The sequence below is a fragment of the Lycium barbarum genome, chromosome 4 (genome assembly GCF_019175385.1).
Source record: "Lycium barbarum isolate Lr01 chromosome 4, ASM1917538v2, whole genome shotgun sequence".
NCBI lineage: Eukaryota > Viridiplantae > Streptophyta > Magnoliopsida > Solanales > Solanaceae > Lycium > Lycium barbarum.
In genome coordinates this window covers 142,157,992-142,230,080 of record NC_083340.1, presented here as the reverse complement: position 1 = coordinate 142,230,080, position 72,089 = coordinate 142,157,992, and the positions used below count along the sequence as shown (strand labels likewise).

General features: G+C 34.8%; 5 protein-coding genes and 1 pseudogene across 6 annotated transcripts in view; all 6 read right to left on the bottom strand.

Moving 5' to 3' along the window:
* LOC132636735 (ribosome biogenesis regulatory protein homolog) overlaps nt 1-3,989 on the bottom strand; it is a 5,598-nt gene extending 1,609 nt beyond the window's left edge. The window contains exons 1-4 of the mRNA XM_060353739.1: nt 3,783-3,989; nt 1,231-1,381; nt 354-405; nt 135-263 (exon numbers count right to left, since the gene is read on the bottom strand). Of these exons, the coding sequence (XP_060209722.1) occupies nt 135-263; nt 354-405; nt 1,231-1,381; nt 3,783-3,892 (442 nt within the window). The 5' untranslated portion in view covers nt 3,893-3,989. The remainder of the gene's footprint in view (nt 1-134; nt 264-353; nt 406-1,230; nt 1,382-3,782) is intronic.
* Nucleotides 3,990-13,494: 9,505 nt separating this feature from the next.
* Nucleotides 13,495-19,614, bottom strand: LOC132636733 (uncharacterized). Its single transcript, XM_060353738.1, has 8 exons — nt 19,456-19,614; nt 16,746-16,858; nt 16,179-16,250; nt 15,407-15,442; nt 14,722-14,767; nt 14,452-14,539; nt 13,788-13,845; nt 13,495-13,664 (listed from the first exon to the last, which is right to left on the bottom strand). The coding sequence occupies exons 1-8, from the start codon at nt 19,532-19,534 to the stop codon at nt 13,614-13,616; spliced, it is 543 nt and encodes a 180-aa protein (XP_060209721.1). The 5' UTR covers nt 19,535-19,614; the 3' UTR covers nt 13,495-13,613.
* On the bottom strand, nt 14,041-14,219 carry LOC132638852 (U2 spliceosomal RNA; annotated as a pseudogene).
* A 3,012-nt stretch (nt 19,615-22,626) lies between the features above and the next one.
* Nucleotides 22,627-24,627, bottom strand: LOC132637951 (F-box protein At3g07870-like). The gene is made up of 3 exons (XM_060354957.1): nt 23,861-24,627; nt 23,361-23,433; nt 22,627-22,680 (listed from the first exon to the last, which is right to left on the bottom strand). Exons 1-3 carry the CDS (start codon nt 24,625-24,627, stop codon nt 22,627-22,629), a joined length of 894 nt encoding a protein of 297 aa, XP_060210940.1.
* An 8,274-nt stretch (nt 24,628-32,901) lies between these two features.
* LOC132638753 (putative F-box protein At3g16210) lies at nt 32,902-34,127 on the bottom strand. Its single transcript, XM_060355528.1, has 2 exons — nt 33,369-34,127; nt 32,902-33,104 (listed from the first exon to the last, which is right to left on the bottom strand). Exons 1-2 carry the CDS (start codon nt 33,878-33,880, stop codon nt 33,101-33,103), a joined length of 516 nt encoding a protein of 171 aa, XP_060211511.1. The 5' UTR covers nt 33,881-34,127; the 3' UTR covers nt 32,902-33,100.
* A 13,809-nt stretch (nt 34,128-47,936) lies between these two features.
* On the bottom strand, nt 47,937-58,230 carry LOC132636731 (beta-amyrin synthase). Of its 2 annotated transcripts, XM_060353734.1 has the most exons (19): nt 58,011-58,230; nt 55,823-56,053; nt 53,667-53,852; nt 52,457-52,546; nt 52,033-52,230; nt 51,632-51,716; nt 51,324-51,490; nt 50,960-51,148; nt 50,751-50,864; nt 50,535-50,654; nt 50,338-50,460; nt 50,146-50,244; nt 49,973-50,029; nt 49,771-49,817; nt 49,541-49,684; nt 49,282-49,459; nt 48,915-48,995; nt 48,728-48,811; nt 47,937-48,278 (listed from the first exon to the last, which is right to left on the bottom strand). In XM_060353734.1, the coding sequence occupies exons 2-19, from the start codon at nt 56,021-56,023 to the stop codon at nt 48,156-48,158; spliced, it is 2,286 nt and encodes a 761-aa protein (XP_060209717.1). In that variant the 5' UTR covers nt 56,024-56,053; nt 58,011-58,230; the 3' UTR covers nt 47,937-48,155. The 2 variants fall into 2 exon arrangements, with proteins under 2 accessions (XP_060209717.1, XP_060209718.1); XM_060353735.1 differs by lacking the exons at nt 53,667-53,852; nt 55,823-56,053; nt 58,011-58,230 and adding an exon at nt 52,662-52,685.
* Between the last annotated feature and the right edge of the window lie 13,859 nt (nt 58,231-72,089).

Below are 72,089 nucleotides of genomic sequence, written 5' to 3'. Positions count from 1 at the left end.
CGTTCTTTCCTTCATTCACAAAATTAAGTTTCTTTCCCCTGTAGTTATCATTATTAGGACTTGATTGACATGAGAGAGTACAATAAAAAATCAGTATTCATTGAAAAGTCGAAAATGAAAATTCTCTTATTTACCATCAGTTGCCTTGGCTTCAATGATTGGCACATCTTTGTCATCATTTACGCGATCGTAGCCATGTCGGCGCTTCCATGAACCAGCTTGATCATCAAAAACAACCTTGTCTTTCTTACGTTTTTGTATACCTGCAAGACATTTTTTCCCAAAAAAAACAATGAAGGTTGGTTAAATCAAGAATTAACTATTCTAAAACCCACAAGTTATTCGCATGGTACCTTTCTTCTTGGCAAACACTTCCCATTTCGTTGGAGGTTTAGGCCTTGGAAGCTGAAACAATCAAAATCATAATTAGCTATTGATATCACAACGGAACTTCCAAGCAACCACATAGAAAACAAATCAAACAAAAAGACATCCAAAACCAACCATAGCTATTGTTAAAATGAGGCGTAATATTCTTGTTAAAATAACACTAAGACTGATTCTAAAAGGAGCTGATAGATTTAACAGACAAGGCCACTGTAAAGAAGATTTCTTTTCCACTATGCATATACATATATATATATATATATAGAAAATAGGGGGCAGGCATCTTAAGCATCCTATGTTGAAAAAAAAAATTGATAAGTGAAAGAAATTCCTTAAAATAGGAAATCAACAAACTTTGAGTCAAAGTACAGCATAAACGTTACTACATCAGGAGTATCAGCAACATAATTTCTTGCCACATAACTTACATTGTTTTGATAACGACCACATAACTTCTCAAATTACAACAACAACAACATAACTTCTCAAATTATGAAGGTTAAATTCTTCGTAAGCACTTTGCCCCTGTGCTCTCTGTAGTAAATTGCCTTTTCATAGCGTATGTTGCGCATCAAATTCAGTTCACATTTGGAGCTAGAGTACTTTTTAGAAAGAAAACACTTTTGAGAAAATACACTTAGAAGTGCTTTTTAAAGCTTGGCCAAACACTAATTGCTGCTCAATAATGCTTTTCAAATTGGTTAGCCAAACACAACTGCTTCTCACAAAAAGTATATTTTTGGAAAAAACACTTTTCAAAATAAGCTGATTTTAGAAGCTCGGCCAAACAGGTTATGAAGAAAACACAAAATTATTGCACAAACAATATAAATGAGGTTTTACAGGCTTTTCTCTAGGCAATCTCGTAGTTGGTTGAGGCAATGCGACAAGAGGACCATCAGGGCTTTCTGTTGATGGTAAGTTGAAGAGGGCATCTGCAACAGCTTGAACTAACTTGGTCGCCTCCTGTAGACACTCCTTTGCCAGCTCCTCTCTACATATTTGGAACATGAATATACGACGCACATAAGAAATCAATTGAGTGTCCTTATCCTTGTAACTTAGAACATCAAAACATCAACTTCAACAGAAACACTCCTTATTTTTTTGATTGGAAACACTCCTTATATAATTTTTGAGAACCAACACTCATATTTTGCGCAAGAATGCACAAGGCATAGAAGAAATTCCATGAGTGTTATTCTCATTACAAAAAGCATCAAATTATTTCCCTGTTGAATCGAACACCAAACCGACCCCCACCAGATCATCAATAATAGAAACATGGTTTGTTCAATATTTAGGTGAAAAAGGCATGCACCTAATACGGTAGTACCTTTTGAAAACCATCTTAAATACACAAGCAAAAGCTAAAGGGGTCACTATAAATTATTGAAATCACAAGATTACAGCTTTTCGTTGCAATTCAGTTAGAATCAAGACAACTTGACATCTCACATGTTGCAAAAAAGAACTGGCTTAATTCGCTTTAATATTGAATATTTGGAAGTTAGTTAAGATTTGCCTCTTCTTCCCATCAAAATTAGTCCCTAGGACCCCAAGATATTAGAGTAAGCCAACAGTGAACTATTAAGGATCGCATCCCAAAGAGAAAACTCAAAAAGGAAGCTGCACCAGATATCATAACAAACAAAGGTGACTTTATCAATCAATCAATCAACCAACCACGCTTCAATCCAAAATCAATTGGGTTTCCCTATTCAGGTCCCATTTTATAACAATACCAATTGATTTCCCTTTTAAAAGACAAGCTAGGAGTTTTCTAAATCTCATTATCTCTACATATCTAACCAGTTTAATCGCAACTAGCTAGATATCACCTTAGACACTTTACTTCCATCTATTATATTCTTAGCTGAATCTTCACTGATTCCCAGAGACTTTTAGGTCTTTTGACAATTTCCTGCGATTTTAGGTCTATCCCTTTGCCCCAAGATGACTCTTTCACCTCATAAATCAGAAATCAACATAACTTAAGCAAAAATAGCCTAATAGTGGAAGAGAAACTGAACATAGCTAACCAGTTTAATCCAACTAGCTAGGTTTCATTTGCAAATACACTTTACTTCCATCTATATATTCCTCTGCATTGATTCACAGATATTTATAGGTCTTCTTGACAATTTCCTGCGATTTTAGGTCTATCCCTTTACCCCAAAGGCAAACGTAACTTAAAGCAAAAATCTTCCAAATAGTGGAAGAGAATACTCTATATCCTTTCCAAGCTTCCAGCTTTCGAGCTAGAAAAAGGCATAGAGAATACAGGTCACTTACACAGACACTTCGCTTCCATTTATTTGTACTCTTAGCTAAATCTTTCACTGATTCCCAGGGACTTTTTGGTGTTTTGACAATTTCCTGTGATTTTAGGTCTACCCCTTAACCCCAAGACTAGGTATTATTCTTAGTTAAATCTTCACTTCTGCACTAATTTTCAGGGCCTTTTTTAGTCTTTTAACAACTTCTTGAGATTCTAGGTCTACCCCCTTTACCCCAATATGACTCTTTCACATCCCAAACAAAAAAAAAACATAACTTAAGCAAAAATCATCCAAAAAACATGTTAAAAAAGGGTATTTTTTTCCAAGAAAGTGAAACCTGGAAGATGGTAGAGATACAAAGTTGTGATGTGGGTATGAAGCCATGAGTTTAATCCAACTAGCTAGGTATCACTTATGCAGACACTTTTTTTCAATCTATTATAACACTTAGCTAAATCTGCACTGATTCCCATAGATTTTTAAGTCTTTTGCAATTTTACGTCTACCCCTTTACCCCAAGATGACTCTTGCACCCCACAAATCAAAAACAAACATAACTTAAGCAAATATCATCCAAATAGTGGAAGAAAATACTCTAAATCCTTTCCAAGATTCCACCTTTCAACACAAAAAAAAAAAAAAAAAAAAAAACATGGTAAAGAAGGGTACTTTTCAAGAAACTGAACATAGCTATCACTTACACAGAAACTTCACTTCAATCAATTAAACAATTAGCTAAATCTGCACTGATTCCTAGGGACTTTTTAGTCTTTTCACAATCTTTTGCAATTTTAGGTCTACCCCTTTACCCCAATATGACTCTTTCACATCCCAAATCAATAAAACAAACATAACATAAGCAAATATCATCCAAATAGCATGTTACAAAAAGGGTATTTTTTCAAGAAACTGAACATAACTAACCAGTTTAATCCAACTAGATAGGCACTCAATCTATTATACAATTAGCTAAATCTGCACTAGAGTGATATTTTTAGGTCTACCCATTTACCCCAAGATGACTATTTCACATCCCAAATCAATAAAACAACCATAACATAAGCAAAAAAACATGTTAAAAAAAGGGTATTTTTTTTTTCAAGAAAGTGAAACCTGGAAGAAGGTGGAGATACAAAGTTGTGATGTGGGTATGAAGCCATTAGATTACCAACATCCAACTCATATGATGATTCTTGTTGTGTCATCTCCATCTCCATCTCCATTTTTGTATGTATGGTTTTTTGAGTATAAGAGTGGCGAGGGTTTAACAAGTTTGTTTGGGGCTGAGGTTTTGTTGACAAGTGAAGGGATACAAAATGCAAATAGGTCAAACTTGAGAACCCCTTATTGAATTTTTTTTTTTTTAAGGTTAATTTATTCATTTTCCAAATTTATCCTTGATGTCCGAAAAATATTCCAATTTTCTAAATTTTACTCCCTCTGTCCGTTCTCTTAATAGCATGTTTAGTCGAGCTTATTTTTTTCCCAAAAATGCTTATTTTTAAATAGTTAAGTGTTTGATCAAGTTTTTGAGAGAAAAATGAGTGTTTTTGGGATAAAATAAGTGATTTTGGGAGTAGCAGAAGCTGTGTTTTAAAAGTTAAATAAAACAGCTTCTGCCAAAAGCACTTTTGAGGAAAATGCACTTAGAAGCACTTCTAAAAACTTGGTCAAACACTAATAGCTATTCAAAAGTGTTTTTTAAATTATTTGACCAAACAAAAATTATTTTTGGCCAAAAGTACTTTCTGCAAAAGCATTTTGAAAAAAAAATACGAATCAAAATAGGCTGATTTTAGAAGCTTGGTCAAACAGGCTATTAGTTTGATTAGGCACAGGGTTTAAGGTACGTTGTCTTGTAGTGTTAAACATGTTATGTAGGATGTTGGAATTAATGAGTTACCAAATATAGAAAGAGACGCTCTTTTTGAGACGCACTAAAAAGGAAAGTAAGACACTTAAATTGAAACAGAGGAAGTAATACAATTATTATTATTCCATGTTGTATCCTATATGAATTACGGTATATTTATAGGCATAATTACACTCTACGTCTACTGAGAAAGAAAATATTTACGCTACATAGCCCATATTTTGAGTTTTTAATCCGATTTAGCTCATATTTATGTATAAATACAATAGATTTTTATGTATATTTTTATACAAGGTTGATGTATTAGTATAATGTTTCCCCCAAATATAATATTGTATATTGAGTTACGTGTCATAATATTTTATGTTATGCTGTATATAATGTTGGTATGAAGCCATTAGATTACACACGTCCATCTCGTATGATGATTCTTGTTGTGTCATCTCCATCTCCATTTTTTGTATTGTTTCTTTGAGTTTTCTGCAAAAATAGCAGAAAGATTGGCGAGGGTTTAACAAGTTGTTTGGGGCTGAGGTTTTCATGAAGAAGTGAGGGTACAAAATGCTAATAGGTCAAATCTTAATAAAGTACTCCTAAGAAATAAGTTTCTTTTTGTTTTTCTTTTCTTGTTGTGGTTAGTTAATTTGTTTTCAATTTAACTATAGTATTTATTGGTCCGCAATAATAATAATAATAATAATAATAATTATTATTATTATTATTATTATATCTTGTATAAAATATATTTAAGCTAGTGTTATATGGGAAGCAAAAACGATGACCAGTCATTTGATATTTAATTACTATAGAGTTTATTTTATTTTATATAGTGGTTTGAGATTAATAAGGAAACCCTTACCACGTTTACCAAGTACCAACCAAATGTTACAATTCCAAAATTTGCTACAAAGGTTTTAAATAAAAGATAAATTTTGATTGAAGTAAAAAAGGATGGTACTTTTTAAATAGAGTTAAAAGTTGGGGGATATGTTTTTTTCAAAAGCATTTTAACACGTAATTTACCGTGTTAAAATATTGGCCGAGTTTAAGGTTCTCAGTCTAGCTAAGCTAGAGCTTTGTTAGGGTCAAGATAAAGATCATTTGTCAATGTACCATAAATTATAATGATAGTAATTTTAAGATACTTTCAAATTTCAATTACAGAATGATAAATTAGGGCTTTTATCCAATTTTGATATAATACTAGTAGATCATAAGGATTTTTTCTTTTTAGCTCGGCATCTAATATTCGTTCTAGGGTCTTGACTATTTCGAATTCAAATTATGTAAGGCCCATTAAAAGGGAAGCGTTCTGTACCAAAATTTGCTTGGAGCCTTGTTCCACTCAATAGAAATCATGTCGATATTGGCTAATAGGTCGGAATCCTTTTGAATCTTCTTAATATTTGGATTTACGTTATATGTGTCAATTGTATAAATATTTTTTATATTGTTGGTGCATATAAAACTTAAAACTCTTTGCAATTTGCTCTTGTTCCGAAATGTTTCTAGAGCATAGTGAAATGTAAAAGCATGGTATGTTAGACCTTGAGGAGCATAGTCAATTTGTTTTTGTTTTTTTAGGGGGGTCAAAAGGAGCATAATCTTTGTTATAATAAGAAGCTTGCATTTTCTTTTGGTAAATGTAGCTAATGATCAAGAAGAATAAAGAGCGGTCCTTTTGGGAATCTCTAACAAGTGAATATAGCTTAACATTTGTAAAAATGAGTCCATATCCTCATTTTTCTTCAAGTTCTCCGAGTGCCAATAAGTATCATCAAGTTTCCTCTTGTTTTCAACTATGTAGTGTGGATTGAGGCCTTTTCAGACAATGACAAAGAAGCTTTTAGCATCTCTTGACGATTTGTACAATACTTTGTTATATGCAGATGTTGAATATACAATAGATTTGCACCTTTTTTTTTTTTTCAAAAATCCAATAATGATAACCAAATCGAATGGACGGCCCCAGTGCCAAGAACTTCATAAGACTATACTGGACAAGAACAATTGAGCCCGATCAGCGTTTGCATCAAGACATCGATTCATCTTTGGATGAAACACAATGGTGCGATACAAGGAGGCCCGGTCCGCATCAACGATATAATATTCAGACTTGGAAGCAAGTTCTTCACCTGGCTCAACCACTAAGAAGTGTGAGGCAAACGTCTCCCTCTACTTGTACTTTTACTAAAGGCATTGGATGCAAATAGAAAACCATCTAAGAAAGGAAGTGGTCACGTGGTTATAAAGGGCGTGTGCCCATATTATCATTTAAATATGGTTAGGAATTCTAGATTAATGCTGAGTGTCACACGGGCCTTCATTGTTGAAAGGGCTAAAACTAGCGCCTTTGTAGGTCATGTCTGGCTTTGATCTAGAAGGAGATTGGGTGGTAGGGGAGGTTACATATCTCTTATACTACCATCATCGACAAAGCGGAACGACCAGAACTGTACCCTCTTTGGGCCTATCTATGATGATATATGGAACAACAGAGATATAATAATTAAAGCTACGTGAATTGATGAGTGTTAAGATGAGACCCAAACCTCAATCAAGCCAAAGTTCAAAATATAGTTCTATTGAATTTCATATAAGCTTCAACAGATACTAGCCTTATTTACACAAAAACAAAGGTTTTTTTCAAGTAAGAACGTGCTGCACTAAAAGCAACAAACTTGAACTTGCAAACAAAGTTTCAAACTTAACAAACTGAGATTATACTTCCAGGAAGTCATCAATCTGAACTGGAAGCTGAGTTTGAACAGCAGCGACGATGTCATCACCAACATGTTTTTTGAGAACGGAGACGTGAAAAACTGAATGGATCTTGCTTCCAGCTGTTAGTTCAAGCCTATACGCCACAGACCCGACTTTTTCAAGAACTCTGAAGGGTCCATAGTACTTTGATGAAAGTCTATATGCCTTACGCTTATTAGCCACAAAAGTCTTGCAATAAACTTGCAACTTGAGAAATAGCATATCACCAGTAGCAAATTCCCTTTCTCTATGCTTAGAATCATAAATCGTCTTTACCCAATTCTGTGCTGCTGCAATCTTCTCCTTAGCATCCTTGATAACATGATCGCGAGCTAGCAACTGTTGTTCCATTGACTCTAGTTTCACAGTGCCTGGGACGTATGAAGTTAAAGAAGGTGATTCCTTTCCATAAACAGCTTCAAACGGAGTCTTTTTGGTTGTGGAATGGAGACTTATATTATAGCAGAATTCTGCCCAAGACAACCAATTTGACCAACCTCTTGGATGAGAACCAGAGAAACATCTTAAATACATCTCTAACATTGTATTCACCACCTCAGTTTGGCCGTCAGTTTGGGGGTGGTATCCCGAACTAAAGTTGAATTCAGTTCCATCAAGATGAAAAAGCTCCTTCTGGAATGCACTTGCAAAGATCGGGTCTCTGTCACATACAATGGACCTTGGCATCCCGTGTAGGGGACATATTTTATCAAAGAAAACTCGTGCAACATCTTTTACAGAATAAGGATGCGACAGAGCGACAAAGTGAGCATATTTAGATATGCGATCCGCAACAACCAGAATAGATGTTTTTCCCTTTGAACTTGGCAATCCATCTATGAAGTCCATCGATATGTCCTCCCAAATTCGATTAGGAACGGGAAGATCCTGAAGAATACCAGCTGGAGAAAGACTCTCAACAATATGTTTTTGACAAACACCACACTCGCGGATAAATTGTTGAACCTCTTTCCTCAACCCCTTACAATAAAAGCTTGCCCGAATATGATGAACTGTCTTATGAAAGCCTTCATGGGTGCTACTATGGAACTGTTCAATAATCGCCTTTAATGAGGGAGATTCCTCGTCAAGATAAATACGCCCTTTGAAATACAACACTCCATCTTGAAAACTCCAGGAACCAATAGCTTCACCATCTTGTACTAAGCGAACCAGATTTTGGGTTTTGGGGCTAGTCGAATGTTCTTCCTTAATTGTTTCTAGCCACCCTGGAACTAGTAAAGAAATAGACTTAAAACTGCTGTCAACATCAGAATTTCTAAGGGAAAGCGCGTCAGCCATAGCCACGATATTTTCTTTCCCTTTCTTGCATTCGACAACAAAGTCAAATCCCATGAGCTTAAATAGCCAACGTCGTTGGGTTACAGTAGAACTTTTCTGAGTCTGCAAGTGCTTCAGACTCTGATGATCCGTCAGGACAGTGAATTGTCTACCAAAAAGATAAGGCCTCCATTTTTTAACAGCTAACACCAAGGCAAGTATTTCCGTGTCATAAGTGGAAAGCAATAAATTTTGCCCGTGTAAAGCTTCATTAAAGAAAGCAATGGGTTGATCTTGTCTCAAAACCACACGAGCAACTCCTGATCCCGAAGAATCACATTCAATTATGAATGTTTTTGAGAAATCCGGCAAAGCAAGAACAGGGGCTTGTATCATTGCTTTCTTCAATTTGGTAAAATCTTCTTTAGCAGTAGAAGTCCACAAAAATCCATCCTTTTTGAGCATTCACATTAGAGAATCAGTTATCTTTCCATAATGTTGAATGAATTTCCTGTAATAGCCACAAAGTCCTAAAAACTCCCTCATCGCTTTAGGCGTTGTTGGTTTTGGCCACTTGGCGATAGCTTCAATTTTTTCGGGTTCCACTGTAACACTACTGTTAGATATAACATGACCAAGGTACTTAATCGCGCTCACGCAAAAAACACTTTGTTTTGGGTTGACAAACAGCTTATGAGTACGTAAAAGTGAGAAGACAGCTCCCAAATGCTTTTCATGATCCTCCCCACATTTACTATAAATTAGAACTTCATCACAGAAAACCAAAACAAATTTTCGGAGATGATCTTTGAGTACCTCATTGATACGAGACTCAAAGGTAGATGACACATTTGTAATGCCGCACAACATCACCAAGAACTCATAATATCCATTACGTGTGCTAGAGTCTGCTTTCTCAGCGTCTGTAGGGTGAACTCTCTTCTGGTGATCGCAAGGGAGCAGATATAGCTTAGAGAAAAAATTTGCTCCGTGCAACTCGTCTAGTAGCTCGTCAATAACATAAATGGGAAATTTTTCCTTAATGGTGACTCGATTTAAGGCGGGATAATCAACACACATCCTCATCTCTAGAAAGCAGAGATTTATAAAGATAGCCCTTTCTTGGATCTATGAAAACAGAAAATAACTATTAGAGCTACGTCAAACTTCAGCAAGCCAAAACTCAAAATATATGAATTTCATATACAAAAATAAGAGCCCGTTTGGATTGGCTTATAAGTTGGCTTATAAGCTGTTTTTAGCTTTTTTGAGTGTTTGGCTGACCAGCTTAAAGTCATTTTGTGTTTAAAATAAGCTCAAAAAAATAATTGAGTCAATTTGACTTAACTTATCTAAAGCAGCTTATAAGCTGAAAACAACTTATAAGCCAAAAAAAATAAGTTAGGCTACCCCAACTTATTTTTTTTGACTTATAAGCTGTTTTCAGCTTAAAGCCATAAGCCCATCCAAACAGGCTCTAAAAGTAATGTTCAAAATTGGAATAATAATGTTGCGCACCAAAATCAACAAACTCGATCTTCCAACAAATATTCAAAATTCAAAATTTACAACACTGATAAAGTTCAAAAAACATTTCGGTCACTGAACTCCAATTTTATCATGGAGATAACTTCAAGAAAATATAGTAGGTGTAAGGTCCATCAAAAACAGCCTCTCTACCCCACAAAGGTAGGGTAAGGTCTACGTACATTCTACCCTCCCCAGACCCCACTTATGGGATCACTGGGTATGTTGTTGTTATATGATGTAACAAACCCATATTGTAGTGAAATGGATAATTGGAATTACACGTACAAACATAAGAGTTCATCACCAAACTATTATAAATAATCCAAACTAGCAATCAAATCTTCCAAAGAGACAAAAAAGGAAGAAGGGAGGGAGGTTCCAGAACTAATCTAAACAACTAAGAAACTAAAGAGACAACTTCATAGCATAACCCTAATGGAATAGTTCCCCTTCTATATATAGTCATATTCACACATAGTGCACATGCTTCTTTTAACTAGGGTCCCAAAGGTAATTTGAAAATTTCCCATCCATGTCCTCCCATAGATTAGTTTGGTTCATAACAACATATAACTTCAAGAAAATTTCACAATCACTAAAATATGGGTGTGTTTGGTATGAAGGAGAACATTTTCCAGAAAATGTTTTCCAAATTCTCATGTTTGGTTGGTAATCTTGGAAAACAACAACGACAACCTACCCAGTATAATCTCACAAAGTGAGGTCTAGCAAAGGTAGAGTATACGCAGACCTTACCCTAACGCATGGAGGCAAAGAGATTGTTTCCAAAAGACACTCGGCTAAAGGAAAAAAAAAAAAGGAAAATGATTTTCCTATTGTAAGTAGGGAAATTTAGTTCTGCAAGTGACATTCCAAGTTCATTGTCTCTCCCCAACCACTCCCGAAACCCACCCCATCCCACCCTCATAATATTTTGCAAGATTGCATATAAATGCTCTTGGGATAATATTTTTTTGCGTACTAACCTAACTTGTTTTCCAAGAAAATATTTTTTAGAATAACATATTCCTTCATACCAAACAAACCCTACATGCTTCTACTCTACTGTAGCAAAATATACAAATTAGAAATAAATGGGAAATCAAAACATGGAAAAACAGAGAGGACCTTAAACAATGTGTTAACTTTGCCACCATCAAAATGATCAGTGATGTATGGGTTTCTGCAAAAGAGCAGCGAGTAGTGTAGGGTTTTAAGAAGTTGGTCCTTGTTTTCTCCCCAAAAGAGGTCCCTCTATTTTAAAATATTTGTATGATTTTAACTTGATACGGAGTTTAAAAAAATAAAATATATTTTTGAATCTTATAGTATTAAATTAAAGATTCATAGAATGTACTAAAATATACTAACTTTTAAAAAGTTAAAATTAAAGAGTTGTTAAAAAATTCAAAAAAAAAAACAGCAAGACAAATATTTTGAAACAGAGAGAGTTTTTATTTGTTTGTTGTGTTAATATAAGTGATTTAAAAAAAAAAAAATCATAAGCTAAGATACTAGGTTTTATGCAAAGTGCCGGATATTTGGCCCTTGTTTTTTTTCCCCAAATAGTGTTTCTTTTGTTGTGTTAATATAAGTGATTTAAAAAAATTAGAAAGTTCATAGGCTAAGCTATTGGTATCGACTTATAGTTTTGTCAGCATAAATTGTAGTAAATTAACATCCGTGTTAAAGGCTAACACTCTGTTTGGAACGTTGTTACCCATTGTTTCATAATGTATTGTATTGTACTGTATTATATTGTACTGTGCTATTTTGTAGATACAATGTTTGGATAGACTGTATCGTTTGCTGCTGTGTAATAACATATTTTTTGTTTGGATTGAATGTATCGTACTGTATTTTAATTGGTAAGTTTACTAAAATACCCTAAACTATAAGTTAAGTGCATGTAAATTGTGCAATAGCATAATATCAGACCATTAACAAACACTTAAAATTGAAGAAGACACGAACTCACCATTATAATTGTTGAACGAACAAAACCTCCAATTCCATTTTCCAAAGTTCAATAATTCAGGGTATTAGGACATATCCAAACGGGTAGATCTTAAATATTGTTGGTGAGGCAACAAAAGCAGGGAGCAGGACAAAAAAAGAAAAACGTAGAAGGAGATAAAAGAAGGAAGAAGACGTAGGGAGCAGATAAACAGAAGGAAGAAGACGTAGGGAGCCAAACCTAGAAGGAGACAGAGTTATGTAGAAGACGTAGGGTATAGGATTTTTGGGTGGAGTTAAATAATATAAGGTAAAGGGTAAAATAGGATTATGAAATATTAAGGACATAATTGGAAAAAGAAATTAGGTAACAATGGGATAACACCAAATCGGTTGTTACATAAAATGGAGCTTTTCATTGTTACGTAACGACGAAATTTAACAATACGATACAATACATTTTAAATAACAATCAAAACAAACATTGTTTTTGTGGTAACAATACAATACAATACAATGGGTAACAATGTTCCAAACAGAGTGTAAGCTATTGGTATCGACTTAAAAGAATCACCGTGTGTCTGGAAGATAAATTATTACGAGCTATACTTGATACTCAAGTATATATTTACTTTAAAAACACTTGACTAAAATTACCTAGAGGTGACAGGAATCGGATTATTGATGTGAGGTGAATAAAAAAATGGATAATTCTAGTTATAATCCCATTCATATTTTTCATGGAGAATCTCTCTGATTGCAAGGATAGAATAAGAGTCTTTTTGCATCATATCTAAGGGATTCTCGGTTTGGGAAGGAAGTAACAAAAAGAAAAACAATTGCTTTGCTTGTTTCATCCCTCTCCCTTTTTCTTTTTTCGCTTCATTCTCTCTCATTTAGTTTGCTCAAATTAGGTTAATTAAGCTCAGTTCTTACCATTATTCAGAATTAGTTAGCTATGATGTACATGAGAAGAGAATGAAAGTTAGCGTCAAAGGATATGTTAGGAATGCTAAAAGTTTATTTTTCCTTAATCAGAGATCTCAAGCTCGAGTTCTTATTGGTACACCCCCACATAGTGAGGCCTTGGACCTAAAGTTCAAGTTACGCCTTTGTTTGTTTGAACATCCTAGAAAGAGGATTTTTTTTTCCCTTTCATTTTTTTTTTATGACAAGGGATCCACAGCCGCTTCCCTTTGGGTACGCACAAGGTAAACCTTTTCATTTTCATATCGGAGAAAGCTCAACTCCAGTTAGTGCAAAAGTTCAAAATTCCAGAGAGTACGAGCCCGCCCCTCTATCCTTCTCCCAACTTAAATACCGAACTTTGCTCGTATAGGTTCAAACACCCAACTTGCGCCTGATTTACACATCACATGCAAGAAATCACAGAGAGAGAGAGAGAGAGGGGGGGAGGGATCATGTCTAGAAAGAGTATTCTATTTGTCCAAAAATGAGTCCTGATTCTGGAAAATGACAGATACATAGTTCTCTTTAATCTCCAGCTATCATTTGTGCCGGTGATGTGAAGCCATGGTCCACTAATCTTTTGATGTGATGACCAACAATCCCAACGCACCTATCAATATATACTGCATAAGTAGAAAAAATAGCCTAGTATTAGAATGTCATTGCACCTGTTTAGTCAATCTAATAAATTCACACTTAATTGCATTTAGAGAAAGCAGAATTAGAATGTTTGATTCATCACAAACCTTGATAATTGGCTTTTCAGTCATGATTATAGTTACCCACCCAACATAAGGTAAGAACCTGCAATTGAGACAAAAAAAAGGGTAAAGCACAAAGGGCTGAGATATTACTACAAAAAAAAATGATCAGAAAAAGAAAAAGAAATCGAGAAGAGTGAGATGCTACTTCAATATTTTCTCAAGTGACAACAGGTTAAAAAAAGAAGAAAGAAAAAAGTGTTAACAGGTTCATGGAACTTCCCTAGCATGGAAACTGTGGCAGAAATTAATGATAAACTGCTGTGTAAAGTTTACTTTAAGGGGAACTTCATACGGAAAACGATTAACAATATGAATTGAGTTAATATCATGTGAGTCGATGACTCATGTATCAGATATTAAACTGATAAGAATAGATACTATACGTGATCTTAACCAAAAGGCCGAGAAAGGTAATGAATTCTGCAAACTTATGATGGATTAGTTGTTGGAGTCTGCGATATTGCATCAAGTAGAATGGAAGGGAAGATGTACATATTCAAATAAGTTAAAAGCATGGAAGGAAATGAGTGCCAAGGCAACACAACTAAAAGACCTCAACCTAACAGTTGCTGATATGTCTCTTACGCACAGACCTCAAGAAATGAGAAACCAAAGATCTAAAGAGCATATCTAATTGTCAACTCACCCAACAGCTCTCCCCATGATGTGATGACGTTGCAGCCAGAGTTGACCATGGGCATAGAGAAGTCTGTCATCACCAAAGTTGTTGTCTCCTACAGATATGAATCATAAACAAGACAAAATTTAATAGTCTGCTAAACAATTATTGGGGATACGCAAAGTAACAGATGGCTTTTTCATTTGATAAGTACAAGTAAACAGAGAAGAGGGATCACTCTCTGAAGTAAACTCTTTCATTACTTGAAAACTATGAAATGATACAACATAAAATTACCTTTTGTAAGGACATTAACTTCTCCAGTTTCTTGGCGCTCATGAACCTACAAGGGAAAACAAAAGAGAATAATGGTGTTTTAGTTTTACCCAAGAGGAAGAAAAAGTGGGCAGACAGCAAATGCAGCACACAACCAAAACTAGGTGAGTACAGGAAACACATGCCTTCTTATCATCATGATTCAACAATATTTTAATTCCTTTTCCCTTTTCCTTTAGGAGGCTGGTACTTGGGTTGGGTATGGAAGTAAATACAACAAAGTGTTACTACATATTGAATTACCAAGTGAAGAAAATGATATTGGAAGTTGCTGATAATATTTGTCATTGCTATTGTCTGTTCTTTGGTTAGACTCATTAGCGGTATAGGACTCCAGAATTTATTTTTAAATTTGCACTTCTCTCAATTATCAAGGAAGAGAATGGGAAAATAACCAGCCAGGCTCTAAACCAATCCTACTCAGATTGGTTACATACCCTAATCTATCACTTGATTCTCTTCAGAATGACTTCACTTATCAGTCCCTTATATTCTTGTTTTCCTTGTCAAAGTTTGATAATCATTTGCACGTTCCTGATTTTACTACCAGTACACAGAAAATTTTGATGCATGCAACCAAGTTCCAATAGTCAAGCACAGCCAGATGATAGAATATTTTGTATAGAGAGAATACTTCCCAACATACCTTTATTACTCGATGGACAATTGGAATTTCACGTCCCTGTGCAACACAAAACAAATGACAGCAGAGAAATCAGCTAGATGATTTTAACTAATTGAAGACAATCAATGAATAGAAAGCATTTATGAGCAAAACTATATGGGTTCTATCGAATGAACCATTTTATTTCCTTGGATCAATCTTGGACTACATAACTTTTTTTTTTTTGATGACATGGGAACCCGCAGCCGCTACCCTTCGGGTGCGCACAGGGTAAACCCAGCTTCTGTGCAATAGCTCGCAAACCACACAGAAAAGGTAACCCGCACTAGGCAAGCCCGGTGCGACGAGCTCGACCGAGAAGGCAAATCCCCTACTGTCGTAGGCAGGGGGTTTCGAACCTGAGACCTCCATTATGAAAGCCCCATGCTCAACCAACTGAGCCACCCTTGCGGGTGGACTACATAACTACAGTTGTGTTTCTAGAAGAATGGCCCGTGTTCGGTTATTCTCTACTTCTATCTTATCTATTAGTTATGAGAAAGTTTTGTATTTTAGTTAGAGACTGAGATCCTTTTTTCTTACCCTTCTTTCTTTCTTCTCTCTCTCTCTTATAAACAAAATAGAATTGTTTACAGGTGCCAAGTTGTTTCTACGGAAACATAAATAACTCCAAAGTCACTCGCAAAGCTGACAATACAAAGAAATATGGTTTATCGTGTATGATTATCTTCTAAAAAGCCAAAGTAACTCAGCAGAAAAGGTAAAACAGAAGATGCTGGTAAGCACTACTTACATCAACATTAAACACAACAATTTCTCCCGCACGAATAGGATCCTTACTCATATGCAAGAAAAGAATGTCACCCTGCAAGAAAGTAGACAATGCTTTCAGTAATACAAAGACAATGCTTTCAGTAATACAAAGTCAAAGGAGAAACTAACACTCCACTTAAAGAAGTATTTCTACTTCTCACTGAAGTGCAAAAGAAAAGAAAAATAATTCAGGAGAGTTCGCAGTTGAGGTTCTTTGACAGTACGAACGACTCCAGGATCATAATGTCATCGACACATGAAAGGCGTCCATTGCATAGCGTTAAATATAGGAAGGCTCATTATTTATTTCAAATAAAAAGTTGCTACTGAGACCCTGAAGTCTATGTCTGCAATAAGCCGTCTCCATAAGAAGATATATATATCTGGCATAAATCATGGTACTTAGATGATATACCAGATAGTTAAACCACAAGCTATCTTCTTCTGACGCCCTTTCTTTAGTTTCGTATCTTAATTTCCTCTAGTCTTTCAACCTCTGGTAAAGAATCTTTAGCAAAGGATAAAGAAACAGAGTAGACTAGCTCACCCTTTTAAAGCCAGGTTCCATACTTCCAGAAAGCACAACCACCACAGGTGACTCGCTGCCAGTTACACACATCAACGCTTTCCATATTATAAGTGCTGATGTAACGATCATCCCTGAAAGTGATTATGTGAAAACGGGTCAGAATAAAGGATATTAACATTTACAATAAAGTAAAGAACAGAATCTTTCTACTGTCACTTTCATACTATTTCACACAAAAAGAATTGATTAAGAGTCCACATTTCATAGTGAAAATTTGTCGCAAGCAAGAAGGAGATACAACAACAACAACAACAACCCAGTGAGATCCCACATCTTGGGGTCTGGGGAGGGTAGAATGTACACAGACCTTACTCCTACCAAGGTAGGATGGCTGTTTCCGAGAGACCCTCGGCTCAATAAAAGCATAAAAAGGGAGTCAGATAAGGTTAAAAGATTCAAAACGATATTGCAATGAAATAATGCAAGCGACACAGTAAAAACAGGATAATCAAGGAATTCAAACAACAACAACAACAACAACAACCCAGTGAAATCCCACAACGTGGGGTCTGGGGAGGGTAGAGTGTACGCAGACCTTACTCCTACCAAGGTAGGAATTCAAAGCGATATGGAAATGCAAATAACGGAAGCGGCACAGATAAAATAGAGTAATCAAAGTACAGAAAGTAGCAAATAATAACATAAATCAGAGCACAAGAAATTATAATGCGCTAATGCGCCTACTAATAAGGAAAGATAACGAGACTTATCTACTAGCCTTCTACCCTAAGGAGATAGAGAGAGATATTTCAAATCATTATCTGCATGTAAGGTCTGCGTACAAACCCCACTTGTGGGACTACACTAGGTATATTGTTGTTGTTGTATCTGAATGTAAGGCTGTTCAGAGTTTGTTTGGAAAAATTGAATAACTCAGTTTGAATATCAATTTTTTAAAAAGTGTTTGGTTGAATTGACTTTGCAAAAAAAAAAAAAAAGTTTTAAAAGAATTTAAACTACGTTTTTTAAATCGTGCAAAGACTGATACTCAGTTCTTCAGTTTCTTTTCAAGAAGTCAATTTTGAGTTGTTGAAAGATTTGAAAATTTGGGTTTGGAATTATTTCCAACAATAGCCAACTTTTTCAGGCAAAAACAACTCAAAGAAACACTTCTTGAAAATTTTGAAAACTGCCTTTCAAGCTCCATTCTCCTAAATTCTTCAAACAAAATCGCCTCCTAGATATTCCCTCTAAATGTCAAACTATTTTCTAGCTCATATCATCTAGTCTGAACAAAGCCAAAGCTAGTCACTAAATCATTGAGAAGATGATAGGAATTAGCTAGACTCTCATCTGCATTAGTTCCAACTAGCACATTTGATCATTTTAGAAGGTGATTTTCTTAGCTATTCACTTTTTTTTTTTATGACATGGGAACCCGCAGCCGCTACCCTTCGGTGCGCACAGGGTAAACCTAGCTCCTGTGTAATAGCTCGCAAACCACACAGGAGAGATAACCCGCATTAGACAAGCCCCGTGTGACGAGCTCGACCCAGAAGGAAAATCCCCTGCTATCGTAGGAAGGGGGTTTCGAACCTGAGACCTCCATTATGAAAGCCTCATGCTCAACTAACTGAGCCTCCCTTGCGGGTTTCTTACCCCCTATTTGGATGGTGGTTTCCCATGGTTCATTAATGTATGGTTTTGTATGAAACCATGTTTGTTTCCATTGTTCTTAAAATTATGTGGTATGGTGTTGTAAACCCATGGTTCATCCCATGGTTATATAACCATGAAAAGTCCCAATTTTTGCAACCACGAATTTGGTGGTTTTTTCGTGATTACATATTTCATTTTCCCATTATACCCCACCCTCCACCATCCACCCCACCCTACCACTCACCCCCACTCCCACCCTCGACCATCCACCCTACCACCACTCCCACCCTACCACCCACTCCCACCCTTATCCCACAACCACTCATGTCACACCACCCACCCAACCCCACCCTATCACCCACTACCCCATCCTCATCCCATAACCACGCACTACCCCTCACCACCACTACCCCCACCCTCATCCCATCTCACACCACCCACCCCTCCACCACCCCCACTCACTACCTACTTATTTTTTAAAGTTCCTATTTTATTCTTTACCTGAGTTTTATTAATATATATAAACTAATTTCTAATTAAGAGTTAAGAGTATTTTAATAAACTTACAAGTTATTATATAGTACCATACAACCAAACCAAACAATACAAATGTTATTAAACCACAACAAACGATATAGTCTATCCAAACATTGTGTTCATTAATACAGTACAATACAACACAACACCATACTGTACCATACCATACTGTACATTAATGAACCACGGGAAACAACCATCCAAACAGAGGGTTAGCTATTCACTTTTCTCCACCGGTAACATTAAGTTTCATAATATCCTTATTGGGAGTATATAACTTATTCAATCTTACCATTCAATTAAGTTCTCATGCCAAAATAAATATTTATAAGTACAAAATAGTTCTCTCTTGATTTCAGCATATAAATCTTTCAGCCTTATATCAAAAATATGTGAGCCTCACTTCATACCCAATAAATTCATGAAAAAATCCCAAATTGGTCGGGTCGGGTCGGAATAGATCAAAACAAAAACAGACAAGTGAATTGAAAACTGAAAGAAAGAGATATATAGAGAAAAGATTAAGACGAACCAAGACTAATAGCTTGGGTAACGAGTTGTCTAAACTGAATTGATTTTATTGAATCGATTTGCTCTCCGATCCACCCCATTTTTCGTCCTTCTTTCTTTCTTTCTTCTCTGTGTTGGTCTGAATCTGAAAGTGGGGGTACAGACAAAGGGCTTTTCGAACTATATGTTGCAAATTTTGGGCCCACTTTTAGAATTTTAGTAACTACTGGGGTGTCTTTTAAATCCTTACCAAATATTTTACTAGGCATTTATTTGGACATTGATTTGGTTGAAAATTGAAATTTTGAAATTAAAGTTGCGTTTAGATATAAATTTCACTTGAAAAAAAATTATACTTAAAGTTTAATAAGTGAAAAATATTTTTTAATTGAAAAACTAATCAAAAAATCAGTTCAATGCCTAATTAAAGTAATATTTTACAAAAATATTTAAAAGAAAAAGGAAAAAGAATTTATGTACAAATATTGTAATAAAGTTATAAAATTCTAGTAGGAGGCACTTTTAATGAGCATTATGCGAACGAATGTAAATTAGTCGGGATCTCAAAGTTGATAGAGTATGTTGGGTGGCAAACTAAAATTAATTAGTTTACAACTTAATAATTTCTTCTTATCTCCCCCAATACACAAACATGGTGATATTTGATTAACAGGGAAAATTTTAAATTATTTAGATATTAACGTAAGTGGAAAACTTGTGGTCAAATAAATAGGGGTTTAGATACCCCATAAAATTGACTTCAATTTTCATTTGACACCTCAATTTTATATCATTATCTATTAAACACTTTAACACTAACAAAAGGGTATCTATTAAACACCTTAGGGGATGTGTAAATAAATCCAAGAGTTGACATCACTTGCTTCATATGGACCAATGAAATAAAAACATGTCAGCAAAGAAGAAAAAAGAAAAAGACACCTCACAAAATAAATTCTAACCCCCTCTTTCTCCCTTTTCTTCCTCCAAATGTCCCTGCGGACTTAAAATAAAAAATACTCCAATCAATAATTTTCTCGCACCCCATTAAACACTTAGCACTATTCACTGTAGAAAAGTTGAAATTTGCTACGAACTTCATCGCTAATTCATTACTGAATTGTGAATTGTGCGTAGTTAATTTTTATGGTAATTTGTCGCTAAATAGGATTAACAATGAATTTTGTTATTTAGCTATACAATTTGTTGATCGCTAATTCGTGTTTTTTTATTGCCTAGTTTCCTAGTTTCTTTTCAGTTTGAGACATATTAATGTAATGGATACTTACACATTGTTGGATACACTTGGTTCAATTTTGGAACGAGGAAGGTGACAGAAAATAACATTAATGAAACCTTATTTTTCATTCCAGAATAAGATGAGTTTACCAGAACAGATTGTAACTTTCTTTAAATGACATCACCATTTATGTTAGATTACAACTTTCTTTAAAGTGTCAAAATAAAAATTGATGCCAAATTTAACGGACCGTCTATGTATTAGACCAATTTCATTTTGACTAAAATAAATGGTCAAAAGATTACGCTTCGTAGGTGTACATGTTGGACTAGACACATATCAGTTGTAGGAAGTATATAGTTCCGAAAGTGATTTAGGGCTCAACTCTTTGCTTTATATTAGTGGATCTACAAGTTGGGTAAGGTCGAGCGGGGATCTGAGCTCTTTCTTTCCATGTGAGAATATATTGAGACGACGAACAAGACAACTAGTACATTTTTAGTATAAATTTGAATTCAGTAGTATGAATAATGGAATAATAGAATTGAATTGTTGGAATTCATGAATCAACTATCATTTCTTTTTATTAATAATAGTGACGTGAAAAAATGATGAATACTGGAATTTTTCTGCTATTGTTTAATAGGAGAGCTTAAATAACTTGTCTAAAGCAAACCATATAGAGTGGACACACTGATATTATACAAGAAATGAAATAGGATCGAAGAGATCTTCTTCATTAAAACATTATGCATACAAAATAACAAGAACAATAAAGATGCATCTTTTGGGGGAAAAGTGACTTAATAGTAGCTTTTTAAAATTGTGGCGTCCGGGCCAACTGGAGTATCTCAGTTTAATTCCATGACCGACACTGGATAAATCCGTTGACTTAACTGCTTATTACTAGGCTGCTTGATTTCTATTTCTCTCTCTGGAAAGGCCTTAATAAATAATGACTAAACTTCATATTACTAGCCAGATCACGCTCACCTCGAGACCTTGACTATTCCATCAAGGTTTAGGCAGGCTGGAATCACCTAACTTTTTGGCCTTTGCTGAGATTTAATCCTCGTCTCATTTCAATGATCGCTAGGCCCGACCTTAGATGCCGGAATGATTGTATATATTTTTGCATGTTTCATAGACATGCAATTCTTCATCAAAACTCCATATGTTTTAAACTTTTTATAATTATATAGGGAAGAGGAATACTACATTGGCGGGATTGGATTCATCACCAAATGGTAAAAGATTAGGGCCTCACACCAAGTGACCTACCCTAATATAACAGCAACATTACTTCTTGAAATGATTGTAGAGTCCGTGGAACAACAGTTGCTAGCTCGCGATCTTATTGACAAGGATGCACGCAAGGGAGAAGATTGCAGCAGCACAAAATCACATGGAGAGTTGATGATTTTGTATATCACAGGTTGAAAGCTCATTGACAGACAGAGTCCAGTGGCTAAGCGGAGGGTACATAAACTTTCATCAAGATACTGAGGACCCTTAGAGTTCCAATACCCAACCCCAAATTGTTCGGGATTGAGCTATAGTTGTTGTTGTATATATCATCATAAAGGAAGGGCCGCGTTCCATCAAAGTCTTGGGGCTCTACTATGTGCTTATGAAGTTCTGAAAAAACACACACTTCTCAAGATGTGAATACAACAGACCATGAATACAAACTATTCTGTACAGCAGTTAAGAACAGGCTTAAGCAATCTACCACTAGCTACAAGAACTGGATGCAAATTAAAAAAAAAAAAAGAGAAAACGCCGATTATATTGACTTGTATTTCAAAACTATGTTTAACCAACTAAAGTATGTACATATCATCAAGAAATGCTAAAAGCTTGGAAACCAGATGATACTTATTGGCACTTTGAAAACTTCAGAAATATAAGGATCTGGACTAAGGTTTACAAATGATAAGCTCCAGTCACTTATTAGAGATTTCCAAGAAAGAGCCACTCTTCATTGTTCTTAATCATTAGCCCCATCTGCAAAACAGAAAAACACTAGTACTAAAAGCTTCTTACTCAGTAACAAAAGCTATGATCTTCAAGGCCTAACATGCCAATGTTACATTGTTTTTCACTATGCTCCAGAGCAGTGTTGTCAAAGGCAAAAAGCTTTAGAAAGTGCACCAGGTCTATTAGGGCTTTAAGCGCAAAGCAGAATTAAAGTGTGGCCAATAGTTAACAAAAAAGACGCAATGAAGAAGAAGTAAAACTATACTTATGTAATGCTAGAATAAAGTATAAAATTCATTTAAAATGTTTAGTCAATGATTAATATATCTCTTTTGCTGATTATATTTGCTTTGTTCAAGATAAAACTCATGGCAATGATGCACACGCCTTAGTATACACAATTACAGCTTAAGCGAGGCGAAACTCCCTCTCTGAGCTTTTTCGAACTTCAGGGTTTAAGTGCGCCTTAAATGAACATTTTGACAACACAACTCCAGAAACATTTGGTAAAAAAAAAAATGCAAAGAATTTAACCGACAGTGTAGAAGATTTTTACTCAGTTAGTGTATACTATAGCTTATCCATATACGAAGATTCAAAAGGACTCCAACCTATGAGCCAAGATCGTCATGATCTCTGTTGAGGGAAACAAGGCTCCCAGCGAACATTGTTGATGATCTGTTGCAATATCCGCTGCGGCATAGAACCAGATCATCTTCAGGAAATGTCAGTAATATAGCACCTCCTTCATTGCTCCAAGTGATTGTTCTACAATGCTTCCTTCATTTAGAGAAAATAAAGCCGTGTCGGTCATTTAGTCATTTTTCAAGTCAATAAACAGAATCCTGAATCCATAAAGGAATGTAATATACACAACAGAGGGTCCAGAATTGTCACTAAGGAGATTCAAAATATAACGAAGTAAACACACAAAGCAAAGGGATTCACCATCAATCATAACTCTCCATAACTGTCATCCTCTACCACATTTCACTATAACAACCATATTTTCTGTGGAGCCAATCTTTCATGTTATGTTACATTATATATTCTATAACAACATTTTGCTATAGCAGCCAAACAATATTGGAACAAACAACCTGTTATAGAGAGGCTTGACTTTGACTGTACTATATTTACATAAAAATAATTTTAACCTTGTATACGAAGTGTATTTTTTGACGAAGGAGATTCAGATGTTGCATACCTATAATCCGCTTCAGTAATCACTTCTTTCTCCAGATCAACAGTCAAAGCACCAGTGCAATATCTACGAGAGCGGAATACACTCACATCTCTCTCATTTCCAGTGATTTTACTAATCCTTTTCCAAGTATTGCGATTCAAAGAGTAAATTTCAGTCTGGTAATCAGGTTTTCTCTCATGTCGAAGTACCCTCACTACTTTGTAATCATTGCTATTAGGAACAAAGCCAAAGCCAAAGCTAACAGCAACATATCCCAAATGAACACTTGGCTTAGGCAAAGCTTTGAATTCATGAGTTAAAGGGTTCCACAAGTACACATAAGTGACATGGGATAATATAGGTTCACAAATGCAGAGTATTCCATTAACAGGGGGCAATAGCATGAAATCTGGGAATTGTAAATCAATCGGAATCTTAAATGTCCTTTGGCGCGAAACATCAATGCTCCTCATCAGTGTGTATTTTTTATCAGATACATGGTTGATATGATAGGCGATTCTTGGTGTGGATATAAGAGAACGCCACGATTTGCAAACGCGATGGAATTGAAAGACAGATTTAAATGGCAATCGATTTACGATATTGATTATGATGTCGAATGGCAGATCAACGAGGTTTGTTTCTCTTTGAGATGAAGAAGAAGTACTTGTTTTTCCGTCTTTCGCAGCCTTCAATAGCTGATTCTTAGTTTTTTTCTCCATAGATGATGATCCCAATACAACAAAAACAGTAAGAATTAAGAAGTGAAAATAACTTCTCATGGCCATATTAACTGATCTTAGAACTAGAACAGCATTTGAGGATATATATATTTTCATCAAGTCAGATTTTTTATTTTTTTTTGGTTTTTTATTAGGTGTCCATTACCCGCATTGGGGCCCGACTAATTTGTATTCGTGCCGTGTAAGACCCATTTAAGGGAAAGCTCTTTTTCCATATTCAGCCTCGAACGTGAAGCCTCTGATAGTATAACCTATTTTGACCCTCGCGATTCTTGTCTAAGCACATTTAACCCTATACTTATGTAAGTTTTTATCCCTATACAAATGTTATATCTAGATTACTTTGAGCACTAAATGTTACTACTCTGATTATGGAGTAACAATATAGATAGATGTACATAATGAAAGGGTGACTAGAAGATTTACTAGTTAATAGTTTATTAAGTTTGAGAAGATTCACCACAGAAGGATCACGATTAGGTGAAGATTAAATATGAAATATCATAAGAATTTCTCTTGCCATTTATTCTTTTTTGGTCTTTATTGATTTATATACTCATCATCATCCCGCCGCTCCTACCAACGCTAGTAGCGCTTATTCCTTGCTTATTCAAGAAATTGAATTCCCCGAGTTAACTGAGGAAGTTCTAGTAAAACGCTTGAACGCAGACTGACTTTTTCTAGCATAGAATAGTTGTACGGAGTGAACTATTCTAAATTTATTAATAAGTATGGAGTGTGATTAGTTTTTTCCGTTAGAAATTTAGAATAGTTCACAGGAGAGTGAGGTGCTTAAAAGATGGAAAGATTTGGTAGTACTTAAAAGGAGGGATTTTGTTATCAATTTAACGTGATGGAAGACATCTAAAAACAAAAAAAAATGATATCAGCTTAATCAGATGTTAAAAATGGCAAAAAATATGGCTTAATTGTTGGAAAGATATGCAAAAAATAAGTAGGGTTTTGCCAGTGTAGTCACTATCCACAAATAATTTATGTCTCACTAGTTTCCCATGAGGTGTCTAGTATCCGCATTAGACCCTCAATTAGTCCGGATTCACGTTGTGTAAGATTCATTAAATCAAAGTGCTCCCTACTATGATTTTTTATTTTTATACACAGGGCTCGAACCCATAATCTCTGGTTAAGGATGACGGGAACCAATCCTTGTCGACTGGGTGCTACGTACGATATAGACTTTATAAAACACATCTCGATTTTTTTCTTTGGATCAAGAATACATAAATGTCTCATCAGCAATAGAAATGAGAGATTTCTCCTTACTCTTGAGAGATTCTTTCTATGTCTTTGATAGAGATTTTAAATATCTGAATAGTGAAATAAATTCTGAATCTTGGAAATACCACTCTTATAAAATAATATTGTTCACCCCGAATTTGGTAAATCAATTGAATTTGTACGCGGGTATAGGATATGTGTTTGAATCTCGATATATTTGATGGATACAAGATTCGTATGGTTAAGATGTGAAGAAAACGATGATGCTTAGAGGACCACTGTGGATTTATACATCTACTAACATATAAGTATTATTTGTTTGAACAAGTAATAGAGATGAACACAATGATTCCGGACCAAAATCTAATATTGAGAGAGAGATTTGTATATATCTTCTAGTACAAAAATGTTGTTGATCCCGGGGAGCCAGCCCCTGCAAAGGAGAGGGATGTGCTCTATTTATAGTGTGACCTCCATGGGTCTCATATGATGTGAGCTAATAAAATAATATCAACAAGGACAGCTCTGCACGGATTTGGTGGGATTAGACTGACGGCGCCGTCTGACACACGCATAGTGGGTAGTTGACCAGGACAGGACGTTACTGGCGCGTGGCCCGCGTGCAACGGCCACCCGGACCAACGGCTACTCGGACCAACGGCCACCCGGACTAACGGCTACTCGGACCAACGGCTACTCGGACCAACGACCACACGGACCAACGGCCACGAATGCTCGGACCAACGGCCACGAATGCTCGGGTCACCGGGCTTGGTCGTTCCAATGACGAAGAAGGCAGATCAGTCGGCCCCTCGCTCCACCGGTTTGCCTCGCGTCCGGTTTTTACCGTATACAGATAGCCCCACACTTCCCGGATCTCCGATCTATCGGAGTAACGGGGAGTGGATAATTTCCGAAACCGGTGGCCCTGTCAGCTCGTCGTTACCTTCTTATTTCTTTGTTTTGAATGTTTGCCATTATTTTGGTCATGATCGTTGGTCCGTTTTAGGACAGGTCGACTTATAGTCCTTAATTCACCGTGCCCGTGGGACTTATCCGATGCTTCATAAGTTCAAATGCCTCCGAATTACGATAGGCATTTTCTTCAGGGTCGGTATTTTTTCAACCTTGGCAAAGTTTTTGATGTAGCAGTCCCCGTTTTGAGGGAATTTGTCGAGCTTTGGCTTGGGTCATTGTGACCTTGTCGCCTTTGTCGAATTTCGGGCACAATCCTCGATATAGAGTATGTGAGTGGGGCAGTGCCGGAATACGGCGGTTACCATCGGGGCGAAATCCTTTTAACAGAAAGACACCCAAGATTTTGTTATACCAGCTTTTGCGTTTGCAAAATGTTTGTACATATGAGAATTTTAATTCCTTCTGCCTTGTTGTAGTAAATGAAAAATGGGACACGATTCATTATGATCGTTTGGTCCTTACATCGGAGGCTGTGGCCGGTGGCCGGGCCTTAGTTTTGCCGTAGCAAATGTTGAATGGGACACGATTCATTATGATCATTTGGTCCTTACATCGGAGGCTGTGGCCGGTGGCCGGGCCTTAGTTTTGCCGTAGCAAATGTTGAATGGGACACGATTCGTTATGATCGTTTGGTCCTTAGGTCGAAGGCTATGGCCGGTGGCCGGGCCTTTGTTTTGCCGTAGTAAATGCTGAATGGGACACGATTCGTTATGATCGTTTGGTCCGGTCTTGACTTGTTGAGCCCCTCCGTTTTCCACTAACCGGGGTAAACCTCGATGTGGGTATAAGTCCCCTAGTATTTATCCGAGCTGCGAGGTCGGGTGAGTGTTATCAAGCCCCCACTTCGGAGGGTGTGACCTCGAGTTTCTGGGTGCTGGTCCCTTATCTTTGTTGAGTAACACGTTGTACTCGTTGCCTCATTAAAAACCTAGTCGGAAAACCCATTTTGGGACAAAACCGTACTAAGGAAAAGAGTGCAACACGTGTTTTCAGTCCTAGATTCTAACTTTATCCGGTACTTGACTTCCTGCAAAAAAAAAAAAAAAAAAAGAGGTCAAATAGAAAAACACGAGGAGTCCATACCTTAGTCCGACCTGAAGCTTGGTTTCTCTGGATGAGAATATGGCCGGTACCTCTCCCTCGACGATCTGGCCTCCGGTTCGTAATTCTTCCTTGGTCTCTCCAGACTTTTGTTCATATTTACGGGCCCCGGGGGAAGCTCGAGTTGGTCATCCTCCACCCGAATCTTCGACTCGTACCGGTTATGGACATCTGCCCATGTCACGGCCTCGTATTCCACCAAGCTTTCCTTTAATTTGAACGAAGCCGTCGAGCTCCGAACATTGAGCCCCTTTGTGAAAGCTTGTGCAGCCCATTCCTCCGGAACCGGGGGAAGCTCCATTCGTTCCCTTTGGAACCGGCTGACAAATTCACGCAGTAACTCATCGTTTCTTTGGGCAATACGAAAAATATCCGCCTTCCGAGCCTGCACCTTTTTGGCTTCGGCATGTGCTTTTATGAAGGCATCGACGAGCGTTTCGAAAGAAGTGATTGAATGCTCGGGCAGATGATCGTACCAAGTCAATGCTCATTTTGCCAGAGTTTCCCCGAATTTTTTCAGCAACACGGATTCGATTTCATCCTCTTCCATATCATTGCCTTTTATAGCACATGTGTATGAGGTCACGTGTTCGCAAGGGTCCGTTGTGCCGTCATATTTTTGGATATCCGGCATTTTGAACCTCTTCGGGATCAATTTCGGGGCCGCACTCGGAGGAAAAGGCCTTTGAATGTACCTTTTCGAGTTTGGCCCTTTTAGCAAAGGTGGAGCCCCCGGTATTTGATCCACCCGGGAGTTATACGTCTCGACACTCTTTTCGGTCGAGTCTACCCGTTTTGCCAAAGTTTTGAGCATCTTTAGAACCTCGGTGGAGGAACCGGCTCCGGAACCGTTACTCTCGACCATCCGTGGCTCGTTTCTTCCGATTTCGACAACACCCTTCGTCTTCCCCGGGGTTGCTTCATCTCCTCCGTTTTGCAACCGGGCTATTGTGATTCCCTGTTCAGCAATCGCCGCTCTCTGTTCCTGCAACATTTCAAAAATTAAACGCAAGTCAATATTATCATTCGGGGTATCCGGTTCTTTCCGGACTTGTGTCCCGGACAAAGTAATCGAATTGTTAGTATTTAAAGGGTCAATGGGGTTTGGCAATCCTCCCGGCCCGCTGCCTTCATTTTCGGCCATGATCTCGTTGTTGTTGACGTGACCAGATTGCCCACTGTTAGCCATTTGGTCCGTTTCTTCCGAGACGGACAGCAGATGTTTCCGATTTTGATGGGTAAGATAGAGATCAAGATCAAAGACCACTATTATCCTAGCCCCACGGTGGGCGCCAAACTGTTCACCCCAAATTTGGTAAATCAATTGAATTTGTACGCGGGTATAGGATATGTGTTTGAATCTCGATATATTTGGTGGATACAAGATTCGTATGGTTAAGATGTGAAGAAAACGATGATGCTTAGAGGACCACTGTGGATTTATACATCTACTAACATATAAGTATTATTTGTTTGAACAAGTAATAGAGATGAACACAATGATTCCGGACCAAAATCTAATATTGAGAGAGAGATTTGTATATATCTTCTAGTACAAAAATGTTGTTGATCCCGGGGAGCCAGCCCCTGCAAAGGAGAGGGATGCGCTCTATTTATAGTGTGACCTCCATGGGTCTCATATGATGTGAGCTAATAAAATAATATCAACAAGGACAGCTCTGCACGGATTTGGTGGGATTAGACTGACGGCGCCGTCTGACACACGCATGGTGGGTAGTTGACCAGGACAGGACGTTACTGGCGCGTGACCCGCGTGCAACGGCCACCCGGACCAACGGCCACCCGGACCAACGGCTACTCGGACCAACGGCCACGAATGCTCGGACCAACATCCACGAATGCTTGGACCAACATCCACGAATGCTTGGGTCACCGGGCTTGGTCGTTCCATTGACGAAGAAGGCAGATCAGTCGGCCCCTCGCTCCACCGGTTTGCCTCGCGTCCGGTTTTTACCGTATACAAATATTATTAGTGAAATAGTGTAAAATTTTCCAAAAAGTTCCAAATAGAAAAGCTCTTATAAATTGAGATGTTGAATGTAATATGATGATTATATCGACTTATTCTCATTACGTAGTATGAAATAATGAATTTGAATTTGAATTCAGTAGTATGAAATAATCAAATTGAATTCTTGAAATTCACGAATCAGCTACACTTTTCATCAGCTAATGTTTAATGGATAGCTTAATTAAATCGTCTAAAAGCAAACCATTTGAAAAGTGAAAATATGTAAGCAAAATCAAAGAAATTTTCTTCATTCACAATTTATGCATACAACATAATGATAACAATAAAAGTACATCTTTTTTTTTTGTGTGTGTGTGGGGTGACCAAAACCGCTTGTTACTAACGTCGACTATCCCATCAAGGTTTAGGCAGAGCAGAATCACCCAAGTCTCATATAATTTTATCTCATGTTTCTCGAAATCTTAAAAAATGTCAAGGGGTGCGTGTCGGATCCTACAAAAGTAAATGCATTTTGATGGATCCGATACAGGTGCAATAACATTTTTGAAGAGTCCGAGCAACATAGGCTGTCAAAAGTGCTGAATCTCCCTCCAAAGTCTAGCATGATGATCTCAATCTTTGGAGTTGATTTCTTAGAAGGTCACTCAACTATCGCAATTGTAACACAAAAGTCACTTAACTTTGTTTTGTAACTGGAAAGTCACTCACCTTTCATCTTTGTAACACAAAAGTCATTCAGCTCGTTTTGGTGAACTTTTGCTGACGTGTCATTTTTAAGAAGTTAAATCCTTATCTAATATAAACTCACCATTTTGACTATTTAGTGACCCGCCCCACTAACCTGACATGCTATCCAATGAATTTAGTGCAGGACTTGATGAGGATGTCTGAGAACTGATCAGTAGTGTAAATTTTGTAGAGCAGATGATTAATATAGTAGTTTTGAACAAAATCACTACTTCCTGGCTCCAACATTAACTAAGTGATTGAAATGTTGATTATCCATGTGGCATTTACTTTCCCTGCAATCACTACCAACTTCTTATGGTATTCTTTGTAAAATTCAAGCTACTTGCTTAAGGGAATTGTATTCTGAATACATCATAAATGAAAAGAAGATCAAAGTTACAACTAGACTCAGTTGATTTACTTAATATTTTGTGAATTGAATATATAAAATTCCTTGAAGAACTGTTACTACTTGCAAATATCTTAGCAGTGGTGTCATAGTAACCAGATGAACTTGAGGCAAAATTTTAAGGCTTGAGTAGGGAGGAGAATCCAGTCATGTTACCAGTAAAAAATTACTAGTAAAATTTCAGTCTTTAGTGTGTTGTTATAAAAATTTGGATAGCGGGTCGGTTTAGTGGGACGGATCATTAAATGGTAAAAATGGGTGGTTTATATTAAATAAGGATTTAACTTTTAAAAAAATATCACGTCAACAAAAGTTGACTAAAATGAGTTGAATGACTTTTGTGTTACAAAGATAAAAGTTGAGTGACTTTCTAAAACAAAGTTAAGTGACTTTTGTGTTACAAAGATGACAGTTGAGTGACTTTCCAGTTACAAAACAAAGTTAATTGACTTTTGTGTTATAATTACGATAGTTGAGTAACCTTATGAGAAATCAAATTCCAATCTTTCTCATACCTAACATTACTTCTTGAAATGATTCTAGAGTCCTGGAACAACAATTGCTAGCTCACATCTTATAAGGATGTACGACAGGGAGAAGATTGAAGCAGGACAGAATCACATGAAGAAGATTTATGATTCTAAGCACAGAGAACTAGAGTTTTCTGTACATACTTTCATTGAGGTACTATGAACAGTTCCAGTACCAGACCACAGCTTGTTTGAGATTGAGCTTTAGTCGTTGTTGTATATATCATCGTCAAGGAAGTGCCACGTTGCATCAAAGTCTCGGGACTCAATTATTTTCTCCAATAGTGAAGTTCTCAACAAACACACATTTCTCGAGTTGTAAATACAACAGAAGTTAATACATGCAAATTATTCTGTACAAGACTTAAGAAATCTACCACTAGCTACAAGAACTAGATGCAAATTATAAAAGTGAAAAATATTTGTATTGCGAGTCGACATTTAACCAACTAAAGTATGTACAAGCATCAAGAGGATCATCTAGAAGTGCTAAAAGTTTCTCTGTTATTGGCACTAGGAAAACTTCAAGAAGTATAAGGATCTAATGTTTACAAATAATAAGCTCCAATCACTTGTTAGAGATTTCCAAAAAAGGAACCACTCTATATTGTTTATGATCATTAGCTGCATCTGCAGTGTAATCCACAATTAGCTGCATCTGCAAAAAACAGGAAAAATACCACTAGAAGCTTCTTAATCAGTAGAACAAAAATTATGCTCTCCAGAAACAGTGTTGTCAAAGGCTATAACCTTTAGAAAGCACTCCAGGTCTACTAGGGCTTTAAGCGCCCATTTTTTCAAAGAGAGGAAGACGAGTTATTCACATTTTATTTGATGGTTAGAGGCGAATTGAAAGTTAAGCAGTGTGTATTCTAAAGATTCCTTGGGATAAAAAAGAGACATCTTTTACATTAACCATAATATGTGGAAGTATCAACGTAATTTCATAGAGTCATTCGGTCTGAATGCTATATGGAGAAAGTAAGCAAGGTTTTAGTAAACAAAGGTGCAACCCTTTATAATATTTTCCTTAACGATTAATATATCTATTTTGCTGGTTATATTTATTGTTTAGGGTCACTTTGTTAAAGATAAAACTCTTGGGAGATGAGGCACACCCTTTAGTGCATTGCCTACACTGAACCGTAGCTTAAGCGAAGCAAAATGCCCTCCCTGAGCTTGTCTAACCTTCAGAGCTTAGGCGGGCCTTAAATGAGTCTTTGACAACACAGCTCCAAAAACATTTGGGACGAAAAGCAAAATTCAATAATTTAAGCACTATGCACCGACAATGTAAAAGAGTGTTACACAGTTAGTGTATATGACTTGAATCCAAATTCTGAGAAGATTCAAAAGGATTCACACCTATTAGCCAAGATTGACGTGATCTCTGTCGAGTGAAACAAGGCTCCCAGTGAAATCGAATCTTGATGAATATCTCCGTCCGTCATCGTTGTCGCATAGAACCAGATCATCTTCAGGAAATTTCAAATATATAGCATTTCTTTCATTCTTCCAAGTGACTGCTTTACAACGCTTCTATCTGTTAAATAAAAATAAAGCCATCACGATTATTTAGTTGTGTTTTCAAGTCAATAAACTGAATCCTGGAATCCATAAGAAATGTCATAAACACAATGGATCAATGGCGGAGCCAAAATTGTTACTAAGGGCATTCAAAATATAAAGAAATAAGTGGAAGAAGCTAAGAGGATTCAACATCTACTATATTTACATAAAAAATAATAATTTTAATCTTCTATATACAGTATAATTTTCGACGAAGGGGAATTTGGATGATACGTACTTATAATCCACCTCAGTAATCACTTCTTTCTCCAGATCAACAGTTAAATCACCATCACCTGGAAAATGTCTCAAGTCCCTAAACACCGAAAAACTCCCGACATAGCGATTGAGACTCCCTTCACTCTCATTTCCAGTGATTTCACTACTCGAGCACGAGTCCCTAACACGTCTCCAAGAATTGCAATTCAAAGAGTAAATTTCAATCCACGCATCGTGTTTTCTCTCATGTTGAAGCACCCTCACTACTTTGTAATCATTGCTATTAGGAACAAAGCCAAAGCCAAAGTTATCAGCAACATATCCCATATGAACAATTGGTCTAGGCAAAGCTTTGAATTCATTAGTTAAAGGGTTCCACAAGTACGCATAAGAAACATGGGACTTTAAAGGTCCACAAATGCAGAGTATTCCATTAACAGGTTCCAATAGCATGAAATCTAGAGATTGCAATTCAATTGGAATCTTAAATTTCCAAACCACATCACTTTGGCATGAAACATCACTTTTCATCTGCAGTGTGTATTTTTTATCAAAAAGTTGGTTCACATAATTAACAAACGATTTTAGGTGTGTATAACAACGCACGCCACATTCTGCAGACGAAATGGAATTGAAAGAGAGATTTTAGTGGAAATCTGTTGAGGATATTGATTATAATGTCGATTGGCAGATCAACGAGGTTTGTTTCTCTTTGTGAGGAAGAAGTAGTACTTGTTTTTCCGTATTTCACAGCCTTCAATGGCGGATTATGAGGTGTTTTCGGCATTGATAATCTCCATATGACAATAAAAGGTGCAAAATGAATTAAGAAGTTAAGAAAATGATTTCGCATGGCCATATTTAGTGATCTTAGAAGTAGAGCCAGCATTTGAGGTGCGTATATATTTTCATCAAATGAAATAACTTAACTGTATTTTGATCCTTCTGATTTTTGTCTAAGCACATTTTGATCCCTCTATATAAAAAATATGTTATAATATCATTTTTAGAACTAAATGTTATTACTCGAATATGAAGTATAACAGTATAAATGTAACGCAGAAGGATCATGATCAGTTGAAAGTTAAATGTTCTTAACCAAATATCATAGGCTCTAATCAGAATTTGTCAGTATTTCAGGATATAACGGGTGATAATTCCCCTATTAATTAAGTTAGTAAGAAATATATTATGTAATATACTTTGTTTACTTATATAGTTATATGGAGTGTGATTAGTTTTTCCCCGTAGAAATTAGAATAGTTCACAAGAGAGTAAGTTGCTTAAAAGATGGAGAGATTTGGTAGAGATACTTAAAAGGAGGGAGTTTGTTATCAATTTGAACGTTAACGAAGATATAAGACCAAAAAGGATATCAGCTTAATTAGATATTAAAAATTGCAAACAAATGTGGCTTAATTGTTTGGATATCCACAAGGAATCTATGCCTCACTTTACGTTTTTTTCCGATTTTTCACCCGATGTTCGGTATCCACATTGGGGTCCCGACTAATGCAGATTAGTGTCGTGTAAGACTCATTGAAAGGGGAAACACTCCCTATCCTAATTACCCAGGACTCAACCCGGACTTCTTATTAAGAGTTGAGGGATCCTATTTGTCCCACCAAAACCCTTGGTGGTACCTCATTATACGTTGACCCAAGATTTTAATGGCAGAATTCTTTCATAATACATTTTTACTATCTAACTTAATTAATAGGGAAATTTGCACCTTTTATACCCTGAAATATTGACAAATTCTTATTTAGATCCTTATGATATTTGATTAAGCACATTTAACCATCAACTAATCATTATCCTTCTGTTGTAATCTTCACAAAGTTAACTAACTATTGACTATTAAATCATCTAGTTGCCCATATATTACATATCATCTCTGAGGATAACATAGCATGTAAAAGGAACTTTAGGATATACTTGGGCTGATACGAACCAAATAACCAAATGGTGAGTTAATGCGAAAGCGGGCCAAGCTTTGTAAAAGCCCAACGGGGATCCTATTACGAAACGAACTCTACCTTGTGGAAGGAAGCTGACGACGAGAATTTCCAATCATCATAAAAGAGTAGTACACATACTTTCACAATAGTCTCGTCCACAAGCAAATCAATGTTCGGCAGCGGAAAATCATCTTTTGGGAACATGCTTTGTTGAGATTTCAATAATAGTAATATAAATATAACATATTTCCTATGTGAAGGGATAGAAACATAATTTTTAATTAATTCAGGGTTAAATGTGCTTAAATAAAAATCATAATATTTGATTTGATGAAAATATATATGCACCTCAAATTCTGTTCTAGTTCTAAGATCAGTAAATATAGCCATGGGAAGTCATTTTCATAACTTCTTAATTCATATTTCACCTTTTATTATTGGCATATGGAGATTATCAATGGCGACAAAAACTAATAATCCGCCATTAAAGGCTGTGAAAGATGGCACTGCAGGTACTTCTTTGGAAATGAATCTTCCTGATCTCCCATTCGACGTTATAATCAATATCCTCAACAGATTGCCAGTTAGATCTCTCTTTCGGTTCCATTGCGTTTGCTAATCATGGAGTGCTATGTTATCCACACGCGAAATTGTCATTCATGTCAACCAAGTTTCTGATAAAAAATACACACTGATGAGGAACACTGATGTTTGGTGCCCCGGTGACGTGAAATGCAAATTTAAAATTCCAATAGAATTGCAATCCCTTGATTTCATGCTATTGAAGCCTGTTAATGGAAAACTATGTATTTGTGGGTCTTTATTGTCCCATGTTACGTATGTGTACTTGTGGAACCCTTTAACTAATGAATTCAAAGCTTTGGCTAAGCTAATTGCTCATTTGGGATATGTTGCTGTTAGCTTTGGTTTTGGATTTGTTCCTAATAGCAATGATTACAAAGTAGTGAGGGTACATCAACATGAGAGAAAACCTTATTACAGGACTGAAATTTACTCGTTGAATCACAATACCTAGAAAAGGGTTAGGAACTCGCGCTCGAGTAGTGATGAAGTCACTGGAAATGAGAGAGATGTGAGTGCCAGTGGACTTTTCCGACGTATAAGAGTAGTACCTTCTGGGGTAGATTTGGTGATGTTGCTTTAACTATTGATCTGGATAAAGAAGTGATTACTAAGTTTAATTATAGGTACGTATCATCTGAACCCCCTTTGGTGGAAATTACACTGCATATACAAGTTTAAAAATATTAATTATGTAAATATAGTAGATGTTGAATCCCTGTGCTTCTTTGTCTAATTACTTTTTATATTTTGATACACTTTAGCGACAATCCTGGCTCCGTCACCGTATAAATGTCATTCCTTATGGAGTCCAGGATTCTGTTTATTCACTTGGAAAAGTGACTATGTGATCAAGATGGCTTGATTTTATCTAACAGAAGGGAGCATTGTAAAACAATCACTAGGAGTGATGAACGAGATGCTGTATAGCTGAAACTTCCTGAAGATGAACCGGTTCTATGCCATAGCGAATATGGCAAGTCTTATTGCTGCAGATCATCAACAAGGTTTTCTTTTTCCGGGAGCCTTGTTTCACTCAACAGAGATCACGGTGATCTTGGATAATAGGTGGAAATCCTTTTGAATCTTGTTGGTATTTTAGGTTTAAGTTATATACACTGACTGCGTCAAAATCTTTTATGTTGTCTGTGCATAGTACTTAATTCTTTGCATTTTGCTTTTGTTCCCAAATGTTTCTGAAGTTGTGTTGTCAAAGGCTCATTTAAGACACACTTAACCCCTGAAGTTTAGAAAAGCTCAGGAACGGCATATCGCCTCACTTAAGTTATGGTTCAGTGTAGGCAATGCACTAAGGGCTGTGCCTAATCTAAAGAAACTTTGTATATGAGAATTTTCTGTGTATATTCCTTGTACACAAACTGTGTATTTATACAAGTAAATGAATAAAAAGATAAAGAACAAACATCTTAAATCCTATGCAATTTGTCTACTTGCTATTGGCTACTAAGATAACAAACTTTATGAAAATATACCCTACTCTATGCTAGGAAGTTTCTAGAAAAGACTAGGAAGTTTCCTAAAATATCACAGCTGTATATTTTGGGAAATATCACAGATGTGACAACTGGAAATCGAAATGGGCTTCATTTCTTTGTTTGTCTTGTTGGGCTGAATAATAAGTGGCCCAATATCATCCTTTTGTTCATCTGATGGCCCATCTTCTTTTACTTTTTTTAGACACAACAAAGACTTCGATTACCTGAAAATGCCATTTTCATTATCTGAAAATGAAAATAGGTAAAGACCAGGTTTCGAGCAATGTGTATAGCAGCCTTGCTATCCGAGTGAAGAGGAATAGGAAAAGATGGAGTGATGGACAAATCTTCAAGAAGACTAGTCAACCATGTAAGTTTTGATGTTACCCTTCTCATAGATCTGTACTTTGATTCAGCGGAGGATAAGGAAATCGAAGCTTGTTTCTTCGATTTCCAAGAAATAGGTGCTCCTCCTAAACTTATAAAGAAACCATCGACGGATCTGCGTGTATTTTTGCAGGATGCCCAGTCTGCATCGCAAAAAGCAATTAGGGAAAATGATGGATCTGAGTTAAAGAACAAACCTTGACTAGTATTAACTCGTAAATAACGTAGCACACGCAAAGCAGCTATGAAATGACCCATACAAGGCTGTTGCATAAATTGACTCAAAGTCAATACTGCAAAAGACAAATTCGGCCTTGTATGAGTTAGATAATTGAGTTTTCCAACAACTCGTCTGTAGATTGTTGGATTAGCAAGCAGAGGTCCTGATGAGGCACAAATTTTTAATGAAGGATCAAGAGGAGATGAAACTACAGGTAAATTGTCACAATCAAACTCCTATAATAGTTCCATTGTAAATTTCCTTTGACTTACTATGAATCGTTATGGTTCTCAGAGAATTTCCATGCCTAAAAAATAGTGTAACTCACCCAGATACTTGATTTTGAATTCAGTGTTGAGAAAGAGCTTAATTGCTTCAAACTCTGAGGGAGCATTCCTAGTGAAGAGAATATCATCAACATAGACAGCAATAATTGAAATGAAATCACCCTTTTTCTTAAAGAACAAAGAGTAGTCATTTAAAGGCACAATAACATTTGAAACTCAGGGCACCTGCAAGCTTGGCATACCATTTCCTTGAAGCTTGCTTGAGCCCATATAATGATTTCCTTAGCCTGCAAACATGATTAGGACTAGGTGCAAGCATACCTGTTGGAAACTTCATGTAGACTTCCTCTTGAAGATCTCCATGCAGGAATGCATTGTTCACATCAAGCTGATAAATAGGTCAACCCCTTTTGATAACAACTGTTAGAATACATCTGATAGGGGAAAAAGTCTCATTATAGTCCAAACTCTCCCTTTGTATGTCTCCTCTGATAACTAGTCTAGCTTTTAGTCTTTCAAGTGAACCATTTGAATTCTGCTTGACTTTATACACCCATTTTCTAGGCAAAGCCTTTCTTCCAATAAATAGAACAACTACCTCCCAAGTATTGTTGTCCTTCAAAGCTTGTAGTTCCCTGCTCATTGCTTCTTTCTATCCAGGATGGAGAGAAGCTTCATTTTAACTGGATGGTTCTGTAATAGTAGTAATAGATCCCAATAGTTGTTGGTTTGGTAAAGACAAAGCTACAAAAGAAAAGGTAGAAGTTTGAGAGAGTTGGAAAAAACAAGTCTTGGATACATTTGTGAGGTAGACATGATTGCAAATGAAATCATCTAGATATGCAGGTGTTTTATGTGGTCTAGTAGACTGCCTTGTTGGTAAAGTAGGGATAATAGGTGCAGCAGTAGGAGAGACATTAGGTGTATTTTGATCAGAAGATGATTGAATAGATGGTGAGGGTGATTGAATAATATGGTCAATAAGAGGACATGATTGGGAAATAGATTCAGGAATAGAAGGGTCAGATAGTTGTGTACTAGGATCAGGAACAGAAGGAATAGAAGGAAAAGTGGATGGTGAAGTTGGTATGTCTTGTTCAGAATCACGTGTTTGTCTAGAAAAGATAGTTGGAGCAACAGTGGAAGATGATGAAAAAGGAAAAATTGTTTCAAGAAAGTGTACATCTTTGGACACAATAACTTTTCTAGTAGACAACTCAAGCAAATTATATCCCTTTTGACTTTATGGATAACCCAAAAATACACAAGTTGTAGCTCTAGGATCAAGTTTGTTTCTGTTTGCTTTTAAAGTAGAAGCATAACATAGACGCCCAAAAATTCTTAAGTTGTTAGAATTTGGTGTTTTACCAAAAAGAAGATGATAAGGAGTCTTTCCCTTAAGAACATTAGAGGGAATTCTATTGATTAAGTGTGTAGTAGTGAATATGCATTCTCCTTAGTAGGCTTTAGGAAGATTTGATTGAAAAAGTAAGGCCTTTGCTATTTCCAATAGATGTCTGTGCTTCCTCTCAACAATCCCATTTTGTTGAGGGGTTTCAACACATGAAGTTTGATGAATTATACCTTGTGATTTTAGAAAACCAGCTTTTTCTATCCCTTTTCCCAATTCTAGGGCATTGTCTAATCTAATTTTCTTTATTTTCACATCAAACTGTCTTTCAACCATCAACATGAAATCCTTTAAAATTGAGAAAGCATTACTCTTAACAGTCAACAAGAAAGTCCATGTTCCTCTACTAAAATCATCCACAATAGTGAGGAAATACTTATAACCATTATATGTAGCAATCTTAAAAGGTCCCTAAGTATCAATATGAATTAGCTCAAAAAATCCTGTTAGAGCTAATCTGACTGGTAGGAAAAGGTTTTCTAGTCTGTCTTGCAAGTGGACAAATATCACAAGTACAAATGGCATTAAAAGGCAAAGACATGAAACTGAACTTTTTCATTGCTGGATAAGGTAAATGACCAAGTCTTGCATGCCATAAGGCTACATTAGAAACTGCACTAGCAGAAAAAGGAACACAAACTGAACTAGGATTGGAAAAATTTCCTTCTGGTAAAGAAACTATATGATTAGACAATAATTAGACTTGGTAGGCTCCAGCACATAAAGAGCTTCCCTAGCTTCACCAAAAGCTTGTACCCTCCTTATTAAAGGGTCCTGCATTACACACCTAGAAATGTCAAAATTAAGGGCACAAGAGAATTGACCACAAAACCTATGCACAAATAACATATTATATCTAAAAGAAGGGACAAAAAGAACATTCTATAGAGTAATATAAGGCAGGATTCTAATAGTTCCTACATGTGTGACTGTTATCTTGTAAGAGTTTGTTAAATTTTTACTCAGAGGCATAGGTAGAGATGTTAGTTTAAGAAAGGAACTTGACTCAAAACACATGTGCTCAGAAGCACCAGTGTCTATGATCCAAGATTTAGTGTTATAAATTGAGAAACAGGTGCCAGAATACTTAGTAATTATACCAGCAATAACATTTGCATTTATCTCTGATGTGTTGCTGCTTGATGCACCACCCTGTGTCTGCTTAAAGATGTGCATAATTTGTGTTATCTGTTCCTTACAGAACTGATTCAATCCATTTGTATCAATTTCATCATTTTCCATGCTTAGGTTAGAAAACTCTTCCTCTGTAACTATTTCATTCCCTCTGATTTCTCTTGAACGCTTTTGTTTTTGGTTAATTAGAAATTATCTGGGTAACCAATCAGTCTGTAACAATCATCTGCCACATGCCCAACCTTTAAACAATTACTGCAAGTCACATTGGGGTTAAACTTCTTCCTTCTCACCTTAGGTCCCCTTTGTGCTTGATTGTTCTTTTGAGTAGTTGCCTTTTGCCCTTGAAATTGATTACTAGTTCTGTGTTGATTCTGTGTTGAGTAACCAATCTCTACGTTTGGGTCCCAAACCTTTGTTGTCTTATGTTTTGATTTCTTGCCATGAAAGATGAACCATTAGAAGAAAAATGAGAGTTTACATAAACTTCCCTCTGATTTTCATCTTTTAGCAAAAGTGAATCAACATTGTTGATTCTTGGCAATGGATTTATCATCAGGATATTTCCTCTTGCTGAACCATAGACATCATTCAAACCCATTAGAAATTGAATGAGTCTTTAGTCCTCCACAAATTTTAGCATTTTGTGTTTGCCATTACAAACACAGACATAATTGCAAAAAACATCTAAGTTGAGAGAATCCAACTCATCCCATAGTCTCTTCAACTTTGTGAAATAACCAGCTACATCACTGGATCCTTGAACTAATCCTGTGATTTTCTTTTACAGCTGGTACAACTTAGCCCCATTAGACTATCCAAATCTTTGCTCCAGATCAGCCCACAAATCCTTTGTAGTCTTGGAGTAGATGACAGAGTGAGTTATGTCCTTGGACAAAGAGTTAAGGAGCTAAGATGTAAGCATGTCATTGCATCTGCTCCATGATGAATGCTTATGTGTTGTTGTTTCTGGTTCAAGAATCTTTCCATTGACGAAGCCAAGCTTGTTTTTGGCTGAGAGTGCAATAAGCACTGATCTTCTCCACCCCTGATAACCTCTTCTATAAAAAAAGTCATGCCTGGTGCATCTGAAGAGTGAAGAAACAAAGAGTTTCTAGAATCAAGCTATAACACCTAGTGCATTCGGGCTAAGATTTGACTCATAAGACGGGGGTATAATGAACCCAATATGAGTAATGTAGAAAGGGTGTTTGAAACTTAATCAAGCCATAATAAGAGTCCCGAGGAAAAGTAAAGTCGGAACCAAGATGGGAGGTATAGGAAGTGTTTTGAAATGTCTTTCCATCTATATAAGGATCAGGTCAATCAGAGCTATGTACAAAAAGTTATGCACGTTTTACTAAAGAGCTATCAGTGGTGCTCGTCCACAGGCATGCAACGTGTGCAGACTGATGTCCCAAGGCCACATCTCACACAGACGGGCAGCGAAGTGAGGTCCATTGTGTGCGCGCGCACGCAGCGCACACTGCTGGGCACGCAAAACGTCCTCCTTGACGTGTGATCCCTGCAACCTTTTTAAGTGCGTTTTTTCTGATTTTTCATTCCATTCTTCACTTGAACCTTTTCTCTCTTCTCCTCATCCTCATACATCAAGTAAGTCCCTCCCATGTATTCCCAAGTGAATTTTAATGATTATACATGAATTCTAAGCGAAATCCTATGTTAACAACCTAGGTTTTCAAGAAAACCCATCTCAAGGTTCAAGATTCAAGATTTTGGAATTCTTCTTCAAAGATTCAGACTTTTCTCAAGTTTTTGGAGCGATTAAGGTATGTAGGGTTTCTATCTACATGTGAAAATATCTTTGTTCTTCCCCACGCCACGTTCCTCCATGGTTGTAAAAGAATTCACCAAAACTAGGGTTTTAGCCATGTTCATGATAACCCTAAGTTCATGTACCATGATAAATCATGTTTATATAATTACTTCGTTATTGTGTTCTTAATATTCCCTTTTGGTTATTGAGAATTTGTCTGTAATCCATGAAAACCTATACTTTGCATTTCATGGGTACTCACATGCAAGATATGAATTATTATGCTTATTTTCATGAAAATCCTACATGTCTCCATGTTTTCGTACAAGTTATATTATATATTACCTTCATGTTGTAATACAAGCAAGACTCATGTTTACAATTAAGCTATATAATTCATGGGCTACTAAGCCAACTATATCCATGTTCATGTTTTGGGAGTTGCACTGTGAGGACCCACAGCTGGGCGCTGACCATGCTGTGAACCTCTGGGTATCTGACCCCATAACTGACTGCTGTGGCATCTGCGCCCTGCTGACTAGTCATGACTACTGGAGGTATTGTGCGGCAGGAAATCACAGACAATTTGAGATAGCACGCTGCAGCGCCTCGAACCCGTGACCTCAAGCCCTTTACATTCCCCTGAGGGAATCGACTCTTACCAATTGAGCTGCAACTCAATTGGTAAGAGGCGCTTCCTTCGGGAGGACAAAAGGCTTGAGGTCACGGGTTCGAAGCGCTGCAGCGTGTGCGAATTGTCTGTGATTTCTTGCCACAATAGCTCAGTAGTCCATGCGCAGATGCATGTCAGCTAGTCAGCAGGGTCAGATACCCACAACAGTCAGTAGAGGGGGCAACCTACAGTGCAGATCACTGTGGATCCTCGACAAAAAGTCGCCTTTTTTTGTGAGGACCCACAGTTAGGCGCTGACCATGCTGTGAACCTCTGGGTATCTGACCCCATAACTGACTGTTGTGGCATCTGCGCCCTGCTGACTAGTCATGACTACTGGAGGTATTGTACGGCAGGAAATCACAGACAATTCGAGATAGCACGCTGCAGCGCCTCGAACCCGTGACCTCAAGCCCTTTACATTCCCCTGAGGGAATCGACTCTTACCAATTGAGCTGCAGCTCAACTGGTGAAAGTCGTCTCCTTCGGGAGGACAAAAGGGGAGAGGTCACGGGTTCGATACCAGCCGCTGCAGCGTATATCGAATTGTCTGTGTCTCTTGCTCATACAATACCTGAGTATGTCATGACTAGTCAGCAGGGCGCAGATGCCACAACAGTCAGTTATGGGGTCAGATACCCAGAGGTTCACAGCATGGTCAGCGCCCAGCTGTGGGTCCTCACATGCACAGATTACCAAGAAGGCTCAAATAGCCTGAAACTACGTATGCCAGCTTAGGATAAGGATCGCTCCGCCCAGTTAGAACGATACCTTCATGTTTACCCATTGTGGTTATTGGATCCATTCATGTTCATATTCATGTCTTGTACCCCGCCAAGGTACATGATGGCTTAGTTGGTCGGACAGAGACCAAACGTCAAGTTCTTTCGTGGTGGTTACATGTCGGTTACACTAATGCTCTCCCACAGATATCTTTATAGACTTAAATTATTTTACTCATGTTATACCTACATATCCATGTCAAATGATATTCATGTTCATGTTCAGTTTACAGTTTCAGTTTCAGTTCTATTATTTCATGTGTCATGCTTTACTTCATTCAGTTGCTTTACATACCAGTACAATTCAAGTGTACTGACGTCCCCTTTTATTTGCCTGGGGGCCTGCATTTCACTATGCAGATTTACAAGACAACGGATCAGCTCGTTAGGACACTGCTCGTATCAGCTTTTTGGTGAGCCCCATCTCATTCGGGGTTTAGTCAGTATTTATATTTCATGCTAGTTTTGCAGTTAAGGTATACCGGGGGCCTTGTCCAGGTAAACCGTTTAGCAGTCAGACTCGTAGGTTTCATAGACTAGTCAGTTATGTCATGTCAGATGTCCAGAGTCATATAGTATTAGCTCAGCATTTATTATATTTTCAGATTATTTCCGCATCATGTTTAAATAGTATTTTCATTAGCATTATGATAACTCATGTTATTCAGACTATCCATGTTTTAAAGTTATATTCCGCATTAAGTTCATGCCCCATGTTGATTCAGCAAGCCATGTGATTCACTCGATCACATGCAGTCAGGCGCTGAGTGTCGTGTTACGCCCAGGCTATGGTTCGAGGCGTGACACAAGTCCATTTCCAGCATTTGTGCTTGAGCTGTTTTGAGTTCCACTAGTAGAATCAGTAATTACTCCAGACATGATTCAGAATTTGTGATGAAAAGAAGATTAAAGAATTGAAAAGAAGAATGAATGCATAGATCAAGATCTAGTGCTCTGATACCATAAAAAAACTTTGTATATAAGAATTTTCTGTGTATATTCCTTGTACACAAACTGTGTATTTATACAAGTAACTGAATAAAAAAGATAAAGAACAAAAATATTAAATCCTATACAATTTGTCTACTTTCTATTGGCTACTAAGATAACAAACTTTCTGAAAATATACTCTAGTCTATGCTAGGAAGTTTCTAGAAAAGACTAGGAAGTTTCCTAAAATATCACAACTATATATTTTGGGAAATATCACAGCTGTGACAACTGGAAATCGAAGGGCCTTTGTGTGCTTTTCATTTATTTGTTTGTCTTGTTGGGCTGAATCATAAGTGGCCCAATATCATTCTTTTGTTCATCTGATGGCCTATCTTATTTTACTTCTTTTAGACACAACAAAGACTTCGATGTAGTCAAAATCTTTTTCTCTTTGCTCAAGATGCCATTTTCATTATCTTCACAACCAGAACTTGGATAAAATTGGATTTGATTTTCTTCATTCTCATCATAATCTCCCATGAGTTCTATCAACAAAGTGATACTAAACAATAAATATAATCAACAAAAGAGATACATTAACCTTTAAGGAGAACATTATAAATGAATTTGTTACTTTTTTCTTGCATTACATATATTATTTTACTACTTCTTTTTTTTTTTTTTTACTAAAGCCTGGCTTACATTCTTCATGTATCATTCTGACCAAATGTCTCTATGAAATTACGTTGATACTTCTACATGTTATGCGTAATGTAAGAGACATGTCTACTTTTCCCCCGGGAAATCTTTAGAATACCCACTGCTTAGTTTTCAATTCGCCTCTGACCATCAAAGAAAATGTGAATAACTCGTCTTCCTCTCTTTGAGAACAGGGGCGCTTGAAGCCCTAATAGACCTATAGTGCTTTCTAAAGCTTTTCACTGTTGAATGATCAAGAACAATAAAGAGTGGTTCCTTTTTGGAAATATCTAACAAGTTATTGGAGCTTATCATTTGTAAATTAACATTAGTACTCCAGATCCTTAGGTGCCATCAAGTTTTTCAACTGCCAAATTCAAAGACGGATCCAAGATCTAAACTGTACGCGTTCAACCTTTAAGGTTCAGACCTACCATCTGTTGCAATTTAATAAATTATTGGTTCAAATCTACCCTTTGTTTTTTGATAAATTTATGTTTCGCTTCGTAAGTATTGAATTCAGATAAACCCCAAGTCGTAACTCTACATCCGTAATTGGTGCCAATAAGTATCACCAGCTTCACGGTTTCAGACAATAACAGAGAAGCTTTTAGCACTTCTTGATGAGCTCTTGATGACTGTACATACTTTAGTTGGTTAAATGTAGATTCGAAATACAAATCTATGTAATCGACATTTTCGCTTTTACAATTTGCATCCAGTTCTTGTAGTTATGGTGGTAGATTTCTTAAGCTTGTTCCTAAGTTTTGTACGGAATAATTTCTCTCTTGTATTTACATCTTGAGAAGAGTGTGTTTGTTAAGACCTTCATAAGAATATAGGTGAAATTAAAATAATTAAATGCCAAGACTTTGATGGAACATGGTTCTTAATTAATTTACGATGATAGACAACAACAACAACTGCAGCTCGATGCCAAACAAGTTGGGGTCGGGTATTGTAACTCTTAAGGGTCCACAATACATCTATGAGAGTTTATGTACCCTCCGCTTAGACACTGAAGCCTGTCGATAAGCTTGCAACTTGAGATAATGAGATATACCAAAATCACCAACAGAAAACTCTGGTTCTCTATGCTTAGAATCGTAAATCGTCTTCATGTGATTTTGTGCTGCTGCAATCTTCTCCCTCATGTGCATCTTTGTAAATAAGATCTCGAGCTAGTAACTGTTATTCTACGGACTCTAGAATCATTTCAAGAAGTAATATTGCTGCTGTTATATTAGTCTGTCAGATACAGATAATGTTAGGTATGAGAAAGATTAAGATTATTAGGCTAGACTCTGGAGGGGGGAATTCAACAATTTTGACTCTATGTTGCTCGGACTCTTCAAAAACGCTGCCGCACCCATGTCGGATCCTCCAAATTGCACTACTTTTGGAGGATCCAATTAGCACACGTTTTTGAAGAGTGTGAGCAACATATGAGATAAAATTATATGAGACTAAGGTTGAAATTTCAGCAGAGGCGAAAAAGTAGGTGATTCTGATCAACCTAAACCTTGATGTAATAGTCGAGGTGAGCGTGAGCTGGTTAGCAATGACGAAATTTCTTTGATCCTATATCACTTCCTGTAATGTTCAGTGTTTCCACTCTATTCTGAACCTGTTATTAACAACATAGCCTGGTAGTGAAGAGGGTTCAGGGCAGACCTTTTATCTACTAAGTTCAAACAAGCAGCACTGGTGCTAAAAAGATGGATTTGGTAGAGATACTCAGAAGGAGGGATTTTGTTATCAAAAACAAAAAAAGGATATCAGCTTAATTAGATACTAAAATTGTTGCCTTAATTAATTGTTGGAAGAATTTGCAGAAAATGAGTAAGGTTTTTGATAGTGCAGTCACTACCCACAAGGAATTTATGTCTCACTATGCGTTCTTTTTGTTTCCCTCTCGGTGTCCGGTACGTGCAGTGGAGCTCCAACTAATCTAGATTCTCATCGTGTAAGGCCCATTAAAGGTCCCATTAAAGGGTGAAACACTCCCTACTATGATTTTTTTCATATCCAGGGCTCGAGCTTGAGACCTCTAGTTAAGAGCAGAGGGATTATATTTATCCCACCACAATCCTTGGTGGTACCCTCACTATACGTTGCTACAGAATTTCTTCAAAATTTACAAAGTCGACTAATATACAAGACGCTAAAATCTTGAATTTCTCCCAGAACACCTTGTTCATGAATTATGTATACAAACGAAAATAACAATTGAGGGAGGAGGAGGTGAAACAAGAGCAAGGCATTGTTTTTGGGTAATTTTCTTTATTCACAAATTATGCATACAAAATAACAACAGCTTACTTTTTGACTTTGTTACATCACTTACATTAACACAACAATAATTTAAAATACATTACTTTGGGATAAAATAAGGACTAAAGTGCATTCTATTGGGCAGATTCCTTTCATATCTCTCTTTGAACAAGGCTGTATTCACATATATTTAGTTGTTTTGTAATGGTAATAAGACATTTTTGCGGTATTCTGCCAAACCCCACAATGGATATATATTTCTGTATGCTGCATAGTGTAACATGCAATTCTTCATGAAAACTCCAGTTATTTCCTGCACATACATATGAAGTGAAACACAAGTCAGATAATAGCAATCTTTTGATGAGACTAGTTTTTTCGATAACCGAGAAATTCCCGAGGGCCAGTGCTACACGTTCAAAACCCAGTGGATAATGGCCCGTCCTTCTACCTTTCTCCACTTAAACACCAGGCTTAGTCTGTGGCAGGACACGAACACGTGATATGGTAGTTTGGAAGAGCTTGTTTCTTTCATAATGTCCATTTGTTTACAGATTGTTTTGCTTGTTTGAAAGAGCTTGTTTCTTTGACATCAACCAAACAATGACCCAGTCCTGAACTAGTTCGGATCGACTATTTGAATCATCTATATTTATTTTGTTAATTAATTTGAACACATTTCACTCCAATACTTAGAAGCTTGATATTTTAACAGTTGAAGATCTTTTTTCCCCTTTCTTTAGATTTTAATTTTCAGATTACCTGCTGTGGGAAGTCACCATCTTCCATCTGAGAATTAATCAACAACTTTGCTGCACGGTGAAGGGGCCTCGGATCTCTATCAACCTGTCAAAATGAGAAAGTTGGTAAATAAATATTGAACAAGATTTTTTTTTTTACTATGATGGTGAATAAATTAAGCATTTGCTACTAGTAACTAAGCATTTACCTGGCCAGAGTGAATCAATCCCATCAATGCCCATGCAGTTTGTACGAGATTTGAGTCTTTTGTTTCAAGTTCTCTATATGCCTGTTTCGATAAAATACAAAGCTAAGTCATATTGATCTTTTCCACAGTAACCTTCATCTTCCATACTCTTTTTTAAAGGGGAAAATGCATGTTAATAAGAGAATATACAAAACATCTAGAGTTGGAAAACTTGTCTTAAATTTTTTGAGTATTGGAATGGAAAGGTTCCAATATAATGAAGCAGGATGAATATTGAGAATTCATACAAACGACCCCAACTATGTACAAAATAAGATGTAGTTGTGGTTATTTTCGTTTGGCGCAACTCTTTTTGCTTTTACATTACCTTGTCTGGGCAAGACCGGTAGCTTTCTCCCCAACCACCATCGGATCTTTGTGTTCTTAGCAGAAATTCAACACCTCTACGAACAGCTGCACAGTTGCTGTAACTCTTGCCGGCTGCTGCAAGGCCTCCAAGAGCAAACCAAGAACCATATGTGAAGCACACGCCCCAATTACCGTACCTGTTGACATGATTACTCGTGTCATATGTTATCGAACTATATGTTGTAAGTTGAAGGGCTCGCAAGAGAACTATAATATACCATGAACCGTCAGGCATTTGTACATCTTCAAGATATTTAACAGCATTATCAATGAAACTGTTGATCTCCTTGGTTCGGTGTCCAGGGTATAGCTTCTTAAACAGAACGAGTGCTTGAATTGACGAGGCAGTGCACTCGACATACCTGTATTGAGATTAAATCAGTGTCAAGCTATAAAATGGAGACTAACGGTAAAAGGGGAAAACAGGAAATAGAGAAACAAATCTTACTCGTGCTCGATAACAATGTCCGCAAAAAATTCGGTAGGATTGAGCAACTGTCGATGATAAAACAGAACAAGAGAGTTAATTGTTTAGGTTGTGGAAGACTATAAAAGAGGTTTAATATCCTTGAATTAAAGCGCAGAGATAAAAGTCCCTATGTCGTGAATCTCAAACTGAAACGATTATTTTACTTAGCAGAAAAAATTACCTCCAAATATTCTGAGGCCCCTGCGGGCTCCCATGCTGCTAAACCCCCATTTTTGCTCTGCAATTTTATGTTAAATGAATTAAGATAAAGGTTTCTCTTGGAATTTTTCTTAAAGCAGAAAACAACTTCAGATTAAACGATTAATGATTTAAGGACCATCTTTCAGTGTTTACCTGTAATGAAAGAATGACATTCACCGAATCATACAGTCGCCTTGGTTCCATTGCTTCGCCAACTAATTCAGAAGGCATCGTAGAGAAGAGAAGGCAGCACTAGAGAAACGAAGGTCAAGAAGCAATCAGGCTAACTTTCTAGAGTTATCTTACCATTTTTCTGCAATTACAAGAAGTTGAAATTTTAGATACCTTTAATCCTTCAGCGGTGCAATCAGAGACTTGCCATCCATGATCTTGATCTGAAAAAGTCCATGATCCTTTTGAGATATGCCGATACATTCCTTTAAAATCACCAGAAGGATTGTCCTTCACCTGCAAGAAGTCACTTATATTAATAAGGCTTAGTTGAAAAGAAAAACAAATGCTCATGATTTAAACATCCAAACCTGAGATTGTTTTATAAAGTCATGTCCTTTTATAAGAGTATCTGCTATTTCATCATTCATCTCACTGGCCAATAGTGCTTGAATAGCAAAACCAGTATCCCACTCTTGGCTACCGAAACTCTGCAATTTAACGATAAATATTCGCCTATTCAGTAACATTAGATCTTATCCTAACTCATTCTGGTTTGTGAAATAGTATATTTGAGATCTACAAACCTGCATTTTCATTCCATCTTCAGCTACCCATAAATAATCTGGGATCCTAGCAAGATGTTTTTTGAAATAATCGCCATTCGGATCCTCGACCCAACAAGCAAGCATGCATAATACCTACACCATCCAAGTGTTAATTACACCAGTCTCTAACAATTGAAGTCATTAAGAAAATGCAGATCATTCTATAAGTTAATTCTTTGTTGCCATACTTTTTCGACACATCCAATGGTGATGTACCGGCTATTCTCGTCTTCATAGTGTATGTGTTTCATGGTAACTTCAAGAGCTTTATTTCTCAGCTTGTTGAAAGGCCAACGAGTCAATAGAGGCTCGGTACATATGTAGAGACTATCCCACATCAAATCTTGAACCAATGGATGAGGGTAATAGAGATCCTCCTGCAAATAGAAGTTTGTGTGTGAGCATTGGTAAGAAAAGGCATGATATCTATACCAACTAAACACCAACAACTCATTTGGTCTGCAGACAAAGTTACACAGGGATAAGTAATACCAAATTTTATGTTAGGACAATTATTCTGATCTGTAATCAAACGACCCCTGATAATCTTACCTTTGCACATACATGGCGCACTTTTTTCCAGTTAATCTCATCGTATGGTTGATCATATAATTCTTCCCTCAATTGCAAAATGAGAGGTGTTATTGGACCAACAAATCTCTTCCCATAGAGATAAGACATTGGCATGTAGACCATTCGACAGTAACACCACATTTTTGCTGCATTAAAATTAAGAATAAAAATACTTGGTAAATCGAAATGTTGCATAGCAAATCCTGAATATTAATATCTAAACAACATGAACTAAAAAAATTATGATGTTGAATAGTGCATGAGGAAGTTGAAAAATATTGACCGACCTGGATGCATGGGAAGAAAAGATGGAAGAATCCAAAACTCAGGTGGCATTGGGTTGGTTCCAAACCACTCAAAAACTCCAAGAATCTGAATGCAATAAGGGAATGTTTCTCAGGAAAAAAAGGCACATAAACATAACACTTGAAGGTTTACCTGACAACGGAGAATTATATAATTTACCGAGTTTAACTTCTATACACTTATAGTGAAAAAAGATTTTTGACATTATCAAGTCACCTAAAAGACAACTAAAGGTGGCCATCCATAACAACAAATAAGACAGATTACGTGCTACAACAGGTTAAAGACACTGATACTGTAACAATTATGTACAATGTCTGTGTATATACGTTGAATCTTAAACTATGATACGCTAAAAAGTTGTTAGGGTAATTAATCATACCGAGAGCCATGTTTTTCCCCAAGAAGGAATTGCAGTGACACTACCATGATCAAGAATCCATTTTCTTGCTCTAGCACAGGCATTATTTTCACCACCATCTGGTCCTTCTCCGAGGATCCTCATGCATATGTAACTCAGAGCTGTACAGAACATAGTACTGTGACCTTCTATGTGCAAACCCCATCCACCATCTTCATTCTGAAACGTCATCAGCAATTCAGAAATGAGTTTAATTTCTATGAACGCTGTCTATAGTAATCTTAAATTGGTAACATAAAGATGTACTAGATAACTTGCTATAACTGGCTAAAAAATTTAACTAACTTATACACATCGTTACTGTATAAAAGTTAAATTCTTTAGGAATATGCAAAGAAAATTTTGATAGAATAGTAGACTCATTGTGACATTAAGTCATACATACCTGGTGACAGTATATATACCGAAGAATTTCCCTACGATGTTCAGCTGGGAAAACAGTATTAAGATGGCCGGTGATGTACATACACATAACCTGAATTTTGGTCCAAAGAATTGGCAAAGAATTAGCTTTAGCATATCCAAGCTTCAATTATGGAAAGAGAAGGAAAGTAAAAAACTGAAAGGATTTAACTTATATGCAAAAATACTTTAGATTATGATGGGTACTATAAGAGGCGGATCCAGTACTTCAGCATCGAGTTCATCCGAACCCAATAATTTCTACATGGATCATAGATTTTTATGTGAAAACTCAAAAATTCTCCAACAAATATTAGATCTAAACCTGTAATTTTAGAAGTACAATGAATTCAGTGCTAAGAACCTTAAAGACTGAACCTATCAAGTTAAAATCCTGAATACGCCTCTGTTTACCATTTTACAAGGTTATCAAGTACTAATGTTTATCACATGGATTTAAGTCATGTACAGTGGCAATGGGAAGAGTTTTTACATTATTGGTGAACTTTAACTTTTAATAGCAATTTCTTTTTTTGTGATAACAGGTCAGTTGCCATTTTAATAGGCTGCCAATTGTTAGTAATGCTTATCGTAGATATTCAACAGTAATCACCTCATAGAACTTAATCTTTATCACCTATATTACTTGTAATTACCTTATAATGTAGCCTTGGAACACCAGTAAAGTTGTCTCCGTGTGACCTACAGGTTACGGGTTCGAGCTGTGGAAACAGCCACTAATGCTAGCATTAGGGTAGGTTGTCTACATCACACACCCCTTGGGGTGCGGGCCTTCCCTGGACCCTGCTAACACGGGATGTTTTGTGCGCCGGGCCGCCCTTCTTTTAACTTATAATATATATATATATATATATATATATATATATATATATATATATATATATATATATATTTTAAATTGGTAACTTATAATGTTAATATTTTCTACACTACTAATGCATATAGCTTAAGGAAGGGGTAAATTGTCTCCACATGACCTCTATATATAAGGTCACGGGTACGAGCGCGGAATAAGCCACTGATACTTGCATCCGGGTTTGCTGTATGCATCACACCCCTCGAATGCAGCCCTTTTCCAGACCCTGGATCAATGCGGGATGCTTCGTCCACTAACCTACTTTCTTTATAGTGCATATAACTTAAACTCAAAAAAAAAAAAAAAAAATACTTACCAGAGGTGGAAGAAAGAATAGAGGACCAGCATTTTCAGCAGGCCAATGACCATCATTAGCCTGTAAGGCTGAATAAAAATGAACAGCTCTACGCAATGCAATTGATGCAACTTCATGGGTTATTTCTTCACCTTCTTCTACTTTTACTGCTGGAATTCTCTGTTTGAAATTCTTCTCTCCAAGAAACTGTAAATTGATTTTTTTTTTTTAAGACAAAGAATCTTTTAACAATAATTGGATCAGAAAATAAGAGTACTGAAAACACAAAGAATTAGTTTGCTACCTTAAAAAAATATTGGGATAATAACACTCTCAGTCCCTCAATAGTCTATAATTTTGATCCTTGTAATATATGATTAAACGCATTAACCTTCAACTAATTAAAAAAATATTTTTAATCCCTTTATATAAGAAATATGTCATATTTAGACTTTTTATAAGAGTAAGTATAAACTTTACATAACAAATAGCTAATAAAATGACGTAATAGTTAATAATTTGATAAATTAGTGAAAATTCACAAACGGAGAGATGAAAATTACACATTTCAATGAATTAGTTAAATATACTTAGTCAAATATCAAAAGGACCAAAATTAAAGTTTATTGATATTTAAAGGATTAAAAGCACAAATATCTCTAAGTATTTACATGAAATATAACTTGCTTAAGAAAAAATAATTCTGGAAAAGAAAGAAAGAAATTGAAATATTATTCATTTATGTGTCACGGTCAACAACCAAACAATTTGAATTTAACAGTTAGTAATTAAAGTGATAATAGATATGCTTAACACATATCTTTCATTTATTAGTTTGATATAAATATTAGGTGTGGATAAATTTTTATCGACAAAAACAACTGTTTTAAACCTAAAATAGCATGCTCTGATTAGAATATGGTTCAACCTAACTTTTTCACATTTGAATAGGAAAAGATAACTTTACGAAGATTTTTTATATTTTACTTTTTCAGATCTAGTACGAATAAAAAATTGAAAAAAATGACGTAAACTATAAAAATATATATATAAAAAAAAAACCATAGAATCAATTCTCCCTTCCAATTCAATTTATTAAATAATGACTTGAAGTCAAACATTCGATGATATGGAACACTAAACTTTTCTTTGTGATGCTTATCCTTGTCTTTTACCCTTTAATTTAATTTGTCAGCCTTTCTTTTCTAAAATTAGTGAATTTACCCATTAATTGACAAAAGTCGTTGATCTATCTTTATTTTAATCATCTTTTTTCTTCTATATTATTATTTTTAATTGACAAAGTTTGTTAGGGTCTTCCTCTAATAGACTTCTTTTTTAGTCTTCTTCCTATTGCTTTCTTCTCCCTCTATTGGAAAACTTTTCATATTCTTTTTCCCACTTTCAATAATTTAGGATAGAAACATAGACTAATGAGAGTCATGTCATCAATTACTTACAAAAAGTAAACAACTTAATCATTGTCATCAATTACTTACAAAAAGTAAACAACTTAATCATTGTTTAAAATAATCTTATATATAACAAATATCTGCTAAAAACATATTTCTATCTAACAAGTGCACAAAACCAAGCATAAGCTCACACTAACAAGTTAATTTTAAAATCTAAATTTGTTCGTAAATCTTAGGTAAAGTAAAAAATATATTAAAACTCTAATTTTTTTTTTTCAATCACACACGACTCTATCATCAAAATTTTGTGATCATCTTAAAAAGACTAATGTAGAGAGTACTTCAAAAAAAAATAAAAAAAATGAAGATAGTACTAGTATAGTTAAAACTTGCCTGTATGTGGTGTTACACTTAGACCGACTAATATACGATATATGTCTTCACACACTCTCTTATCGGTTACTTAATATGTACTTTCATCTTAATTTATGAATTAACTATGGTTAATTAGTAGGGAAACTACAGTCAAGTATCTATCATTCGGTCGTCTAGTTTTCAAAATATGTACACAGTGCATAGGTAGTGTATATTTTATCCTTAATATACACACTATACATATAATATACATACCTTAACACAACATATACAACTGAAATGTATAGATAGAGTATACTTCGGCCATGTAGATAAACTAGTTGGCCGAAGGGTACATTTATGTAAGTTTCCATAATTAGTATGCTTTGGTACAAACACCGAATATACCTGCATTCGCCAAAGAAGATCGCCACTAGGCTTGACTTTATAACGATTGTTCCAAAATTGTTGACGGGCGACTTCGATCTCGACCCATTGTTCTGGTGTTCCAGCATTTGGGTCGAACTCCCACGTTTGCCTTCCAACATAGTTGTTTGTACTGTACAAATATGGTCCATCTTGTCCTTCAGCAATCTTCAATTTCCACATTCTTAATTTCTTTTTCTGGCTTCTAGCTTACTAAGAAAAAAAATAAAGACAATAAATTAAAAATATATCAAGACGATGTCTTATACCACCAAAACTTACAGTACCGGTGCAAATTTCACACATAATAATAGGTGTGAGTTCTATTCTCGCTCGCTGTCTAGGGGTGGAGAGTTACCACTAGCGAATACGTCAGGGTGGTATCTTACGCCGCCACCAAAACTTACAATATATTGTTGTAAGCAGAGGCGGATCCAGGAATTTGAGATTCCGGGTGCCACACTATTTTGGACTTCGATTCTGGTTATTCAGTCTTCCAGTTTATATAGACCGACCGATTATTACACTATTTTGGCCTTTGACTTGATTTATTTTGAGCTTCGGTTCGAGTAATTCATCTTAGCTACAAGTATTTCTATTGTTACAAGTTTTAACTCGTGGCAAGGCAGAAGCGTCGGCTTTCTCGACGCGTTCCATAGCCCAGTTCCGCAAACAAGGGAATGACCCAATGCATCAGTTGACTTAAACAAGTTGGGGAACGAAGCATCTTCCGTCCGTTTATATAGACAAACCGATTGTCACACTATTTTGGATTTCAACTTGATTTATTTTTTCTACTGCCGCAATTCGGGTTATTCATCTTTTCTATTTATATAGACAACGATTAAACGAAATAATTTAATAATTATGATCATTTTAAACAGAGCATAAAAATTCAATAGTATTACTAATATCAACAAAAATATATTATTCATTTATAATTGAGAGTTATGTTTTGAAGCTATCAGCTAATTCAAGACTAATCAACTAGAACTAGAACTCAACTTAGATGCACATTTAGATATCAAAATAAAAAATGAATAAACACTATGAACTATAAAGAGAAGCAAGGATTTATAAAATTTTAAAAAGTCAATGTGACTCATTAGGAAAAAAAACCATCAGCAAGTAAATAAAAAGAAAAGAAGAAACAAGGAAAATAAAGTAAAGAAGAAGCAAAATAGAAAAAGAAAATAAGAAAAAAGGAGAACGAATATTCTGTAAGCTTCTTAGAAAAGAAAAGTCTTTAAAAAAATTAATACAAGTTGGACTCAATCCCAGGTGTTGTGGGCACAACTTTCGGCCCTTCACCAGTGGCACCAAACAACCATTTGTTAGCCAGGGTGCCATTTTACATATTTATACTATTTCCCATATATACTCACATATATATACATGGTTTTGCTCGAGGTGTGCGGGTGGCGTGGCATCCCCACCCGCCTTACTAGATCCGCCCCTGGTTGTAAGTGAGAATCTCACACACAATATAGGTGTGAGTTAGATTCTCACTATCCAGGGGAGGTGCTACAACCAATGAAGAATTATTAAGTGAAGAATTTAACTGAATGTCCTTTATCAGAAAATTATATTGCACAGGTCAAATATTTCTTTATGCATATAGCGAAATTGATTTCGCCACTGTCTTGATTTCATGCCCTTCCTTTCCATGATCTCCTATGGAATGAAAAGAGTTGTACTACCCCAAACATTCGCGCAAGAGGACTTTCATCTGGGGGGTTCATCATTAGTAGCGGAATCAGAATTTTCACTAATGGGATTCAAAATATAAAGAAATAAACACATGAAGAAATGATCAAGGGGATGCAATATCTACTATAAATTAATGAAACATATTTTTTTAACCTTATATATTTAATGTAGTTTTCTGCCCAAGAGGGGTCCGATGAACCCCTTTGCTTCCACTTGGCTCTGCCTCTGTTCATCATCTATTATATATACGTACAAAAATTAACCTTATATATACAATTTGATTTTTTCATTAAAGAGGTTCGAATGAACCTCTTTCGCCTCTCTAGCTCCTCCCGGACCCTTACCACCTCATTTTCTTCGAACGATTCGAACCATTTGCTTCATGCAAAGTGAAAACCAAGTGTGTGTGTGTGAGAGAGAGAGAGAGAGCATATATGCAAGAAGGGCAAGATTTATATACCTGCTAGGATTATGTAGAGTGCTTGGATATGGAAAGAGAGAAGTGAAAATTCACTTAAATAATAAGAGGAGTTTCTGCTGAAAGAGTGTAGGTGTAAAAAGAATGAAATGAAATCTGGTAGACTTGTTATAATTTCTGTTAAAGAATCACCTAGTCTTTATGGGGGGGAATTTGGAGAGAAAGCAATATCGAAAGGACACTTAATTAGTTCGGTAGGATGCAAAGATTAGAAATTATGATTGTGTGGAAAAAGTGAGTGATTTATGCAACTATTTATATACCAAATAAAAAATGAGGATTGTCAAATTTTTTGTCATTATGATAATGAAGATGCCATCTACTGGTTTTTTCTTTTTTTTGACCTATCTCCTTTTCTTTAAGAATTCTTCATTTTGTTTTTTTCTACCTTACATAAATGGACTTCACAATTAAGAGTACAAAATATTAGCAGTAAAAATTGAGGTGAAAATACATATGTTTAGTCATGGTTAAATGATACTTCACATAATCTTTATTAGATTACAAAAATCATATACAGTGAAAAGTACACGAATGCCCTCTCACTATTAAAAAATCTCTACTTTCCCACTGAAAAATGTTCAATAGGTATTTCCCACTGAATGTCGGTGGGAAATATCTAAATTGTAGTGTTTTCATACTGAAAATTTAGAAAATTTCCCAGCGTTTTAATGGGAACCTATTTCCCATCATGCGTTTTCCCAGTGATCTAATTCGGTGGGAATAAGGTGGGAAAATCATGTTTTATACCACAATTTTCCCACCGAATGTCAATGGGAAAAATCTCTATTTCTAGTAGTGCATGCAGGAAAAACAATTATTCGAAAACGCCCTCTTACTTTCATACTCCCAAAACTATTTGCCCGGATGCCCCAAAAATTATGATACTAACATGATATCGCCTTATTTCTTATATTAGTATCACACAAGACCATAAAGAAATTAATTTTGGGTCTAACTTAACTCCAAAAGTTAACTCAAAAGGAAGATTGCCCAAGATATACAAGGAGACCAAGGACCACTTATCCCACCGATGTGAAAGAACTACATCATTCATTTTTTTCAAAGCACGCATCACCCTCTATGAAACTGGTATGGAATATATAGTATACTGACAAGGTATCATAGAGGTCATGTTTATTTATTGAAAAAACACACTTTCCTAAAAAACCTCCACGATACCATCATCTTATATACATATACTGAGATGGTATCATGAACAACTGCTTGAGTCCTTCAATGAGACACTTCTCAGTACTCCATGATACCGCCATGGTATATACCATATACTGAGATGGTATAATACCATGGTGATATCATGGAGGACTGCTTCAGTCCGTCAATGAGGCATTCTCTCAGTCTTCCAATATGCTATCATCTCAGTATATTTATATATTGAGATGGTATCATGAAGGAAGGGTTCTGGGAGAGGAGGTATTCGGATAAATATTTTCGATCGGATTGGGTAGAAGTTAGTTTATGAGGAGGCATGACCCGGTAAATATTTTGCCTTTTATGAGTATTTTGTGTTGTTTTATCTTTTATGTTCTATGTGCCGATGAAGTAAAATATATTTACTTAATTAGGTAAGTTATAAAAATAATTGCACGTAAATCTCTACTATAAGTATTTAATTGATAATTTGATATAAATGGAATTTAATTTGCTTTCATATGTCAAAGTTCAATGATAATGTAAAATAAAAAATCTACATTATCAGAGTAAATATATTACTACAAATATATATAAGGGAGAACCAAGGGTTTTTGTAGTCCTCACAAAAATTTCCAAATTAATTACTTCTAGGTCCTAATTTTATTTTTTAAATTTAAATTAACTTTTTTTAAAAAATCATTTTATTACACGGGGGTAGGAGAAGGGAAAATGCGGGAGGGGATTACAACATGGGGATTTGAACTCTCACCAGCAAGGTGAAAGTCCAGGTAGCCAATCAACTGATTTACTAGATCCCTACGTCAACTTTACTTTTTGTTCTTATGGTCTAATTTTTAAAAGCTGTCGAACACCTACCTTATTTCTTCTTTCACTTTCTTCTATTGATCTTATTTATTATCCTAAAAAAAACAATCATTTCTTCGCTAGTTATTCTTGCTTCTTATCGCTTTCTCGTTTTCCCTTTTTCATTTGTTGCTTATTATCCTCCAACTTTTTTCCCTCCTGATATTGGTTCGTTGGTAGGTATTTCTTTTATTTTATACTTACACTATTGAATTTGAGAATTTTTGAAAATTTGTTTACTTACATGTAGGCATTTCTATTACATTATATTTATACTTTACCGAGCTCATGTGTTTAAGAAAAATTGTACTAAAATGATTTTCAGGTATAATTTTAAAAATTATTTAGTCTAAACTAAGGTTAAAAATCACATTTAACCAGCATAAACCCTTAACACAAAATAATGAGTGCATAATTTAATAAGTATCAAAACAGATTTATTTTTATCTATAAATAAAATCACACACTCACAAATTCACAAAAATATGAAAATATTTTTCGATTTATGATTTTTTCAAGTTGTAATTATCCTACTTTATCATCTTAGTTTAGGATATCGAATCACTTGTGTCCCTTTGAGATTTGCTAATTTTTCTACTTAACTTTCTTCCTCATAAATAAATTTTTCGTTAAAAATCATCTAATTGTGTGATGAAGAAACTTTTAATAATTATAAAACTTATTAATAAGATATCATTAACTTGCAAATACATTAAATTAGTAATTTGGTAGAAAAATGTACTCCATCCGTTTCAATTTATGTGATATAGTTTGATTAGGCACATAGTTTAAGAAAGAAAAGAAGAACTTTTGAAACTTGTGACCTAAAATAAGTCATAGACATTTGTGTGGCTGTAAATCATTTCATTAAGGGTAAAATGAAAAGTTTTAAGTTAGATTATTTCTAAATATAGAGATGTATCATTTTTTTTGATACAAACTAAAAGGAATGCGTATCACATAATTTGAGATAGAAGGAATAGCAGGTTATACTTATTTAATAAAAGATTATATTTTTATATTTTTGAGTAAGCCCGAACCTTCCATAACTAGTATATGACGTGATAAAAATCATTAGAAATATTTATAAGTAGACATATATTACTATTAGTACTAGTACTAGTAATAAGGGAGAAAGTGTGGAACTTCCGGTCAAAATGAAATTACCGAAAATCTTAACATTTCAATTTATTCTGCTGCATCACGAGGGTAATATGGTCATTTGAACTAAGAATATTTTCGGTACTCAGTCACTTTACCGTGAATAATCGTACTTCATTGCTGCAAATCAACTTTCCCTATATTTAACTAATTAATTGAAATGTTTAGTCCTTATGGGGCCCTCCATTATTGATTACTTTCATTTAATTGAAGTGTGGCTTCTTGTTTAAGTTGGATAAAGTACTAGTAAATTTACGCTCGCTTCACACGGTTGTAAAAATCTGCCTTAAATTTATGATTAATTTTTTTTGTTATTCAAATACTATAATAATCACAAACATATTTTTCAAAACCTAAAATAAATTATTGTTAGTTTGTTCTTCAAAAGATAATCTAAACATACAAGTTCATAATTTTAACGCTTATGCATTTTGCAAAACATTAATTTTCAAAAGCTAAACTAAATATCAAATTAAACTAAAGCATCACCTACATTTTTATTCAAATAAATAAAGTGGAAAAAAAAAAGATAAGCACGGAAAAGCAACAACAAAACTACTAAAATAAAAGTCTTAAAGAATACATTGGAATCTTGAGTCAATAAGAAGAGCCAACTATGTGTACTAAAAGAGTATAATATATTGCATGATTAATTTATCCTAATTTATGTTGGTGTGTTAATCATTTCTTAAAAAACAAAAAAAAGGTGATGTTGCATATTTCATAGGGCAAGAAAGGTCTTAATATTTTCTCCTTTTTCCTTTCATTCTTTTTAATTTTGCCTTTTTCTTATTCCTCTCAACCTTCGCCATTTCTAGCATTAACTGTTATGTTTTACTCTCTACACCATATACTTTCTTCCTAAACCGTTTCACACATAAATGATAACCGTTTTCGTTAATTATTATGGTGATTAGTTATATAAAAAGATATTTATTTGTTTATACATTTTAAAAAGAGTTTAGATGTGCCAATGATCAGTGTAAATTGTTTATACACATCTCGTTCAGTAAATATAGAAGCATTTTAATATAGAAACAACACTTTTAACACAATCTGGAAAGCCATGACTTTAGAAATGTATCAAAATTATCAAATTTGAGATTATAATTGTCTCATGAACCTATTAATGTAAACATGGACTTATCATAGATAGGTCCATCAAAAGAAATAAAGTTTAAACTTTCCATGATTACTAACGCATAGAATTGTATATATATTAATTTACTAATTCATAATCCAGAAAATTCAGTGAAGCACAACCCATCATTTATACCCTCATTAATCTCTTTATTATACATATGTGATATAGACCCTGAAACTTTTAAAAGAGCACCGATTGTTTTTCTTTTATTTTGAAAATTGGCAAATTATTTTCTGCTGTCCGAACAACGATCCTCACCCATCCCATCTTTTGTGAACAGTTTGCATGAGAATCAAAATATATTATGCTTGAAAAATACAAGTACAGAAATCATATAAATTAAAGAACATGAAATTATCAAAAAGTCAAGCAAGAGATTGAACATACCAAAGTAGATGCTCCAGATTCTATCTTAATTTTCAAAAAAAAAAAAAAATCAAAATATATTATGCTTGAACAATACAAGTGCAGAAATAATATAAACTAAAGAAAATGAAATTATCAAAAAGTCAAGCAAGAGATTGAACATAGCAAAGTAGATGCTCCATATTCTATCACACTGCCACTATATAATAGCAAGAAACAATTAAGCTTTTAGGAGGGAGCAGACTTTTGATGAAAGCAACCATTAATTTGTGAAATATAAATCTAAGAGAGAAGAGGAAGGAATGTAATTAAGACAATTTAATTAGTGTCTTTTGGGTTCATATGTGGAGTAGTGGAGTAATAAAGATATATTGATAAGCTAACGGAAAAATAATTCATGAATTGAATTTAAAGAATTTTTGGGCTACTAAAAATAGAAGAAAAGGTCAAAAAAAAAAAAAGATAAATGAGTTTCTAGGCCATAGAGAGGTGACACATCACCTTGTCTAAGCCTAGTTTTATTATATACTAGTATTAGTACCCGCGCGATGCGCGGACAGTATCCCCCTCTCCCCCTCACCATCAAATAATAAAATTATATGAAAATAAAGACGGCGTACTACATAATTACTGTCAAATAACATTTTGTTTCACATTTTCTTTATTACGATATTCACTATTAAAATTATTAAATTGTCAATATGAATTTTTATTAGCTTATCATTTGGCTTAATATACTTATATAGTACTCTTCTTATTGATATAACATAGATATATATATATTTTGTTAGTCATAATTTTTTTTTTTGTTTTGAAATTTTTGTTATTGTTCACGACTCTTTATTTTTTTCAAAACTTACGAGTAATATTTTGCATATAATCACTTCATTATGTTCTTGAAAATAATTCAAAATATGAGTATCTTCATCTATCCCACCCCCCTCCCCACACCATCAAATAATAAAATCTATATGAAAATAAAGACGACATATTACATAATTACTGTCAAACAACATTTTGTTTATTACATTATACACTATTTAAAATAATTAAAATTTTGCCAATATGAATTTTTATTAGCTTATCATTTGGCTTAATATACTTATATAGTAGTCTCCTTATTGATATAACATAGATATATATTTTGTTACTCTTTTTTTTTCAGGACTCTTTATTTTTTTAAAACTTATGAGTAATATTTTGTGTATAATCACTTCATTACATTCTTCAATATAATTTAAAATATAAGTATCCTCAGCTACCGCCCCACCCTTGTACATTTTTACCTATAATCAAAATAATATCATATTTTAAACTAAAATGTAACTTTGAATTCAACCAAAGTATAAATTTTTTTTAATAATATTATTTTTTGTATTTTTATCCTAGCTAATGCATGTTGTATTATGTATTACATATAATACATATTAAAAGGCGAATATTTTTAATAATTATTATTCCCCTTTTAATATAATACATGTAAATATGTATTTTTTTTAACTCTTGAATTTTTTTTTTTTCAAAACTGCAATTCCATTGAACCGCCTTTTGTTCCATTATTTCTTTTTAATTCTTTTTAAAAGTTATCCAAGTTAGTATCCCACATAAAAAAAAAAAGTCGAGAAGCTGAAATTTAATTTCATTTCAACTCAAATCTCATTTAAATTCAAATTCAAAGTCATATTTACTCTTATCCGTCAAATATCCATTTATATAATTCTACATTACATTTTGAATGGCATTTACTTAAACGACCAACTTTGAGACCTTAACATAATTATCGAAACATCACATTTTGCAAAATAAAATGTTGCTAAGAATAAATTTTCTGCCTTTAAGGTTTTATAGTTAATATTTTGTTTCATATCAACTTGTATATGTTGACAAAGAAGTGTATTCAAAATTTCCTGTCTTATCTATAATAATAAGGACAAAGATAATTATGAGATTCATCAAAGAGAGACCACATGCACAAATATGAAATTTGAAGTATACCATACATGAAGTTTTATACCAATCCCAACTATCGATTTTCCTTAAACATAAGAAATTTGTACATACATGTAGAGCTAAGTTTGAGACCCCTCAAACTTGCACAGGTACTTACCCTTGGCCTATGAATAGATATTGATGAGCTCTTCTGTTACTGTGGAAATGGAAAGATGATGATTAATGACCCATCGCGCTTTTGGATTAAGGACTCACTTTAGCTAATTTTCGCGCTAGCTTACTATCTTCCTTTTTATAACAATAAGATAAGAAATAGATTCAAATCTATTTAATCTGTCAATTTAAACTCAAATTCAAATGATCTATATATGATAAAATTATCAAAGATTGCTCAGGAAAAATTGTTGCATACCTACTTCCATTCAAAATGATCTATATCTGATAACATTGTGAAATTATCAAAAATCTTGTCTCTAGTAACAACAAAAAAAAATTGTAAGATTCAATAATTATCTTTGCGTATTTACGAAATACATTTAGAAGTATAAAGAATTATTGACTATTATTTCTCTAAATGGGAAAAAAAATGCAAGATTTGTTCAAGATAAGATTTGCATTAAAGAAACATTTGCATTGAGAATCTAATTAATTTATTGTTTGTCAGAAAAAGTATTTACCGTAAGTTCAAATTTTAAAAAATGATCTGTATCTCAATTCAAATTTATTAACCTTTCTCTTGTTTTAGTTTTTTATGATATTCGTTTATATCTCTTATATATATATATATATGGACTTATCCACAATTATAGAATAAATTTAAAATAAAAATATAAAAAAATAGTTTTTAACATATAAAATTATGATAATCGAGCATAATAAAATTTTATTAGAATAAATTATTCGTGTAAGTAATTTGATAATAGTAACCAAATCTAAAAGTTCTATTTTCATTCATTATATATATACCCTTATATTATTTATTTTCATTATTCAAAATTTGTGTATTTGACTCATTTACTAAAGTTTTAGTTACCTGATCTTATCCAACTACAAATCTTTTTCAATAATGAAAAAATCACCCAAATACACACAAATTAAGACTAACCATATTCAATTTAAAATCAAATTCAAACATTGACTGCAATTACAACAACATACCCAGTGCAATCCAACAAAAAACATTAACCACGACTATTAAAAAAATTAAAATAAAAGAAAGGAGAACTATTCCAAAATGTCTACAATCTAATAAACTATGTTTGTCAATTTTGTTTGTCAACTGGTCATACTTTTAAGTATATTAATCTGATTAAGATACTTTATTTTGATACACGTCAAACATTTTATATTCGTGAATTCAAACAAATGAAAGGCTATGAGGAATCTTCCCACCTTATAGAGATAGTTAGGATCAAAATTATATTTATTGTTAGTCGCAAATGAATAACCAAATGAAGGGAGAATAACTCTCATAGGTTCATAAAACCAAATTGAGTTTCTCCTATTAAATTTCTTCTACATCTAATTAACTACATTTGTTTACAACTAACTGATATTCAACCTTATTTATTTTTTCTAAAATAAAAAGATTACCATCTAAATAGCTGAGTGAAACAACTTGGACCTATATTTTCATCAATTCAATCTCCTCCAAAAACATCATTATATGCAATATTTGTATCTGTTAATATCAATTGGACAACCATGAAACATCGTCCATAATGGAAGGAGTTGACATTCCTTCTCCATGCTTTTGACACTTGATAACGTCCAAATACACTCCTCAAAGAGAAAGTGTACACGGTCGTATGCAATATATTTACCCAACTATGAGTCGGGGTCGATCCCACAGGGAACAATATGCTAGGCGATTAAGAAAGTAAGGAACTTTCACCAACTAAGCTAAAGCCAAACGATAAATGGTGTTTTGGTTTTTGTTTGAGAATTATAACTAATGCGGAAATGTAAAATTACCTAGAAAGCGAATAAAATGATCAATGGCCACAAGCATGGATAATAGGAGATTACACTCAAGTAACGATCCAATGTATTTCACGATTTTACAACTAAGAACGGGTTTATGTCAATAGATAATGATTTCTAAAATCTCATTGAAAGTCTTCCAACCAAATCAATGAATTTCACTCTAAGCTTTTCCAAGCCTTAGAGTGTGATATTAGGCACAATCAATTTAACCTCAAGTAACTATCCTCTTCCGAGCTCAAGTTATTAGATGAGTTTAATGACCCAAATTCTTGTTAATTAATCTTTCCCAACCTAGATTTCCTTTTCCAAGCTCAATCTAAGTAAATGGGTGAGTCCTAGGGTTAGCTAATCCCTTTGGAAACATTCAAGAACGAGATTAATTAAATCAACAAAGACCCACTTCAATAACAATAAGAATCATTCAATACATAAGCAAAACAAGAGTTTCAATCCAAACTTTAACAATGTATACTTCCATAAACAAGGTTCAAGTATAGAAATGAAATACTACACACTAAAATATTCAATACAAAACAAGGAATTGAAGAAAGGTTTAAGAATTATCTCATTAAAGTGCTCCAATCTTCTCCTCCAATTGTGTAGGTGAAACCCTAGCCTCAAAAACTTGCAAAATGACCAAAGATGACAATGTTTTGCCTCTTATGTTCCTTTTATAGTCCCACAATTTCCCTACTCAAAATTAGAACAAAATAGCCACTGATTTTCGGAATTGCAAATCTGTCCCGTTTTTGCAAAACTGTCCACTTTTGACAGTTTTGCAAAACTGTCCCATTTGGCCTCTTTTTGACTTTATTTTCACTTGGTTTCTTTTGATCACTTCTAAATCATATAAAATCAACTTATCAGACTCGCAGATCACGCTTCTTCTATCTTCGTATGTTTTGCTCTATTTTGCTCCATTTTGATCCATTTTAGTCCATTTTGCTCCGTTATGCTCTCCGGGCATCTTTTCCTACAAAACAACATAAAACACACAAAAAGTAACAACAAAAGTGCTTAAAGAGTCACAAAAACTTAAGGAATTAGCATCGAATATCGCGTAATTTCACGACTCATCAACACTCCCTCGCTTATTTTAAATCGGTTAGATCTGCAATTAAATATAAATATGGAAATAACAGAAAAAGAACATTAAAAAAAAAGGTTAAGTATCAGAATAAAAGAAACTTGCTAGTAATCATTTTATTATAACATAGATAGATATTGATTGAATCTTTACTCTTGAAAAAATTCTTGTTTTTTTTTTTTTTTTTTTATTCTATTATTAACAACTTGCTTTGTGTCATTATTTACTTTAATTTATTTTTAATTAATTGATTAAATATCCTCACATTATCTTTTTTTTTTTTAATTCAAAAAGCATCTCATATTTTCAAACTTATTTAATTATAGTTAGTTTCATGGGTATCCATGACACGTCACCTTACTCGAAAACTTAAAATAAATAGATCATCTCAAATAAATTAAGCACTCATCTAGATGTTAGAGAGAAAAAATTATAACATTTGAGAAAGGAGATACGATTGACCTTTCAATAAGATTTATCTAAAATTAAGTCATTTATCAAAATTTAAAAGCAATATATCTGTATTTATAAATAGTACTAAAGCTCGTTGGTGATCTAAATCTAACCATTGAAATGGAAAAACTAAAAGACTGTAAAAATCCAAAGAAATTGTGTTTCAAGTTCAACAGGCCAAGCAAAAACATAAACTTTCAAACTAAGCAAAGATGTTAATTATTGCAAACCTAATACATGTTGAGACATCTGGAGCATAGAAACATCCTCCACATTGTGAAATTAATCTGCAAAAGGATTATGACACATTAAATTAACCATCGAAAAACCTGGAAAAATAAAGAAGCGGAAAAGAAAATTAGCAAAGCAGAGAGAAAGGAGTCAAGCTCCTGTTACTATCTATTTCGACAAATACGAAGATGAACTTTGAAACTATGTACAAAGAATTGTATTACAATTTCACGAACTGTTACAGAAGAATCAGTGAAAAAACTAATAAATAAACTACTTAGAACACTAATTCAGAACAACAAAAGATGAATACATTCTATGATACTCTCCGTTATACATAGAGAGATTTAGGTAGATAGATACGGAGAACTATCTTTGTAAATTTGGATATGGGGTTGAGATTTATCTTCTCATTTGAAATTTAAATTTAAATTATCTATTTATCATGTGAGACTTTTTAAATATTTTTTAATCAAAGTAGGCCATTTATTTATCAACAAAGCTCATTTATTCAATTAACAGATTTAATAACTAATTAAACCTAGATATTTGAATTTGAAAAGCTCTGCAATTACGATGATAACACTAAGAATGCGGGATAGGTTAGACGACAATAAGAGTTCAATGGGGACTCTTTAGCCGTGGTAAATATTTTCCATGTAGAGGTTATACGACCTCTAATTTAGCCTATTTTATATATCATTTCAAATCTACTAAATATTTTTATGCCTTTTCAAATTTAACAATTCAAAATTTTATTACAAAACATATTAATAGCCTATTTGGCGAAGCTTATTTTTTCTACTTAATTTTAAAAAGTTAAGTATTTGAATAAGTTTTGGGGAGAAAATAAGTACTTCTGAGGAGTCGCAGAAACTGTTTTTGAGAAGCGAAAAAAATAGTTTTTACCCAAAAGCACTTTTTTGAAAAAAACACTTTTTTTTTCTTAGAAACTTTTTATAAGTTTGTTCAAACACTAATTGCTGATCAAAAGTGCTTATCAAATTAATTGTTTTTTCGCTAAAAGTACTGTTTTGAAAAACATTTTTGAAAAAAATATTTTTCAAAATAAGCTGATTTTATAAGCTTGGGCAAACATGCTATAAACATTGTCCTAAAATTGCCAAGTGGCTTGTTATATATATATATATATTAAAAGTGAAATAAAAAATAATGAAAAAAGGAGAAGGGATAAACATCCGAATTTGGTTCTGTACAGAGTTTGATGAGAACTACTCTTCTTTTTAAGATTGAATTTTATCTATATATATTTAAATACTTTTTATATTATCTTTCAATTTTACAAAAATAATCTTTTAAATTTGTTTTGTCCTAATTCTCATTAACTTTGTCTTAAAATTGCCAAGTGGTTTGTTATTAGCTTGCCACTTGGCTTAACCACATTGCTTATACCTCTCCTATTTTATATATATAGATGCTTATACCTCTCCTATTATATATATATAGATATGAATATAGATACTCTCACAGGTATTTATCAACATATTACCTTTGTGGTAAATGAACTAGATGCCCATAATTAAAAGTGATTCTTTTATAATAATGCATCTATATATCTGTAAATAACTTCATTAATGACACAAGGTAGACCACCCATATATCAAATTAAAAATAAAATTATAATGTTACAAACTTTTAGGATGACATAATCAATTCCTTGGCATTTTGTTGGTGCAATTCGACAATATTATGAATTGTGCATTTGTAACTTCTTTATCTGGGCTCTAAATAAAATTATGTATTTATAAATACTAACCAATTTGATATTTAATACCAAAAAAATAGTGACTCCAACTATTAACTCCAGGAGATCATATAGGGACAGTTTGTCCATTTTTTTTTTCTTCTCTTCAAAATATTATTTGATCAAATATTGGACTATAATTTGGAAGCTTCTATGAATATTTTAATTGTTGTAGGATTAAAAGATACAAAATGAATTGATAGTAACGTTTATGTATTTACACTTATTTTTAAGTGGAGAAGAGCAAATATGCAATCTTTAATACTGTTTTTCTAATCCAAATGTTGGGCCCGTGCGTAGGACGGGATAAGCACCCTAAGTGTACACAAGAAGGGGCAAAAGTCGAAATGAAATTTTCTTAAGGTAAACTTTATATATATCTAAACCATGTCAGAACTCTCTATTTTTTTTTTATTTTTTTTTTTACTTTTTCTTATTTGAGAAGGTAACATATGCCAGAACTCTCTGTTAATTTGGTTAGTATAATTTCCATCATAAAAACAAAAGAATTACAAAAACTATTATAATAGAAGTTCTTTTTTTTTTTACTAGGTCTAAATTCCATTTGTTGGAGCTATTGGAATTTTCGTTTAGATAAAACAAAATTGCAGCATATAAAAACTGAAAGACAATGTTATAGTCATCTTATTAAAATAAGACCAAAGAATCTATTGCATTTGTCCCAACCACTTACTTTTTCATAGGATGACTTAGAAAATATGATGTGCCCTTAGTTGTCTTCTTTTTTATCGGCTAGTGGATTAAGTTGAGCTAGACTATATATTTTCGTGAGATGGACATCACGAGACATTGACACCTTAGCGTGTCAACCCATTTTACTTCCTCTTCTTCGTTTGTTCTTCCATCATTAATACTTTCTTACCCTGCACTGCCATTTTCACCGTTAAAAGCACCATTACCACCACTAAAAACCCATCACTATATAGTGAGAATATCGATTCATTGATTTTCTTACAAGTAGGCAAAAAAGAAAAAAAAAATCTTTTAAAATGACATGGGTGAAGCTAGAGGACGGAAGGGGTTCATCCAAACTCTCTTCGCCAGAAAATTATATACTGCCTCCATCCTAATTTAAGTGTTTTTTTTGGTATGTCCCAAAAAATGTGTCTCTTTCTATATTTAGTAAATTTTGACAAGTTTAAGACCACAAGAATTAAAGGATCACACACATCTTTAATATAAAGCCACAAGATTCAGAAATGCTTCTTTATTTTAAACTCTGTGTCCAGTCAAACTAAAATATTTAAATTGAAACAGAGGGAGTCGTATATATAAGGTTAAAATCTATTATACATACTCTTTAGCGTCTTTAACTTGTGTGTTTTAACTTTTTATATTTTAAATCTTTTGAATAAAAATTCTGATTTGGTCGCTGATGGATGCTTTGTTTGGTAGAATGTCGCCGCCACATTGTCAGTACTCTTTTCATCCACAGGTTCTGCAAGAATAAATGATATAAACGGTGATTGAAAAGCCACAACCAATTTAATTGCACAATTTATTCTGTCCGTGAATGGTCAATATCAAACCGTACTTTATCATTATTAGGAGTAACATGAACCCTTTTGCTGCAATTCTTCTGACGTAAGGACCAAAAAAAAAAAATGCTATAGAGAGCTGGTTAATGATAAATTAGGGAAAGGTATAATTTCTGAACCAAAACAAGCAAACCTATTTGTTGGTTGGCGAATATTCCAGAAATAGCTTATAATATTAAATTCTCAAATGTACATATTTTCTGACTTGGACACGTGGTCCTTTTACATTTACTTCATTTTGTACAATCTTTTTTCTTCAAACTCATCCATGTCCAGAGAGCTCCTCTTTCACGTATCATTCATAGAGATGGCTTTTTAGGGGTGGTTATGGGGGATTTAA

What these genes read in the sequence shown, in the direction of transcription:
- LOC132636733 (XM_060353738.1), bottom strand. Translation starts at nt 19,534, where the DNA reads ATGGGGTGGATCGGAGAGCAAATCGATTCAATAAAATCAATTCAGTTT. An exon ending in TGGAACCTGGCTTTAAAAGG is followed by an intron (nt 16,251 to 16,745) that starts GTGAGCTAGTCT and finishes ACTTTCTTGCAG; the next exon opens with GGTGACATTCTTTTCTTGCA. An exon ending in TTGTCCATCGAGTAATAAAG is followed by an intron (nt 14,768 to 15,406) that starts GTATGTTGGGAA and finishes TTTCCCTTGTAG; the next exon opens with GTTCATGAGCGCCAAGAAAC.
- LOC132637951 (XM_060354957.1), bottom strand. Translation starts at nt 24,627, where the DNA reads ATGGCCATGAGAAGTTATTTTCACTTCTTAATTCTTACTGTTTTTGTT. An exon ending in ATTACTGAAGCGGATTATAG is followed by an intron (nt 23,434 to 23,860) that starts GTATGCAACATC and finishes CTCTAAATGAAG; the next exon opens with GAAGCATTGTAGAACAATCA. An exon ending in CATTTCCTGAAGATGATCTG is followed by an intron (nt 22,681 to 23,360) that starts GTTCTATGCCGC and finishes TCTGTTTTGCAG; the next exon opens with ATGGGGCTAATGATTAAGAA.
- LOC132638753 (XM_060355528.1), bottom strand. Translation starts at nt 33,880, where the DNA reads ATGAAAAGTGATGTTTCATGCCAAAGTGATGTGGTTTGGAAATTTAAG.
- LOC132636731 (XM_060353734.1), bottom strand. Translation starts at nt 56,023, where the DNA reads ATGTGGAAATTGAAGATTGCTGAAGGACAAGATGGACCATATTTGTAC. An exon ending in TATTCTTTCTTCCACCTCTG is followed by an intron (nt 52,547 to 53,666) that starts GTAAGTATTTTT and finishes ACCAAAATTCAG; the next exon opens with GTTATGTGTATGTACATCAC. An exon ending in GGGCCTCAGAATATTTGGAG is followed by an intron (nt 49,818 to 49,972) that starts GTAATTTTTTCT and finishes TATCATCGACAG; the next exon opens with TTGCTCAATCCTACCGAATT.